Below are 72,089 nucleotides of genomic sequence, written 5' to 3' on the forward strand. Positions count from 1 at the left end.
CCTCAAAAGACGGCCACCACCGGAAAACACCCATCGGGAGCGAGCTCTAGAGAAAATCCGACGAGAAGAAGCGATATTCAACTACACTCCCCAAGAGTTAGCCGAATTAAAACGAACAAGTTCTGAGATAGCAAAAACAATCCGCCAAGCACTCAGCAAAATGCCTCCACTCTGGAGTAACGAAGAAGACTCGTTAGACAATGACACTGCAACCGAAATTAATGTCGACGAATTTCTAAGAGACAACAGCGAAAACCCTGAGGAAGGATCAAGCAGCGATATCAGTCCAGAAGAAACCGGAAAAAGCGGAGATTCCAGCGGAGCAGAAAAGCCCATCATCATAGAACCGGAGCCCTCGACTGAAACAGACGACATTAATTTCAGAAACGTCACCGATACATACGATAGAAATGAGTCAAACATAAATACTTTCACTCCCCAGAACGTAAACAGATCGCGATTCGCGGGATATTTAGGAGACGGTCCAGAACCCCGAACCCCAATCTTCGGAAGAGTCCTCATTCCCGATGAATTAGCGGCCATGGGGATCCATTATGACCACGTTAGCGGCCAAATCGTAGACGAAAACGGCGAAGCAATAACCGAAAGGGCCGGAACCGAATCGGCCAACCCCAATAACACACTTATCGAAACGGAATCAAAACTAAATAATTCACAGGTTAATAATAATATTAATTCACTTAGCAATTCGGAAAAGCCTAGCGATTCCAATAAAATTAGACGCGAAACAACTACAAGCGGGAATAAAACAGTGGGGGATGACGTAGGGAACAGCCGATTCGGACCACCATTTGTCGCCTACGACCCTCCAACTTTCGAAGAGGCTGAAGATATTTTTGCCGAAAGGCGCCATCGACCAAGAATATCTTCACCCTCGAGTTCAGACGAAAGTATACCGCCAAAAGGGTCCGACATAAAAATCAAATTTTCAACCAGCCGAGACGGGCTTACTTACGCTCGAGACCACTTAGTACACTTTTTAGCAGCTGATTGCGAAATAATAAAACCCGTAGCGAAACTGCTCCGCGACTTAAAATTTATAAATGCCGATGACCTTCACGCCTCAAAGCCTACAAAGGGGGACGTATTCGTCACCAAGCTAGGTCGTTGTAAAATCTTTACGGTATTTATCAAAACAAAACATTTCGAAAAATTAGACCCTATCGACCTGATCGAAGGATTGAGAAATCTTCGACAGTCAATGCACAAACACGACATTCATTCGTTTCGCTGTGCAAAGCAGGGGGACGAATTTGACGACTTAGACATAAAAGCCTATTTATTACACGAACTAAGAGACTGTCCAATAACAATTACCTTGTGCGAAGGGAACGTTGAGGTACCAGACGAATCCCTTCGAACAAAAATAATTGAGGAAAATCATAACAGCCTAATAGGGGGCCACAAAGGTGTGGTAAAAACATATTGGCGTATTCGCGAAAAATATTACTGGCCAGGAATGAAAGATAAAATCTACAATTATATACGAGCATGCGAGATATGCCAGAAAAATAAACTCACGCGAATAAAAACCAAACAGCCTATGTTCATCACAGACACACCCTTCGAACCTTTCGAAAAAATTAGTATAGATACGGTAGGACCCCTGCCCATGAAAAATTAGTATAGATACGGTAGGACCCCTGCCCATGACCCCTGACGGAAATGTACACATCCTAACGATCCAGGATAATTTTTCTAAAGCAGCTGCGGCAGTTCCTCTCCCTGATATCAGAGCAGTAACTGTTGCAGATGCCCTGTTAAATCATTATATCGCTCTTTATGGGTGCCCTCGCGTAATTCTATCAGATAAGGGCACCTCATTTACGAGCAAATTAATTCAACAGCTAGCCAAAGCACTGAGAATTCAAAGAATAACAACTTCCTCATACTATCCACAATCGAACGGAGCCTTGGAACGATCTCACCAGCCTTTAATCGACTACCTCCGGGCTTATGTAGATAAATTCAGTAACTGGGATCGGTATGTCCCAATGGCAATGTTGAATTATAACACCACCGTGCACACAGCCACAAAATTTACACCATACGAAATTTTGTACGGAAGAAAAGCCCGAAGTCCAACTCAATTTCCGGACTTCAGTAAAATCGAATCATATAACGATTATCTAGCAGACTTAATTAGTCGAATTTCCGAAATTCAACGAATATCTGCGGAAAATTTAACGAGAGCTAAACACGAGTCTAAAATCCGATTCGACAAACATATACACCCAACAAAATTTAGTGTAGGAGACCTCATATACACGTTGAAGGAACCTAGAAAAATAAATTAGACCTTTACTATACCGGTCCATACGAAATAGTCGAAATAAATGAGATGGGAAATTTAATAATAGAAAAAGAAAATGGGAAACGAAAATTACTCCACCCGAATAAGGCTAAACCAGCCAGCCGCGAAAAATTTGACTAAAAAAAGAAACCCAAGTTGTTTGTTTCAGTATATAAGAGCCAATACAATTTCAACATGAACACCGTACTACTTCTCTTCTTGGGACTGGGGTATCTGGCATGGAGCGCAGGAGAAACGAAAATAAAGCCAATGGAGGCCAACCCAGGCCTACTCTACGATCCATTCAAGAAAATACATCTGATCCGCGAAGAATGGCAACTCATTAGTTCAATCAACATCGACAAACTGGCGAATATGTACCCACATTCGAACCAAAGTTTATGGGAAGCCTACGGAATATGCTCAACGAAATTCAATCATTCAATCTGCACATCATATTTGAGGGTCAACAGCCATAGAGAAATACAAGCAGAACTTCAACAAGCTCAACATCGGCTATGACAACTCCTCGAGGACCCACAACTAGAAGAATTCGACCCACAAAACCGCACAAAAAGAGCCCCCTGGTTCGGATTCGTAGGTACAATAGCTCGAGAACTGTTTGGGACCATGGACTACAGCGATAAAGAGCACATCATCAAGGAAATAGACAATCTATATCAAAACAATAGGGAATTAATACACCTATCCCAAAACAACACTCACATCATCAAGAGTGAAATAAATGAGATCCTTAAACACGAATCAAACATAACCGAGAGGATCAAGGAACTGGTCCGAACATCAGCCTACCTCAAGCATGCAATAAATAAACAATTGAGCGATCTACAAAGAATCCAATTGTTCTCAATGGCTGGAGACGAACATATTCACCTGATGACCAACCATCTACGTACTCTAAACAACGCAGAAAAGATTATAGAAGAAGCGAAATGGGGTAGACTCACCTACTTAACAGTGTCAGCCAAACAACTGCATCAAGCAACCGCTGACATGATGAAAAAACACCCGACGCTGAACCCACCTCAACCTCTGAATCACATGGACATCAATACACTAGCCAGGGTGTCCACAGTGGAAACAGGAAAAACAAATGGACATTTCCTGATAATAATTACAGTTCCACTATTCGATCAGACGCCATGGTTAGCATATGAGCTGAAATCACTTCCCAAGCCTGAGAAAATTGGAGACCAAATATCAACATTGACAATTCAACCAACATCGAAATATCTCGTGTCAGAACCATCGTTTGATGAATATTTTCTCGCTGAACAAGATTATATCAACAACTGCAAGCCAATCGGACCAGACATGGCATGCCCACCAGACCTCGTGTCCAAAACAACCAAGTTGGTGAACGAGGTAGATTGCGAGATGGAATTATTGATGAATCCGAAAACCAAAAATCTACGGAATTGTAATATAAGAATAATTCCAAAATGCAAATTAACTTGGATAAAAATGAACGAGAAAAACACCTGGGCATATTCGACGTGCAAGGAGGAAAATATTCAATGGAGATGTCCAGGACAAACGGCCGAAAATCAGGTAATTAATAGCACCGGCCTGATACATATCCATCAGGGATGCCAAGCGACGTGTAACGAATACACTATTCGTGGGATTGCCAGAGAATCAACAAAGATAGACCTCATTGCCCCGAGTTTTAACCTATCCTTAGAAACGTTAAACTCGAGCCTGAAAACCAACAACGCAGCTCCAAATTTGTTCGCACAGAATCAAGATCCAGCTACGATTATCGACAAATTCGAACCTTGGGGCCAAGGATTGGAAGAAAACGAAGAGAAAATGTCACTAATTGCCCTGGATCATCAAAAAGAAGAAATTAGTCGGAAGATAACTATAGGAACAGTATCAACTGTTGGAATAATATCACTTATAATTGGGGGGATAGCCATACAAAAAACTGTCCGCCGATTTCTATTGAAACCTCGCCAGACCAGCAGAAAAGACGAAAAACCAGTCGTAATCGAACTGAAAACATTCGAAGAAAAATCATCAAGCCTGCCAGAAGCCAACGAACCACTTCCAACAAGAACCGATGTCGACAACGAGATGAACGTCTCCACGAAAGCTAAAATAACAACCAAAGAAGCTCCAGAGATCGTCAAAACACCAAAGAAACCAAAAACATTCCCATTAAGAGACTACAAATCACCAATTTAGAAGAAAAACCCAGCATCAACGAAAGAATTATTACATAATCAAACCGATGGCTCTTTTGCGGAAAAAGTAAGAAATAACTTTAAAATTATAATAGAATCCTTTCTTTCCTATATAATTTCGTTTTACAGAAATAATAGTAAAATTCTTCATGCCAAAAACGAGTCAACAGTTTGAACAAATAATCTAATCTAAAATACAAAAAAAAAAATTTTTTTTCCTACCTTAATAGATAGTTGATAGTATAATGAAAATCAGTAAAATTATCCGAATTATGAAAAGTTTTGCTGCTTTATGACTCACAAGACCGAAAATAAAATTATCTCCGGCCTTGGGGGGACGAGCGAGAACAACGCAAAACGTTATTTCAAAATTTCTTTCCCGAAAACAAAAAGTTTCTTCCTCCTTCCAAATAATTCTCCCAATTATAGTTTTCACTTTACTATCACTATAATTATATATTACACAGTATTTTACTATTGCCATTTTATCATTATACGTCATAATAAATATAACTACTTATTATAACTCTATTATATCTACTATATTACATTTTATACATTTTATATGTTATAACCGAGTATTCAACAAAATTTTATAAGTATATTAATTATATTATTAATATAATACTTTAACATTAATTATACTTTATAATGATTTTAAGAAAATCGAGCTAACGTCACTCATTAAAATCGTTCCAAATTATTAAATCATAAAGATTTGTTTCTCTTTGTAAAATCCTTATTTCGAACACTCAATATTCAATAAGAGTGAGTATAAGTAAGAAAGAGAACAGGAGGAGTCCTCTAGCGGTAATTATAAAAGAACTGCTACATCAAGCAAAGTAGCTTACCGACACTCGCTCAATTACAGTCGCCTCTCGGTAAGCCACGCCTACTACACCACAACCGTGCCGCCTTCAATGCATGCTCCACACACAACTCACACGTACATACATATACGAATATCATTATATACATGTACCGATATCTACCCTCCTCTCGTACCACCTTTCCAAAAAAAAAAAAAAAAAAAAAAAAAAAAAAAATTTTTTCCTTTCTTATCCTTATTAATCGAAATTATTCCTTTTATTTTTGGACTTCACTTTTGTTTTCTTTCTTTCTCTTTATCTGTTTATTTCACTTAATTCCTGTTTCACTTTATTCTTACTTTCTTCCGTATAAATCCAAATTCTACTTACCTTCTTGCTTTTCGTCATAACTACTATGATTATCATTATCATTATTATTAAGAGATGGGAAAAGGGTATAGAGAAAAAGGAGAGAGACAAAATAAAGAGAAGAAGAATACCTTTTATTTTTAAAAATAAATTTATTTATAAAAAAAAAAAAAAAAAAAAATATAAATCCCTCTTCTCCCGCGACCGATGACACTCAATACGCCTAGCCTGCAACAAAGAAGCAAACAAAAGATAAAATAATCTCCAACAATCAGAATGCTGCTTAAGTAGGCATTCCAAAGAAAAACTTGTGAAGTATTTTACAATGACTTACCATCACGTCATGGTGACCAAACCATTGAAGATCGCCTCAATTAAGGCGATCCTCAAACGCCCGATGTCCTCGCTGTTGGGGCACACCATCTCCTCAAGATCCGAAGATCCCGCTAAACCTTCGGCGCCTTGCAGGCAGAAAAAGGTCGCCGCTTCCACGATCTCCGGAGGGAGTGGACCAAACACGTCCATGAATCGAGAAGCCAAAAGCAACGCCCGGCTTGGATTCACCGGACGTGCCAAAGCCTCCAAGATTTCAATGCCCGCTCTTATGTCCTAGAAAAAAAAAAAAAAAAAAAAAAAAATTTTTTTTTATACATATTTTCTTATGAGAAGGGTACCTTTTCTATTTATTCTTCTCCTTTCCTTCACTTTTTCTATTCCTTCTCCCACTGAATGCATCAAAATTTAACTTACCTTCTCCCCGTGAACCATTACGGCCATTTGGTACCACGTACCATACCCCTCAAAATTCCTTCCAGTAAAATACATCGCGACAATCAGAACTCACGCTACTCACTGCTGAGACGATACTGACACTCGACACGGCTTCGAGAAATCGAGAGGCGAGAGGATTAGTCACCCGTCAGCATATTATGCAGCGCGAGATTAAAATAATAAATTCAAATTTAAATATTCACGCCAGATGACTTTACTCATTACTCTTTTAATAGGTTAAAATACATTAAATAAAATTTGTAAGTGGCTCTCGCTTATGGGGAAGGTGGCCATAGGAAAACCGAAAAACTATACCAGCTTTTCGCTTTTCCGGGGGAATGTTATGTCCACCCGAAAATTTTTTCTTTTTAAATTTAAATCAGCCGCGCAGATGGAAGACTTCTCCATGCGCGAAAGCCACAATAAAATAGAAGCTACGTGACTGCTGGTTGAATAGCGGGGACTCCTGCAAACTCAGCACCGCGAGCATTTAAAAACGAGAAACGGAGACCGCTCCCGGTCTTTGTTAATTAATTCGACTTCCGCGTTTAATTGACGGGCCCGTGCCTTGTAGAGTCCTTTGCTTTAATTTGCACTGCACTTAAAGGAAGTTTGGACGCGGTTTAACCGGCAGGCCACGTACTAATTTTAAGTTTCTTAGAGAGTCGCATTCTTAAAGTTCTAATTTGCCCTGCACTTAGGCGAGAATTCGGTCAGTAAATAAATCCTAAAGAACCGGAATCTCCAAGTTCTAATTTGCTCTGCACTTAGGCGAGAATTCGGTCATTAAGTTATTCAAAATTTCTTAAAAGCTAGTTTTGCGCACTTTACCCTACGGGGGACTGGAGGACGTTAGCTCAATCAAATTAATAAAATTCATTTGATTAAATTACGTTAAAATTCATATTTGTTAAAGTGTAAGAGTTTTAGTGTCTATAAAAATAAATGTCAAGAGAAGTGAAATTTGTTCGAATCAATTCATTTCGTAAAAATAAGCAGCCCAATCCATCCTACTCTATCCGCCGCAAGGACCGATCAGAGGGCCCAACCCAGGAAAAGGCGCTAACAGCAGCCCCGGAATCACGGATCCGGTAATAATTAAAAATCCTGCAAAGAGTAAGTACACCTTTTCTTAATAAAAATCCGTAATCAGTCTCAAACGAAGGCGTGGTAAATTCGTCCGTCGAAAACGTCCCACATAAATAATTAAAACAACGGAATTAAAAACTCCGTTGCGTATTCTTTAAGCCGTTAGTCCAAACCTCCACCGTTTACGCTACCACTTAAACGCCCTTGGACATAACATAAGATAGTTATTGCTGTTGTGAGATTTGCGCATAGCCGACACATCTATACACTTGTCTTACAAAATTTATACGCGTAAAAAGTGAGATAGGCATTAATAAACAAATTAAAGTTTCAATTTTTTTCTAAATACTACAGCGCGCTGAAAACCCTAAAAAATGTCTCTCAAAAATTTTCTTTACCATGAATCATACAAGGCCAGCTTTAAGATCTGATCGCAATATACCTATTCCAATTGCGTAGTCTCGCTAAATTATCAAACGAAAATATTCGAGAAGAATATACGAGAAGATATCTTGACTGATGTAGCAAAAATAAAAATAAAAAGTTTGGAAAATCCAAAAGTGCACGACCCATAATGCTCATTTAATTATGAATTATTAATATAACAAAGAATGTGGAAAAAAAAATATATATAACCGCTAAAAAAACAGCTGTACTAGGAAGGTAATGCACAGGCGCCTCCGGTGGAATAAATGTACATAATATTTATAGATATAAATATATCACCATCCATGTTAATTTTACATGGATATATATAGATATATAGCCTTATAGTTTTCGTTTTTTAATAATTGTAATTAAACGACACTGAATTAACTAGCTAATCGCATTCGGTGACCTGTAATTTTCACGACAAATTTAAAAAAAAAAATTTAACTCAAATAATGGATTTTTTCACAAGTTACAGTGTTTCTGGAGTTTCATACATGACGGGCAGGAAAATTTTTTGATTTATTTTAATGTCTTTTATCCGTTTCTATTGCACTAAATCAATTTTTAAAAAGTATGTAATTAATCTCCATTAAATTATCTCGACAATAGTATGCAAAATATCTCGAATCCGTGAACTAACAAGGCTATAATAATAAAAATAGTTGCCAAAATGAGGCGAAAAAATTTTTCGATCATTAAGCACTCTCTGATGCTTCGCATCATGAGTCGTGCAAAAATTAGGAAAAAGGTTGACCCTAAAGGCCATCCCTGCAACTTCCGGTAATTTCATCATTAAGCGCTCAAAATTGCACTAATTACGTTTTTGAGCTCTTCTAACTCAACAGCCTAATGGAAGTTTAATAAAACACGATTTTTTGAATTTTAAAACCGCAATAATTTTTGAATGAATAAACCGATTTTCGCGCGGTTAACGGCATTCGACGCAGTTTTTCAAGTTTCGTGAAAAATTTTCTACTTCCCGCTAAGAGATTGAAAATTTCCAAAAGTTGGGAAATTATTGGTTTGGTTTTACCCCGTTTTTCGAAAATCGAATTTTCAATGGATGTTGACATTTTGAGGTCATAGAGGCTGTTCTGACTATTCCCGCGATGATACCCGTACGTCTGTATGTGTGCATGCGCGCGCGCGCGCGCGCGTGTGTGTGTGTGTGTGTAAACCTCTCATAACTTTTGAACGAAGCTTTCTTTTATCATACATCAAAGTTCTTCCAGAGGAAAAAAAAAACAAAAAAAAATTTTTTTTAGAAGATATGCCAATTCAAAATTTCGCGTTTTTTCCAGTTTTTCAATTTTATTTTTGTAATATCTCGAACGCTATTATAGATACAGGAATGGCCTTTTGTTTATTTGAAAAGGGACACTTGGGACTACTGAAAAAAAAAAAAATATTTTGGCAAACAAAAATTTGAAAAATACCAAATTTGTCAAATTTTTAATTTTTGAAAATCTTTAAAAATGACGGTCGACATTAAAATTTTGGCTCAATTATTTTTGTATAATACGTTGTACTGTTCTTTAAAGATTCTGAAAGTTTTAAAACTGTGTTTTTTGTTTTTTCAAAAATATGAATTATTGAATTTCAGAAAAAAAATTTTATTTGTTTTTTACAACTTCTAAATAAGGTAAAATTATGCAGATACATAGTATTGAAATTTTGAGCATTAAAAAATGAAATGCACGACGTGGAAATATTGATTAATAAATTTATTTTCACTTTTTTTTTTTTTTTTTTTGGACGTAATCTCAAAGTCAAGCTTAACGCATGGTATAATTCTTTACTTTTTCATTTTTTTACTTCATTTCAAGTTGTTGACGCCACTTATCGTCTTCTTAACATGTAAAAGATTTAAAATTTGAGATTGAGCAACATTAATGTGTCAATATTTGTAAGTAAACAAGTATTCGAAAGAACAAAAAAAAATAGATATTCTCATCACATCATTTCTGACTTTTTTTGGAAATTAATATCTGATTGAGTTATTTAGCGTTAAAAACTGCAATCGAAGTGAATAAACAGACAAAATATATCATGCGTTAAAAAAATAAGAAATTATATCATGTGTGGAGCCTGACTTTAAGATTACGTCCAAATAATAAAAAATGTTGAAATTAAATTATTATTTAATATCCCTGATTGAGAAATCTAATTTGAAATGATTTAAAATGATTTGGAATGATTTAAATGTGTAGGATTTCAACACACTATAGATATACAATTAACATGAAGGTAATCATTTCAAATCATCTTTCTGAATCAGGGATTTCCACGTCATGCATTTAACTTTTTAGTGTTAAAAATTATGATATTATGTATCTGCATAACTTAACTTTATTTAGATGTTGCAAAAAACCAAAAAAATTTTCTTTTTGAAATTCACTCACACACACAGTGACACCATCGTGAGAGTATAGTCAGGGAAGCTTCCTAAGACCTCCCGATTCTTGAAAATTTTTCATTTCCTTACCGGGAAATTAAAAAATTTATTACCATTATAATATTATATTGTTAGGACAATATCACTGTTGCAGTAATGCTTAGAAAAATATTTTTAAGAAGATAATCATTATTTCACCGAACGTAAGGTTTAATATCTTTCAAGTACTTCAGTTTCTTTAATTATTAATCACTTTCAAATCTAGTAAAAATAAGCCAAGAAATAACGGTCAGATTAGTCCACCATATCTAACGTTGTAAAAAGTAAAAAAACAATCGAATTAAAATCAATGAGAATTGTCTTACGTACATGTGCATCCAACTCCACTTACTGGAAACCTTGCGGCGAGCATTTTTCTGATTTCCCATTTTGTAGTAAACGCTCCCGCGATTCCGGGTTAGATGTTAAATTTCTTAGAAATTGATCCTTTGTTAATTATTGAATAAATAAAGGAAAATACCTGCAAAGGATTAAATTTATAGAAAGTATAGCTTCTAACTATAAAGGAAGAGCGGGCAAAACGGGGTACTTTATACATATATTAGGGTGGCGCAAAAAAACCGACTATTTTTTTTTTTTTTTTGAGTCTCGAGTGAAAAAATGTTAGTTTGTGATGTTTTAAGAGCTATCTCCAAAAGACAGCTTAAAAAAAAATTTTTTAAGAGGTGGCTCCAAATTTTCTTAAATTTCAAGTATTGTCAAAAATCGATTTTTTTTTCTTATTATAGAATAATTTTATAGACCAAAAAAAAATAATTTTCTGAAAGTTTCAGTTCAAAATGTAAATTTTGAAAGGTCGTTCATAATTTTTTTTTTTCTTTAATTCGTCATATCGCCGACTTTAATTGTTGGGAGTGGTACGGTGGGGTTTTTTTGGTTTTTAAAAATCTTAACCTACGCGGCAAGGGTCAAATCTCAACCAAGCTGGTTTCTAAGAACAGCTTGGGATTCGAACTCTCGCTTGGCAGTTGATGAAATAAAATTATTAAATTAAAAAAAATTATTTTTTCTATCTTGCGCTTGATTTTTAGTTCATGTCACGATGTATTTTTATCGATTATTGTACTAAATAAAAAAAAAAAATGCACGAAATTTTTATTTGAATAGTAAAAGGTCGCTCGAAAAAATCTAAACTAGTGCACTAATAAATTGAAAAAATTATGAGCGACCTTTTAAAATTTTAATTTTGAACTAAAATTTTCAGAATCTCATTTTTTTTTGTCTAAAAAATTATACCGTAACGAGAAAAAAAATTAAAAAAAGTTTGGAAAATCCAAAAGTGCACGACTCATAATGCTCGTTTGATTATGAAATAATAAAAAAAAAAAATTAAAAAAATTAAAAAGAAACAGTTGCACTAAGAAGATAATGCGCAGGCGCCCCTGGTGGAATAAATGTACATAATATCTATAGATATAGATATATCACCATCCATGTTAATTTTACATGGATATATATAGATATACAGTCTGCTGGTTTTTGTTTTTTATTAATTGTAATTAAACGACAATGAATTACCTAGCCATTCGCAGTGACCTACACTTATCATTAAGAATTAAAAAAAAAAAATTGAACTCAAATAATGGATTTTTTCGCAAGTTACAGTGTTTCCGGAGTTTCATACATGACGGACAGGAAAATTTTTTTACATATTTTGATGTTTTTTTCCGTTTCTATTGCACTAAATCAATTTTTAAAAAGTATGGAATTAATCTCCATTAAATTATTTTGACAATAGTAAGCAAAATATCTTTATTCAGTGAACTAACAAGGCTATAATAATAAAAATAGTTGCCGAAATAAGGCGAAAAAATTTTTTCGATCGTAAAGCACTCTCTGATGCTTCCACCCATATGCATTTCACCGCGTTTTCTGCGTACACCATATCTCATATCATTATCTTTATGTTTTTTACTTAAACGTTGTAGATAATTAGTGAGAAGAGGATTTCTACGAGCTGGAGTACTTGTTGATGGTGGTGGCTGAGTAATAGCAAGTGCTGTATTCTCAAATGAACTTTTATCATCTGTTATTAAACTGTTGTATACTTCTGGATCATCATATAAAGATTTTTCAACCTCTTGTTTTTCAACCTGTGGTTTTTCTTCTTTTTAATATTTTCCCCTTTCAACTTTGAAGATTCAACTATACTCTGGAGTGGTGTCACAATAGGCTTGAACATTTCCTCCATAGCTTTCTCAGCTGTATCTTTACCCAACTTCAACATCTTGTGCTTCCGTCGGATGGCATCACTGGCTTGAGATATCTGATGCAGAATATCTTTCTGCTTTGATATTTCTTCAGGCTTCATGTTGACAGGTTAACGTCTACAGCATGTATGACTATCACACTCTAAAGTACCTCAATTTATACTAATGAAGCAGTCGAATCCTTGGCGATACCTACCACTGTTCAATTCACTGTCTTTATCTATTACCACAAACCCATATTTATTCCAACATGACGAGCATAAATCTCTGAATGAGTTGTACGACATGTCTGTATTGACATGATCATTATAAATATGCTTCAGATTCATTTCATCTTGATGGAATAGCACGAGAAAGTTTGCATTATCTCTAATCAGATGCTTCGGTATTCGTGTATAAGTTTGACAGAGATAAAAGCTGTCTACATCCTTGTGTCGACCCATGCAGAAAAAAGCCTTGATGTGATCTTGTTTTTCACAAGCAACATCATCAAATATCATCAGGGAGTTAGGTTTAGCATCTTCAGGCTTGATTACAGCTTCATGTTCACTGAATGTGAAGAATCCAATACCATCAATCTGTTTAAGCAGCGTCTCCAGGAACTGATACTTTGGTTGGTTAAGAGACTTTGAGTAAAGATATATATTCTCAAACTTCAAACCGTTTGGATGTACAATAAGGGATAGTAGAGCGTTGGTCTTTCCACAGTTTGATGGTCCGCAAAACACTGCACGGATACTGTTGGGAAGTAAAGCACCGTGTCGTTTGAGCTTCGCACCGGTTCCTTGAACAATTTGATCAAAATTGATAACTGGCAACTGAGCTCTTGGTTTGCTATCCATGACTGCTGATTGTATTCTGAGCTCAAGAGGTATATATACCGGCTTATATAGATAAGCGAGTCAGTCTTTGATGTGACATGTCTGAGAGCAGACGTGGTGAAGGTTTATTCAACAACATAATCAATAAGCTTCCACTTGAACTTCACATACCAGGATATCAGTATTGTGGTCCGGGAACAAAGTTAGCTAAGAGGTTAGCTCGAGGTGATCGAGGCATAAATCCTCTGGACGCTGCGTGTAAGGAACATGATATAGCTTACTCGAAAAATCGTGAAAATTTCGAAGCCCGTCACGAGGCTGATAAAATCCTTGCTGAGAAAGCGTGGCAACGATTTCTAGCAAGAGACGCTGCTATTGGTGAAAAAGCTGCTGCTTGCAGTGTGAATAAAATCATGAAGTTGAAAAGACGTTTCGGTATGGGTCTTAAAAAAGAAAAACCTATTACAAAGCGTAAGACAATTAAAAGAAAAACAATGAAGCGTAAGACAGTCAAAAGAAAGACAACCAAGAAGAAGGATGTTGCTCTGAGACAGATTGTTGATGAAGCTAAAAAGTCCATGCAGCCTGGTGAAGATCCAGTTAAAACAGCTCTTGGAGGTGCCCGCAAAGCTGTCAAGAAAGTTGGTGGGAAGAAAAACGTTCGATTGCCTCGTATTCTACCAGTTCCATCAAAGATTGGTGGAGTACTTCCATTCTTGATTCCCCTGTTTGCAGGGTTATCAGCGGTTGGTGCTCTAACAGGTGGAGCTGCAGGTGTTGCAAAAGCTGTGAACGATGCCAGCGCAGCCAAAAATCGATTAGCTGAAAAGAAACGTCACAACTTGAAGATGGAGGAAATAGCTGTAGGTAGAGGATTATACCTCAAACCTTACCGCAGTGGTATGGGACTTTATCTGAAACCATACCCAGAAGGAGCTTGCTGCAAGAAGTCAAAAAACCAGTAGAGCTACCACATCGAGCACTGACTAACATCAACTTATTAAAGTATGCCAAGCTGCTTAAAATTCCAAATTTTCGAGGAGTTTTTATGAGAAATGATTTACCAAAATCTGGATCTAAGACAAACGAATCAGCAATAATAAATTTAGAAGATAAACGTGGACTTGGAACTCACTGGGTTGCATACAAGAAGAATCATAATCAAGTAATTTACTTTGACAGTTTTGGTAATCTACAACCTCCACAAGACTTGATGAAATATCTCGATGTAGGTAGCGTAAAGTACAATCATAAAAGATATCAAGACTTTGATACAATCATATGTGGACATTTGTGCTTAAAATTCCTGGCTGGACAACTATAAATTGAAGTGAGTCGGGACAACAAGCGTCAGTCATGGCAGAGTCATTCACCTTGACACTATCCGGAAACTCCTCCATACTGGAGGCAAATTATTTTCCGCCGATTGAGCTATCACCATCAAAAAATTATGTACTTGGACTCGTTAAGCTCCTGACATTTAATTCAATACCAAATATTGATGTTGGTGCTTATAAATTTTATGTGTCATCAAAAAGATCCAAAAGAAGTACAATCAAGAGATTTCAAGAAATCACTATACCAACAGGGAGTTATGAAATTAAAGATATTGAAACTTATATAAACAAGACATTACCTGAACTAAGTTTCACTTTAAAAGCAAACAACAATGAGTTGAGAAGTGAAATAAGATGTGATCAATATATAAATTTTGAGCCTGAAGATTCCATTGGATCATTACTTGAATTTACCAACCGCGTGCTTGAACCTAACACAGCACATAAATCTGATTTACCAGTCAAATTATTGAAAATCAATGCTCTGAGAGTCGAGTGCAATATAACTACTGGATCGTACATCAATGGTGAGAAGAATCTCACAATCCATGAATTTTTCCCGAGGGTTCCAGCAGGATATAAGATAGTGGAAGTGCCAACAAACATCATTTACCTACCAGTCGCCGTACGAGCAATACACAACTTGAGGCTCCGCATTGTTGATCAGGACGGGAGAATAGCAAATTTCCGTGGCGAGACTATAACGATAAGACTGCATATAAAAAGTCTGTAATGGGTATCGTATATGAGACAAAGACGGGTAACGGGTATAAAAGGATTGCAGGATGTCCAAAGATTATCAGTCATCATCGAGCTCTGAAAGTGTTGACACGTCAAAACGTAGAGTTCCTAAAAAGTCTAGGACTAAAATTACGTGGAAAATTCACAAGATAAAAATAAATTTTTGTTGTCTAGCTTGTGTGATACCATGGCGGAAATCTTAGATATAAAAAAATCAATTATTTTCGATGAGTCTATTGCACACTGTGAAGCTCATTCACACTTACCATATGCATCATCAACATTCAACAACAGTGATGAAATCAGGATTGCTCTTCAACATCAAGATCTGTGCTTGCTCCCAAGCAAAAGCACATTACATTTTTATGGAAGAATGAGGAAAGCTGATGGTACTGCTGTAAGTGCTACTACGAAGATGGTCAACATGGCTGTTTGTCATATGTTTGAAGAGATACGTTATGAACTCAATGGTGTAGAAATCGATAGATGTAAGAATGTTGGTATCACCAGTGTTATGAAAGGATACGCTTCTCTGAGTCCGGGACAACAAAATATTCTGGAAAATGCTGGTTGGATTGTTAATGAAGATGACAACAAGCTGACTGATAATAGCGGTTACTTTGATGTCTCAGTACCGCTGAGTTTCATTCTTGGATTTGCTGAAGATTATCAACGAATTATCGTGAATGACAAGCATGAATTGATACTGATCAGATCAAATACTGATCAAAATGCTTATGTTGTTACCGTTGAGAATGAAAATGTTTCAATTACGATTCAAAAAATTGAGTGGATTGTACCATACATAACAATGTCTGACAAGCAAAAATCGAGGTGTTGAATTACATAACCTCCGATCCAGCTATTCCAATCAGTTTCCGGACTTGGGAATTGTATGAGTATCCACTGCTACCAGCTACCAACAAGCATATTTGGGTAATCAAAACGACAAATCAGCTTGAGAAACCTCGTTTTGTTATCCTTGGATTCCAAACAGCAAGAAAGAATCAATCGAATCAAAACGCAAGCGAGTTTGATCACTGCAGCATAAGAGACATTAAGCTGTTCTTGAACTCTCAGAGTTATCCATATGGAAATTTGAACCTCAACATTGTGCATAATCAGTATGCCTTGATGTATGATATGTACACAAATTTTCAAAGTGCTTACTATGGGAAAGAAGCTGAACCGCTATTGGCTAAGAAAAAATTTCTAAGTACAGCACCTCTGTATATAATTGACTGTTCCAAGCAGAACGAGTCAATCAAGTCTGGACCTGTGGATATACGCCTGGAATTTGAATCATCAGCACAGTTTCCAAATCAAACTGCTGCTTACTGCTTGATAATTCACGACCGAATAATTGAGTACAATCCCATCAGCAGCACTGTGAGAAAACTTACTTAATGGTACAGTTTGACCCCAAGCCCACCATACATGACATGTATGTATGGGACTTTGCATCCAGACAAGCGAGGAAAGGACCATGGGAACAAGCAGCAAGAGACGGAGAACGATTTCGTCGACGAATACAACAAATCAATAACATTATTGATCCTATACTAATCAATAAACTTAATGTAATTAAAAATAGTAAATAAATAACAATGTTTTTGTAATTTAATGTTTTGTAATTACAAACCTTACTAGAATAAGTATAAAAAATTATTTAGTATAAAAGTTAAGTATAAAACAATTATTTAGAATAAAAGTTAAGTGCACATATCAAAACACAATTCTCTCACAATTTCTGTAATTGATTTCCCAGAGTGATTAATAACCTTGAATTTATTACAATTGGCCCCAATGTAGTGTCGATTTAAAGTATTGCATAAGATTATAAATTTCATTTTAAATATCATATCAGGATTGTTGAGATATTTCTGGTTGGTGGTAGCAGGGAAGAACGTTGAAAAGTGGTTTTCCAGATCGATTTCAACGTTGAGTCCATGATCTGTCATAACCGTTCTAATCCCAGTTAGCTTGTAAGTTTTTCCCACCTCAAGTTCACACATCCTCTTGAACATCAACGGGCGTGGAGTTTTATCTTCAACTTTGACACGCTTGAAAGTTGTTGATCTCTCAATTTCATGCATTGTATCGGTAACAGGATGTTTACGGTACGGTGCCATGATTGAGATTTCTTCAGCAGATTTCAAGTAGCAGATTCCAGCACGAGGTAGCAGATTTCAACAGCTTGATATTTTCTAACACACAACACTATGGTACTTCACTCGTACTTCACTTCGATGAAGTATGCTCGCGGCGCGCTGCTTTTATAGCAAGGTAATGACGTCATCTACTGCGCAGTTGGAAAAATTCTAGAATAGTATGACTCATAATCTAAAAATAGAAACTGCGCAGTTATGATAGATGACGCACAAGAAGTTTAACATAACCTGAAATCATAAGTTAAATGGTGGGAAAGCATAAACATAACCTGTAAAATGAGTTAAATGGCGGGAAAGCATAAACATAACCTGTAAAAATGAGATGACGTCATCTACTACCCAACAGAAATAGAACAAAGAAAAACTGCACAGCTACGAGACCTTGAACCGGTTCAAACCTGTCTGATGACATCATCTACTACGCAGTTTAAAACTCTACGACGTAGTTTGAATAACCAATCAAATTATTAATTAACCAATAAGATTATCGAGTGGTGGGGGTAAAATCCAGAGATCGGGTTATAAAAAGGTTGAATTGATTGTAAGAGTCATCATTCAGTCACTCTTCGTTGTCAAGAGCAGTAAAAATGGAGATCATTCTAGACGTTCAAGGATTCAGAGGAGCTGATAATCGCTTCATTGTTAAGGAGTTGGCCTCAATAACAATTCAACATGATATTGTTAATATTGAAGAGTTGTCATACACACTATTTCAACCTCCATATCACTGGAAGGTGTTACCAGTCAACTATCAACGTCTGAATACCTGGCTGATCCGAAATTATCATGGAATCGGTTGGAATGCTGGAACAACTTCATATTACAAGCTCAAAGAAGTTCTCAATTATTTAACTTGTAATAAAAAAATTATTTATGTCAAAGGTATCGAGAAAAAGTTATGGGTTCAAAATTTAATTGATTGTAATAATAAAATTGTAATCGATCTCGATAATTTCAAATGTCCCTCTCTAAAAAGTATGAAAATTTGTAACAATCATTTTTGTAATTATCATGATCGTTTATCTGATTTATGTGCCTTGGAAAATGTAAAAATTTAAAAGATTGGTTTGTAAGCACTCAATAAATCTAAAATAAATGAATTACAATTGTTATTATTATTTCATCCTAACACATTTAATTCAGAATAGAATTAATTATTGTTAGTTATTAAATTCAAATAATTTTCCAACACTACTACTGATATTAATACTTATCAACAGATGGCGTAATGGTTTTTGATTTTTAATTATGATAATCAATAATCAGTTTTTGTTTTCTAAAATTTTATAATTAATATTTGTTTAAATTAAAAGTCATGCATTATTTTATATAACCATTTTAAAAATAAAAACTGTGTATTGATTTTCAAAATATATCGCTAGAAGATTTTTGGATTTGACGATACAGAGCACATCAACCCCATATTAGTTTATCAAATAATACATAACTTTTAAATTAAATAAATATTAATAATATTAATAACAAAATATTATAAACTAATAATAATTATTTATCTTTTATTTAAATTAAAAGTCATGTATTATTCTATATATGTATATATAACTAGAAAATTTTTTTAATATTTATGAATTGACAGCTTTCACGCTCTAAGAATAAACTGATAGTAGATGGCTCTAGTACAAGAAGCGCGAAATTCAAACTATCATTATGATAAGTAACTTAAAAAATTATGATTAAGTATAACTTATTGAATTTGAATTATAAATATTAATCTTAAATTAAAAATGTGAGGAATTATAAATAAAAACAATGAATTATTTATATTGAAATCCAATATTTTATTGATTAAATAATTCCACTGGTCATTTTTACATCAAGACTAGAATTAATAAATTCAAATTTATTATATTTTCCACCATGATAACGCAGAAACAGATAGTTTGAATCTATTAATTCATTCAAACTCTTCATGAAGTTATCATCTTTTAGATGTTGAGTAGTTCTTGATGGTAGATAAATGTTAAATTCATCGTTTATATTAGCAACAATCCTAGTTCCATACTCAGTTGTAATAGCTTTGATACCGTTAATCTTATATTCTCGATTAATCTCCAACTCGTTCATTTTCTTAACAGGAAGAATCCCAGTAAGACAATTAAGATCATTTATCTTGGTTACATCCATGATTGATTGCTGTAAAAATTTTTAATTAATTGTAATGGTTGATTAAATGATTCTTCATTCAATACATATTTTGATTAGACAGTAAATGAATACTTACGATTAGTAATACTGATAGGTAGAAGATGTATATCACCAAGAACTTGTACTTTAACTTGTAGTCACCACCAGCGAGTACTTTACTGGAGACGTGTACTTCGTTTTTGTGAAGTACGGCTTGAGCGCGCTGCTTTTATAGCCAGAGGATACTACGCAGTTACCCCTCACTCCTATACCTCAAAAACGGTTTGATGACGTCATCTGCTACGCAGTTAGAAATAGAACAAAGAAAACTGTGCAGTTACGCAACCTTGAACAGGCTCAGACCTGTATGATGACGTCATCTACTACGCAGTTAGGAATAAAGCAAAGAGAACTACGCAGTTACCGTGACCTTGAACAGGTTCAGACCTGTTTAAAAGTAGACAGAAATCTCGACAGATGGCGTATCTTCTCGCATGTACTCCTCATACGTACAGTTTGAATATATTAATCTTTTGAGAATATAAACAATGAAATGCACCTGTGATCTAAGCAACTATTATTGATGCTGAGATCACAGGTGCATCTTTTAACAAAAATGCAGGAAATCAGAATCAAAATTTGAAATGGCGGAAATCAGACTCAAAATGGCGGAGTCAGATAGCAACCACCAGATGGTAAATTTCAGATAGCAGATTTCAGAGAGCAGACTCAAAATGGCGGATTTCAGACTCAGATAGCAGCCACTAGATGGCGGAAATCAGATAGCAGACTCAAAAATTCTAGAACAGAATGAGTCATCTACTGCGCAGTTATATGACCTTGAACAGGTTCAAGCCTGTCTGATGACGTCAACTACTACGCAGTTAGAAAATTCTAGAACAGAATGAGTCATCTACTGCGCGGTTAGAAGTAATGCACGCTGTAACCAGATGGTGTTGCGTGAAATCCTTCTCTCAAGTAGTTGACATAACTTCATTTTAAATACATAGAACATGGATATACCATACTACAAATGCATAATCCTGAACTATTGATCTGTTATGGCTGAGCCGAAGGCAGGTTAATAGTTGAGGATGCTTTTTAACCTCAAAATGTTGAACTCAAATTCAAAATGGCGGATAGCAGCCACCAAATGGCGGATTCAAAATGGCGGATAGTAAGATTTAAAAAATGGCGGATAGTAAGATGGCGGCAGAATTCCCCACCAGCGCCACCTATAACCTCGATAAATACCTCACCCATAACCTCAAAATGACATACATATCTACCACCGGCAACATCTACTGTCGGTAAAAACAGGTCGCCCATATCCACAGATGATATTTGTCACGAATCTACAGCCGGTAATGTAGATCCCAGCTTAGGGTGGGACACGAACCCACAAATCTGTTTTACCGATTGGACATGCACCCCCCCTGTTTAACTACTGATTATAATGAGATCATCATAAAAAAAAAAAACTTTTGTAGTGGGAAGTTTGAAAGTTTTGCGGTCCAAAAATTTTTAAAAATTGCGTTATGAAGACTGAAGTACAAAAGTTAAATATCTATTAAATTTACTAAAGAAAAATTTCATTTTTGTATTATTTTGAGCTCTCTAAGCTCGAAAATAAAACTGGTTGATGCTTATAAGCTCTTCGAGCTCAAAAGTTTAACAGAAGTTTGATGAAACCGTATTTTTAAAATGTTCAAGCTACCATAACTTTAGAATGAGTCAACCGATTTTCACGCGGTTGGCAGCAATCACTGTAGTTTTTTAAGTCCTATAAACATTTTGTGAACACAAATTAATCGAATATGAAATTTTGGATTTTTTCTTAAAAAATCAATTTTTTCGAATTTTTTTCGTTAACAATATCTCACGAACGAATCAACTGATTTTGATGCCGTTTACGGCGATCGACGCAGTATTTTAAGGTTAAAAAAATAATTTGTTACACAAAAATCGATCTGACATGAATTTTACGAGTTATTTGAAAAAATACACTTTTTTGCCGTTTTTTTTTAATTTTTTCGTCAACGATATCTCACGAACGAATCAAGCGATTTTGACTGGCCCGACGGCAATCGAAGTGATTTTTCGATATTAAGAGTTGATTAGTTTTTGGAATTGATCGATAAAGTTTCGATTAAATCGGTTAAGCAAATCAAAAGTTATAAGAGGTTTACACACACACACACACACACACACACAGAGAGAGAGACATACAGACAGACATACAGACACCATCGCGGGAAGGGTCAGGGAAGATTTCTAAGGCCTCAAAACGTCGAGATCTGTTGAAAACTCGATTTTTGCAAGGGGTAAAAACAATAACTTCCCGATTTTTCGAAAATCTTCGATTTTCTTAGCGGGAAGTTAAAAATTTATGTAGAAGTTAAAAAAACAGTTAATGTAATATTATCAAATATTCATTTCTAAATTTTTTTATGCTCCAACAACCGGAGGTCACTTCAAAACTTAAGAATTATTTATTTTTGTCCCATTACTGCGCATGCGGAGAATATATGACGCTCTCTCTCTTACTGTTCCAAAACTTCTGAAATTTCATCAAAATTCATTGAAAAACAAAACGAAGAAAATAAAAAATAAGTATTTGCTGCCATCAATAATTATATAAGAAAGGTCTAAAGATTTTTATTTTTAATCACATTACTATTGTTTGATAAATAATTACGAAAAAAAAAACATTAGAATTGAGAAGTTAGAAAAGAATAGCAACATAAGCAATGTCCAATGACAAGTGAATTACTCAAAGCGGGAAGTTAAAATGTATACATATAATTAATGTACACCAGTTAGATACCTCAATTACAACTTAATTTTTTGAAAATCTTACTATACGATTATTTTCTTTTCAAGCAAAGTCACTTTATTATAAATCATGTTATTAAATGACATATTAATGATTCAGTTTTATTGAAAAATTAAAAAATTGATTAAACGAATTTACACCCTTCATTCAGAACAATGTGATAAATAAGTAAATACATTTAAAATTTTTGCATAAATTTCAAAAATTTTCAATTTTTCCTTGTTTGTTCCTTTTTAGAAAAAGTAGAAAAATAATATGGAACTTTACAGACACTGATATAAAAAAAAATTATATTTATTTTTATTGTTATTATTATTATTATCATTATTATTATTATTATATTTTATAATTATAATAATATTTTATAGATTGAATCTTTTTAAAATTTCTGCAAAAAAAATTGAAAAATTTCATATTTTTTGTTATTTACTCGTTGAAAAAAATTATTAACAAATTGTCTGATAACTGTCAACGTAACTAAAATACAAAAAAAACCAACCGATGTGGGAAAATATTGCAGATTACAAGTATTCTATGTGTAGAACTGGCACTGCCATCTTTCGAATGTGCGGTGAGTAACGTTCGAAAAATACCGTGGCACATACCACTGCTTCCATCTCTTGTCGTCAGCGATATCACTGTACCGCTGCTTACATCCAAATTGTTTATAATATTATTACCTAATTTTTATTTCAAAGTTTATATACATTCTATAGAATATATCGATGAAATAATAATTTATTTACATTACAAATATTATATAGAAGGGCAATCGAATTCGTTTTTTGTATTTTACATGATAAAACTTTAAATAATGATGAAAAATCAATTGCCTGTCGATCGATAAATAAATCTGTAATTTTTTTTTTGGAAAATTCTAAAAATTATATTCGTTTGCCCTTTGTTACATAGTTTTAAACATCTATGCAAAAATTCAGGTCATTATGTTAATTACAACATAGAAAAAAATTTACCCTATTTGCGGACATTACCCCTTAAGTGAGAAAAAAGCAGCGCTAGAAATGAAAATTGAAACTCATTTTATGTATTGTACAACCAAAATTAATGCTAGGTGGTTGACCTTAATAGTTCAATTTTTAATTTAATTTGTTTATTACAATTTTTTAATATGTAAAAAACAATATGCACGCTTAAAGAGACAACCGAATAAATTTAAAAATTTCAGTATGTGAAAGAGCGAAGTCTAACAAAAAATTGAATTTACAAATTAATTCAAGTATCGAAATATAATAATTGGTGCACACATAATATAATAAAAGATAATATTCAAGAAATATTGTAAATGTTAAAAACTTGTATTGGTGCGGAGGTAGGGACATAATAAGTAAGAACTATACATAAAAGAAATTACAGAAAATTTTGAAAAATATAAAAAATGAAAATCAAACTTAAAAATAAAATCGAACAAATTTCAAAAAATTGTCAGTGAGAAAGTGACGTAACAGAAAATTAATATGTAATAATTATTTAAAATGAATGTAAAAATTATTATCTGTGCACACGTGGTGTAATAATGAATTATCGCTGGTTAAAAAGAAACATTGAACATATGGTACTGTATATCTGCATTGTATGTACTTATATACAGATATACAGTTTGTATAATTCAATACTTTTTTTTAATCAAGGATATTTGAGAAATATTCAAAATGTTGAAAATTTGTATTAGAGTGGAGGTGGGAAGGTGAGAAAGTTTTTCTGGAAATTTAGTTACATATCGAACTTTTGAAAATCGTTTAAAAAATAACTGAGCACTCAGAGTCAGATAACTAAATCTAATCGAAATATTGTAGAAGTTGAGTAAGGGGTGGAACTCGAAACCAAATTAAAAAACCATTCTATCGATTTAAAAATTTGTATTAGTGCGGTGGCACTGAGACAACAAGTGAGATTTTTAAATGAAATAAATTATTAAAAAATTTCCACAATATACAAAAAATATAACCAACCTTTTACAAAAAATAAATTCAAAAAATTGTAGTCGGTAAGAATGTGTTGTATTAGAAAATTACATTTATAATTGTTAAAAATGAATGTTAAAACTAGCTTAAGTGAGAAAAAAGCAGCGCTATAAATAAAAATTGAAACTCATTTTATGTATTGTACAACCAAAATTAATGCAAGGTGGTTGACCTTAATAGTTCAATTTTTAATTCAATTAATTTAAAAAAATTTTTTTAATATGTAAAAAACAATAATCTGCACACTTAAAAAAAAACCGAATAGATTTAAAAATTACAGTATGAGAACGAGATCGGTATAGCAAAAAATTGAATTCACAAATCGATTCAAGTATTAAAATATTATAATCGGTGCAAAAGTGATGTCATGAAAAATAATATTCATGAAGTGTTTAAAATGTTGAAAATCTCAAGTGGTGCGAAGGTGTTGTAGTGAAAAATTTTCTTTAGAAATTTCATCACATATCGATAAATTTGGAAGTCATATAAAAAAGTAACTATGCAATTAGAGACATATCTTGAAATAAAAAAAATTATTGATACAATTATTTTTACATCGCTCAAAAATTATATTTTAGAATTGTTAACAATGAATGTTAATATTTTAGTAAGTAAGGTAAGACAACGCTGAAAATCAAAATGAAAAAATATTTCATGTTTTAGAAAACTTAGATTAATGCTAAGTGGTTGATTTTAAGAGTTATATTTTTAAATAAATTTATTCAAAGTTCTGTATATGTCGTAAAATAAGATCTGCATGCTTGAAAATACAATCGAATAAATTTCAAAAATTACAATATGAGGAAGAAAAAGGTCTAACAGGAAATTAAATTCACGAATTGATTAAAGTATTAAATTATTATTATCGGTATACAAGTGATGCGATGAAAAATTATACTTCAGAAGTTTTAAAATGTTAAATATTTGTATTGGTGCCGAGTTAATTCAGTGAAAGATTTTCTTTGCAAATGTAATTACATATCGAAAAATTAAGAAGTCGGATAAAAAATAACTGTGCATTCAGGGTCAGGTAACTGAATAAAATAAAAAAAATTATAAAAGTTGAGAAAATAGTGGAACTGTAAATCAAATTAAAACAATATTCATCAGTTTTAAACATTTACACTAGTGCAAAGGTAGAGAGATAATCAGTGAGATCTATAAATAAAATAAATTATAGAAAAATTTCCAAAATATAAAAAAATTAAAACCAAACTTCAAAAAAAGAATAAGTAAATAATTTCGAAAAATTATTGTCGGTGAGAAAGTGGTGTAACAGAAAATGAAATTGATGATTATTAAGAATGAATGTAAAAATTATAATTGGAGCACTTGCAATGGAATGAAATATAATATGTCAGAAATATTGAAAATATTAGTAATTTGTTTTAGTGCGGATGTGGTAAAGTGAAAGATTAACTTTTAATTATAAATCGAAAAATTAGGAAGTATGAAGTCGTATGAAAACTAATTGCGCGCTCAGTAGCACGTAAATAAATCTAATCCAAAAATTGTAGAAAATGAGAAAGTGGTGGAACTCAAAGTCAAATATAAAAACTATTCTATTTCTATAGGTTTAAAAATTCAAATGTGCGGTAGAAGTGAGATAACAAGTGAGGTCTTTGAATGAAATGAATAATTGAAAAATTTACAAAATATATAAAAAATATAACCAACCTTGCAAAGAATCAAAAAATATAGTCGAAAAATTGTAGTAGGTGAAAAAGTGTTGTAATAAAAAATTACATTTTTAATCGTAAAAAATAAATTTTAAAATTAACTGAAGTGAAAATCAAAATTGAAACACATTTAATGTATTGAAAAACTGAAAGTAATGTTAGGTGGTCGATCTAATAGTTCAATTTTTAATTTTATTTGTTTATCACAATTTTTTAATACGTTAATAACAATAATCTGCATACTTAAAAAGACAACCGAATAAATTTAAAAACTACAGTATGTAAAAAAGAAAGGTCTAGCACATAATTAAATTTACGAATTAGTTCAAGTATTAAAATATCATAATCGGTGCGAGCGTGATGAAATGGAAAATGAAAATAATATTCATGAAGTATTCAAAAAGTTGACAATTTTAAGTGGTGCGAAGGTGTTGTAGTGAAAAATTTTCTTTGGAAATTTCATTTCATATCATTACATATTAGGAAGTAATAACTGCGCAATCAGAGGCAGGTAACTAAATCTAATCGAAAAATTGTAGAAGTTCAGAAAGTGGTGAAACTCGAAATGAAATTTAAAAATTATTCTGTCGATATAAAAATTTTGATTATTGCGGTGGTACTGAGATTACAAGTGAGATGTTGAAATAAAATGAATTATTGATATAATTATTGATACATTGCTAAAATATAAAAAAAAATAATATTATAAAACTTCCAAAAAAAAAAAATTAAATAAATTCAAAAAATCGTAATCTGTGAAAATGTAGTGTAACAGAAAATAAAATTTGATAATTATTAAGAATGGATGTGAAAATTGTAATTGCTGCACACGTGATGTTATGAAAAATTTTATTCAAGAAATATTTAAAATGTTAAAAATTTGTATTATGCGTAGGTGCTGAGGTGAAAAACATTCTTTGAAATTTGAATTATGTATTAAAAAATTAGAAAGTTGGATAAAAAATAGCTGTACATTCAGAAGCTAGTATCTAAATAATATCAAATTTAAAATTTGTTCCATGTCATAAACATGACATAACTTTAACAGATAGTATAACTTCAAAACAGGATTGAAGATCTTCTAGTGTTTTAGTTAGTACTTGTTTGTCAATATATCTTCGTTTAGCTCTTGGTTTCTATTCATGAATTTTAACTAATTTTTTTCTTTCAGGCTTATGGAATCAGAAGTCTTATCATCGCTGGCATACCTTCAATTTCCTTCTTCAATACGAATAGATATAGCCCCTAACGATCTATTTATTTCACATAGAAGAAGACGCGGAATAATAACTTGTTTCGTAAAAAGTTCAATTCCACTTATGAGTTTGTTCTTCTGATAAATGCTCAAGGTAAAGATATAACAATTATGAAACTTGCAATTCAAACACACTCATAACTATTGTTAATTTGCAGGTACAAACAATGTCAATGTTATCAACTATCATTGTCACGGCTGAGCGTATATTTTCGTGCAAAGACTGGGTAGAAACAAGTATGAATTGAAGTTTATATTTCTTGGAGACTGGATTATTTTTGGTATGTAAATTTCTGGTAATTATTTGCTAGGTCATGTAGTAAATAAATATGCATGTTGTAAGAATAAATTTAAAATAAATTTTTTCCGAAACACCTTTTAGGAAACTAAAAGTGCGTTGAAAATCTATATGATTTTGACACAATAGAGTGTAGGAAATTATTTAATTTTTCATTAGTTTGAGTAGCTTGATAAATTTGCATGTTGTAGAAATAAATTGAATAAATTTATTTTTCCCAAACACCTTTTAGGAAACTAAAAGTGCGTTGAAAAATCACTTTGATTTTGACACAATGCGGTTGAGGGAGTTATTTACATTATTTGTAATTATTCAATGAATTAATATCCGTATCGTATGTAATAATATTGTATTATTATTATTATTATTATTATTATTATGCATGTAATTTTTGTGATTTATTACTACTACCTTTAGTTGCACGTTAGAATTAATTAATGTCAAATTAAATTTTTTCCCAAACAAATTTTAGGAAAATAAAAGTGCGTTGAAAACTCACTATATTTGAGCACAACGCGTTTGAGGGAAGTATTTAATTTTCTAGTCATTTCAGCTAGTTTAAGAGGCATGATGAATTCGCATGTTGTAAAACTAAATTTAAAATAGGCTTCCTTCGTAGAAATTTTAGGGACTTTTTTTCAGAAAAAAACTTCTAAAGACTTTTAAAGACTTTGTCAAAGTTTTCAAGGTTTCTGAGAAAAAAGTCCGAAAAATTTTCACAAGGGTTCTTTTTAGGGTTCTTAGTTCCCAAACACCTTTTAGGAAACTAAAAGTGCGTTGATAGTTCAATTTCGACTTTGATGCAACGCGGTTGAGGGAAGGATTCAAATTTTCTGTGATAATCATCTAGGTTTAGTAGCACAATAAATTTGGATGTTGTAATTATAAATTTTTAACAATTATTTTTCCAAACACCTCTGAAGAAACTAAAAGTGCGTTGAAAAATCAATGTGATTTTGATACGCAGTTAAGGGAAGTATCTTAATTATCATCATTATTATTATTATTCACTGGCCTGAGTAACACGATAAAATTTGATGTGCTAAGAGTTGAAGGCAACGATTTTTTTTTCTCGAACATCTTGTAGGAAGCTAAGTATGTTGAGAAATCTGAAATAAGTTGTAAAGCCAAAATTTGATTTTGGTATACTGCTGTTTAAACAATTATGTTGTTTTTGCCTATTTATTGCTAGATATTTTGCATACTTTTGTGCAAGCTCTGGACTAAAATTCAAAATTTTTTTTTCTCTTGAGCATCTTTCACAAAGTTAAAAGTGCTTCGAGAGAGTGATACGATTCCAAAACAATGCCGTTCAGAAAAATGATCTACTTCTAAACAATTATTATTATTTATTCACGTTTCACAAATAACGATACTGCGAATTGTATTTGTAAATTTTTCTTCATAAACACAAAAATCAGGTTGCAAAGTATTTCCATTATAATAAAAAAATTATATTTTTACAAAAAATTCTTTGCATCGTCTGAATTTCAGTTATAAATTATCATGATGAAATTTTTCGAGAAACCTAAACATCTCGAAGAAAAAAAATTTTTTTTTTTTTATGAAATTAAAATATACATTTTTTCACGAACGCATCATAAATTTCTCTATTTTCATTGAAATACATGTGCTACTACACACATTTGTGTTTCAAATTATTTTCATCCAAATGATATATTCGAATATTTTATTAAATTTCGACGCAATTCTGAAATCATTTTATTACTTTTATATGAAATCATTTTGATTTCCCGATATCAGTAGTAGACAAATACTTATAAACGACTTAGGTGTCGCTAATCAACAGTATTAATTTGATCCAGAAGATAATTTATTTTTAAATGAATATTTTGCCGCTGGTGGCGTTTGCTGTCATGGGTGCAAACCGAGTTACCGACAGATCACTATCCTACAGGTTCTTAAGTTAATATTAATGTTCTATTTTTTATTTTAATATTTGATTTGTGATTTGTGATTTTTAATATGTGATTATTGATTTGTGATTTGTAACTATGAATATGAAAGTTATAACTGGAAAAAAGAAAGTGATCTTTCATGATGGGCATACATATGCAAGAGACTGTCAAAGCACTCAATATTTTTCGATGCTCGAGGGAGAAATCTTATGCATGCACAGCGTATCTGAACTTTTCTAAAGTAATTCTTGACATTGAAGAATGCTCAGGCATGAAAGAAGGTGAAGATTTCGTTGTAGAAAATCATCATGCTGATCTTCCTCAAGAAGATAAAGATAAGTGGTCGGTTCTTCTTAACATTATGATTAAAAGATGTGAAGAGACCAATGAAGGTCTAAAAGAAATCTTTGATGATGTCTGTCGACCGTAAGTTTCATTGATTTATGTATTTATATTTATTAATTTTGATCCTTAAGAGAAATTCTTAATTGTATTATAAAATGTAATTAACTCTAATTAATTATATGTTATTATTTATGAAAATTAATTTAGCAGATATTTAATAATTTTTAGAATTTTTCTAATAAATAAATTACTGGATAAAAAATTGAGAAAAAAAATTGATATTTAAAAAATGTAATGAATTAAAAATGCAATTAAAAAAAAAAATTTTCGGAACAATTTTTTCTGTTGAATAAAATTAAATAATGGTCAAGTGACAGCTAACTTTAATATCATTGTTATTTATAGATTTCCAGAATTAAGTGCAAAGCACAATTTTAACTCTTGCTCGAGTATTTTATCGCGAGCGCGTGCAGCTAGTCGAGAGAAAATACCGTCGAAACTCTCGGAGCTAGGTTCAACTCTCAAAGAGCACGGCATTGCTACGGATTACGTTCAAAGTAATGATGACACGGCGATAATATTCACAAGAAATTCATTGCTCGAAGTATTACAGAAAAGTAATAATATTTACATGGACGGTACTTTTGAGGTTTGTAATTAATTTATTAATATATTATATATTTTTATAATTAATGGAGAACACCACTGTGACGGTCGAAAAAAAAAATATAATTTCGGGAATTTTTTTGACAGGGAAAATAAAAAGGAATTTGTGTATCGGATTTTTTTTTTATTAAGGGTACATTAAAGATGATAACTCTAAATTTTTATTGAAAAATGTTTAATTATTACAAAATTATTAACAATGTTATAGAGCACTAGAAAAAATTTCCCCCTTCATGGTCGCATCGATTACTCAAAAACGGATGATCTGATAATAAAAACTCAAATTGTTTTTCTATCAGTAAGGATGTAGTTATCGTTGCACGTATGGAATTTTTAAAATTGTAATTTTCAAAAAAATTTTCTCATTATTTTAACTGTTTTTTTAAACCCTGCTCAAAAAATCGTTAAAATCAAAAAAATTTTTTAATTTTGATGAACAACTTTTATGCGCAACATTTTTTCAGTGAGGCAATAGCTAAGGTTTTACAGCGCTCCGTAGTGAGTACTATTTTTCAGTACTCTTAACTATACCTATATTATACGTGTGTACTAATAATGTGTCATCAATGTACAATTCTTTGCGATCGATTGTCCTTTTACTTTGAAAACCTACAGAAATTTTGCTTGTAATCTAGGTATATATTTTACAGAACAATTGGTCAAAAATAACTTTACAACTTCCTGGAGCAGCGGTCACAGAAGCTGTTGGTAGTTCCTGGTATTCAGAAATATTTTTTACCACGATTAAAAGCAAAATCTCGGTGTGTTTTTATAATTAAAAGACAATCGATCAAAAATAACGGTAAGCTTCCGGGAGCAGCAGTTACAAGAAAATTAATTAATTTTCAGTTATCTTCTGTATTTTAAATTTCATAGCGCTTATTTCGTATGATTACTACGTTTTTAATCATCATTGTTATAAATTGTAAGAATTTATATTTGTAAATATTTAGAGATGTCCAAAAGTAAAGATATCTAAATTTACTTGTCTATGTTTAGAGATGTCCATTTTATTAAGTTTACAAATAATTAGAACTGTCTATTTTTCTAAATTTCTAAATTGTTCAATTGTCTTTTTATTGACTTGTTTAAATTTATTATTTTCTATTTTTTTAAATCTTTCTCATTTTACGTGTTTGTTTTATGGTTTGTCTAGTTTCACGGATATCTTGTTTTTAAATTTTCTAATTTTATGCTTATCTTTTTTGAAATAATTCCATTTTTTTTGGTAACTGAATATTTACATTACTACTCCTTTTATTATCGAAATTTTAAATCATCTTTTTTTTTACAAATATTTTTTTTTTATTATTTCCTATATATTATTTATTCAAATTTTTTATTTAGTGATTTCTTTACTTAGAGTTGCCCAAATTTTAATGTTTACATTTTCCGGAAAATTCTTGACCGGTACGAATCATTGAAAAACATTGTATAATATAGGTATAGTCAAAAGTACTGAAAAATATTACTCACTTCGGAGCGCTGTAAAACCTTAGCTATTGCGTAAATGAAAAAATGTTGCTTATAAAAGTTGTTCCTCAAGAAACGATCTACAAAAATGGTCTGATTTAATTTTTTCGAAAAATGATAAAAAAAAAGTTATTTCGAAAAATAGAAATTTTTTGTCGAATTTTTGAATATTTTCACTTATAACTTTTTTATTTATAGTTATACGACAAAAAGTTACAGGGCCAAAGTTGTAGAGAATTCAATTTGCAACAAAAAATGTTAACAAATTTTTTCTATCAGATAAATAGTTTAAAAGGTATATCGTAAAAACCATTTCAACCCCTATTTTCAATATGGCGTCCGTGGGACAAGGGTGGCGACCCTACAAACATGGTTTTAGTTTTACACTGACCTCCCCTACACATCAAAAAAATAAAATTGCGTCCTCTAAAAAATGCAACCCTAAATGTAACTTTTCAATGGACTACTACACCTACTTGTAGCTCTTGTAGCCATATTTAGAAATGTGAATTTGCCTTAAGCTGCCTGTAATTACAAAATAATGGCGCGAAAATTTAATTTAATAAATTTTCTTTTCAACATTTTACCTTAAAAAACTTTATTTTCTTTACAAAATTAAGAAGATTATTAAAAGTTTTTTTTTATTTAATCTGGCAAAAAAATTTTGGAAATATAATAGCGCATTAAATTTTAAATCAATAACAAAAAAAATACATTTTCAATTAGTTTTTGTAGAAACAATTTAAAAATATTTTTATTCTTATAAACTATAAAAGAATTACAAAACATATATTTTGAGTTTTTTTAAATGATTTTTTAATGCACTTCTGGGAATTGAAGAATTTCTACATTTGACAAATTTTTTCGAACATACGATACATATCAGCTTCTGTGTTTGACAAAGTAATCAGAGATGTTAAAATCAACTTTTTCTATTTCTTCGTCAGGTCGAACTGGAATTTAATAAAATTAATATTATTTCATTATAATACAATTATAGTACAACAAAAAAATACAATTATTTTTATTTAAAAGAAGTTAATTAATTACCATCATCGTTAACTTCGTCACTATCATCATCAGTCGGACTAGCATCATTTTCGATATCGTCATTAGTAATATCCTTGTTTACAGAATTATCAGCTTCATGTCTACTATGATCATCAGCATCAGCATCAGCATCAGTATCAATTACTCCAAGGTCTTCACTAATAGAAGAATGAAATTTTGTAGTTTAGATACAATATAGACAATGCATAAAAATGATTAGAAACATAGTTAATAACAATAACATAATAAAATTAAAAATAATTCAATCAAAATCTTACAAGTCAATTCCATTTTAACTCATGGTTATGGAAGGTATGGTGTTCTTGGGAAGTGTGATCAGACTTTCGTTAACACATTTCCAAAAAAATTGTCGGGCAGCCTTCTTCTCGCTAAAAAATGTTTAATAGTAAATTATAAATAATAGAGAAAGTCTTAGCTGTCCCTCGCATTCTGCACACGGTGTACAATTAATAGAAAAAAAATTAAATAAATATTTAATCATATAAGTGTTTATATTTTATGAATTATAATTTTCATTTCGTCAACTACTGAACATCCCCGTAATATATATATATATATATATATATATATATATATATATATATATATATATATATAGAGAGAGAGAGAGAGAGAGAGAGAGAGAGAGTAGGAAAAACAAATATACCTTATTATTTTTGAATAAGTTGTAAAATCGATGCCATTAACCAAATAACATTCATCTTGTCGATGATTGACAGAAAAGTACACTTGATACTTTCTATCGCTCTTTTGTGCTGAAACAAAACAAATCGGTATTCATGAGTACTTAAATATTTTTCTTTGTGTTGAAAACAAATAAAAGAACAGGTCAACACTGAAAAAACATTATTTTTCTACTAACAATTTTTTTTTTATAATTCAATAATTTGATCTTGTGAATATTATAATCACAAGTTTAACAATCAATTTTTATTTTTATGCAGTTAAATAAAGAACAATAGTTGAATTTTATTTTTAACAACGCTTAAATTAAATAAAATGACAAATAAATTATGAACTGAAGACTCCATATCATATATGTCCATAAGTATTAATTACTCACAATAATTGTTAAGAAAATATTTTCTGATTTTATTTTGTAAGTGTACTGGATTTAAACGTAAACAAACCATAATAGTCGAGTAAACTCTGAAATTACTAGAGTTACAATGCCAACAGCAGCTAAAATATATATAACAGTATTTTAATTTTTAAAATACTTTTTCTTTTTACTTATGATATTCAATATTTTTTTCAATTAATTTAAATTGGACAAAAAGATCAATTACTTAATGATACTTACGTATTGAATAACAATTCATTTTAAAATTAAATGGAAGTAAATCACAAGATCACAACAAAAAGAAGAGATAAACTAGAGATTATAAAATTAGACATGAATACTTGTATACTTACATGTTTTTAATAAATTTACTATAAAAAATAAAAGATTGACTTTAAAATGAGTAAGTAATGCTGTATGAACAATTGGCGTCATTTGGGCGATTCCATTAAACTTTTGGCCGATGGCAGTGTGACCGAGACGGCAGGAGTGTGAAGTTAAGCGATGTACAAATAAATGTATTTAGAACGGTGAGAAGTACAATAAAAATATGTAAACAAACATGAAAGGTTGATAAATAAATCGAAGTTTTTATTTATTTAAATAAAATAATAATACAGTTCTACGTTAAAATCTATTAAATGAAAATTTGAAGCCTTTAATTAATGGATTAATGTTATTCAACGTGATTAAAAAATAATAATTGTAATTAAAAAATAACTAGAATTTTCAGTGTGAATTATTATTTTGGATATTAATTTTAAATAAATATTTTAAATGACAAAATTAAGTAAATTATTTTAAGTGAGTGAGGCCAAATTTACTATTGTGAAATTGGAGTATTTGGTGGACTTTGGCTGTATGCTAAATAAAGTTGCCGCTTTCCGACTTCGTCGGACAAAAAAATAGTATACAGCCGTTAGGACGTAAAAACGAAAACCTCAGATCACATGTTTCTTGACTTCAGCTTCGCCTCGGCCAACAGGGGCTACTGTGATAAAATCTAACTGGAGGTTGAATTGGAGCATCTTGTGGGACCCCAATTGAAAGTATCCAGAGAACTTCTACATTTGAAAAAAAATGGTGATCATCGAAAAAATTTTATTTTATTTTTACACCCGTAAAGTGTTTTATCCACCTAATGAATTGACTTTTATCTGTTTAGATTTCACAAAGAAATGGAAGGCAAGATAATATTATTGCTGTTGATAACAATATTTTCTGTAATAGTACCAGTGACATAAACCTCGTCAATATTCGGAAGCTTTATCGAGTTTGTGCCAGTAGCCTTGGGAGATTTAAACTAATACGAGCTGACAGTCGTATTCGTGCTCATAAAGGACTCTAAGACTTTAGAAATCCGGCTAGCGAATAACATTGAGTCAATTGTTTGACTATCAAACTTGATACGTTCTTTCAAGAATAGCATCACCAGCATAGTTCTCGGCTACAACGACAGTGATGTCTTCATAGATGTCCTGGTAAATACTCACGGTCCTAGTTCACATTTCAACTATTTTCACATTATCTGGGGCGGGATTGGAATGACCACTTGTTTCAACGAAACTGAGCCGTTGATCAGCATGCGAGGCCAGCCTTTGGCTATTGACTACAACCAGGACATGACCGTCGATCTTTTTGGGATAAACATAGAAGACCAGGGCGTGTCTTAGGTAAATGAAAACAGGACTAAACTGGATGTCGTTCGGATGGAAAAATTCAACGATTTTCTACTGGTATTAATTTAAACTCCAAACTCAAATTTATTTTTAGATTTAAACAATGACTACTTGCCAGACTTTATGATCACCACGGAGGAAGCCTTCGAAATCTGACACGGGATCTCCAGAGTGTTCAAGTACTGTAAGAGAGTAGAGTGGTCTTCTTGGAGTCGTAAGCGCCGGCAGTCATATTGGTCAGTCTCTGTACCTAGATGTTAATGTAAAAAAAGAGCTCTGGGGCTTCATTCTGCCGGATAAATGGAAGAACGTCATGTACACTAACGCTATATTTCTGCATATTGGAGACTTCAACATGGTTGGGTACCCCGATCTGTTGGCATTACTCCAGACCAACAAGGATAAATGAACAAAAACATTTCAACTGTAAAATGTTGAATGCAAAATTTGCGAGGGAGTCAGTTGCACTTTTTAAATCTAGTGGGACGCGCTCAACTTTTTCAAGGACGAGTCGGTGATGGGGGTGTTCCACAACTTTTATCAAAATGGGATCCTGCATGATATCTTGGTTGAGCATGACAAGGCTACTTGGGCAGTATAATACTCGGGCTTTCAAAAACAACCAGGACTATGATACATTTCTTACTACAATAGTGTTACGTCCAAATCAATAACTTGCATTTAAACAAATACGTGCGCAGTATTTATTTTTTGACAATAAATTTTATCTGAGTTGTGTATTCTCTAAAAATATTCCGAAATCTTAACTAAATACAATCGAAATTTTAAAAGACCCTTTATGATAACGAACCCCTATAATTTTAAAATTTACCTAGAAACATTTTACTTAAGACTATCATAAAACTAATCATAAATACTCCTAAGCAAATAGAAATGAAAAAAGAACATTAAAAATAAATTACCTAAATGCATTTTTCTTGGAGACATTAAAATAATGAACAACCCAAGAAAAACGCATTGGATTTTAATCTTAATTCTATAGGGTAATAAAATATCCATAAAGGGTCCCAAAGAAATAGGACTACGTACCTACGACTCTTTGGAGTTTTAAAGTAATTTGTAAGCCTAACAGATGTACTTTTAAGATAACTAAAATTTTTCTGTATCACTTACGACAAACAAAATTTTATTACAGCACGACAGCTATTTAAAAATAATATTTGAAACTTAACGAAAATTAACCATAGAAAGAACACTAATTCTATAAATAAATTATTTCTTTTATCAAAATAACTTATACTGATTTCAAAAATTAAATCAATTTTGAATTAAATGAGATAATACCAATAATCCTAGAACAGTCAAGTAATAAAAACTTAATCATTTTTTTTATTTTCAAAAATTACTAAATCAATCTGAACGAACACGTGCAGAAATCATTATCTAAAAACATTACACTTATTTTTTTCTTAAGGAAGAATTCAAATAAATAAGAAAATTATAACTTCGAAATATTAATTAAATTATCAATTTAAATTTACATCTGAATTATTTAAATAAGAATAGACAACCACGTGTTTATTAAAATCAATGGTTCATCATAATTTTATTCAATAGGAAAATATTTTAATTGTAATTTTATAAATACATAAATTTATCATAGAACATAGAATGGAAATTATTAACATAATTCTTAAATATTTAAATAATAAAAATTGTAAAACTTAGATTATGAATGAAGCGAACTAATTATTAAGCGAATTAAACAATTAGCGATATTACTAATGTTAATAAATTTAAGTAATTTTTTTTAAATAAACTAGGAGGACAAAATGTACATGCCAGCGTATGTGTGAGTGCGCACGCACATAGGCTAGTATCTTGGGCGGGACCCAGTCGCTTTTCCTAAGGAAAATGTAATGGGAAAGGGAACGGACCCCGGGAAACTGTTTTCTGATTGGACACAGTTTTCCCCCAAAAAAACCCAAAGTCCGAACTTGAAACATCGATAAAAGGGGCCTTGTTCACAAAAAGCAGCCTGTTATTTTTTTAGTTCAGTTCCAGAAGCTACAAGTGTCCACACACTTTTCTGTAACAAGTGCCCTGACTAATTAACAAGTGTCCTCACATTTTCTTATTATCCACGTTAGTCCTCACTAACTTCCAGTGTTCACACACTTCCTTATTATCTACGTTAGTTCACACTACCCAGTTCACGAATATCCTGATACTTTCAATTTTCGATTAATAAGTTTTCATTAGTAAATTTAAATTAAGTTTATATTGTAAAGTTTAAAATCAGTGAAACTAATAAGCTGCAAATCAGGTACCATAAATTATACTGTATCATATTTCTTGTTAAGATTTCCAACCATAAGAATTCTTTGTTTTTTTTTTCCACATTTGTAATTTTAAACATTCAATATAATTATAATTAAAACTTACACAAATTCTCATTCATTCAATCACAAAAATCCAGTATTTAACATGTTCCCGCTCTATAGGCTGAAAAGCTTGGGCCGAAAATAACTTAATTTATTTAGTCCAATTTTGGACGTAACCATAGAATTTTTTATTATTTAAAAAAAAAAGATATACTCCAGGCAGCTATATATCTATACTGCCGTGTTTAAGAAGAGAGCAGTAACTTCATTTACTGCTTTTCCTTATATCCAATGTTAAATTAACATTGGTTAGATAGATAAGCAGTAAGTGAAGTTACTACCTTCTTCCTAAGCACGGCAGTATATATAACAGTAAAATCAGATCTTTTTGAATCTTTTTAAATCGTTTTAATCTTTTTAAATCGTTTTTTTGAAGTGAAATTTATTTTATTATCGACGTATGAGAGAAATTTTATAGCAATGTAAAAAAATTATAAAAAATTTTATAGCGACGTAAAGAGTAAATCTAGTAAACATAATTAATTGTAAAAAAAATGAAAATAACGAATTAAATAGTAACTTTAAAAATAAAATAAAACAATTAGAAAACCAAAATATGTATACGTCCATTTTTTTTAATTATTCGTTTCTTAACATTTGTTCATTCATCTTGAATTTTATAAAATCTACATTGCATATCTACAAGATTAACTGTTGTCATATAATTGTATCACACAAAAAAAGCTAAGAAAATATTTTTCTTCCTAATAATTTTCTTGAGCGAAAAAAAAAATTTTTTTTTTTTATACAAGAAATTTCACTTATTCCAACAAAATTTATTCACTTGCTTCAAGAAATACATTTCTTGATCCAAGATAATTTATTTAAGTCAAGAAAATCTTGTTGTTTTGAGAAAATTCAGCCTTTTACTCCAAAAATTTTTGTTCTTGATAAAAGTTAATTTTCTTGACTCAAGAAAATTTCTCTCTGGCTCCAAAAAATTAAATATAAACATAGAAGTAAATTTTTATTTTTTTTTAAGATTTATTTTGTATTCAATGAATTATTGATTTTATTAAAATAAATACATTTTTACAATTACCGCTAAAATAGAAAAATGAAGAATTAAACAATTGCTCAGCAATGAGAAGTTTTGGTATGAGATTTGGATTTTTTTTAAATTTATACCGATTGTAATTTAAATCTCGTAGATTGAATTAATAATTTTTTTTATTATTTTAATTAAATTTATAATCTCACCTAATGTTTACAAGCTGTCACTACTAACCATCATAGATATATTTACTTTTACTATAACTAAATTCACGCTCTACTCTGATCTCAGTTTTGCCAATACAACATATAGCCATAAACTCGATAATTTTATAAAGTGGATGAGAATTAAAAATTTTTAACCCTGGGTAATGTTCACATCTGTATCATCGGGATTTTAAGTAATCGGGATTCTAGCCGACAAAAATTCAGGGTAATCGGGGTGGGTAGACATCAGTAGCCCACAATCCGATTACCCAGATCTAACATTGGACAGAATAATTTTACCAGAATTGCGCTTACCCAGATTTCTGAAATACAGTACATCGTTTACCCAGACATCCATTTACCCAGAGTTTCTTTTACCCAGGCATCCGTTAGCGCAGAAGATCGTTTACACAGGCATCCATTCACACAGGTTTCTTTTGCCCAGACTTTTGAATTTTATCTTGGTAGTTCAAAACAATTATAGTAGATGGCGACAACATGATCAATTTATAGTTATTTTTAACTAAATAATAAAAATCAAATGAATTAACCTTTATTAATGTATATTTAATTATTAAGATAATAAGAGTACACCTCAATAATATTAATCTGATAAATAAATAAATAATGCACAGTATTTTTCTCGTGGCGGTTGAGATGGAAAATTATAATAATAATTAAGTTAAAGTTTGCCATCCACATGTTCCGTTGATAGCTGGTAGAGGCGTGACCGAGTTTGTAGAACCGCCATAAATTATGATTTAAAATTCATAAATGCTGAAAACTGCTTAAAATAATAACACTGTTGACGGTGTAAGACTCCATTATTTCAAATTTTCCATTGGCTAGGCGGAATCCAGCAGTTATTTCTCTGGAAGAACTTCTATAATGGAATGTAACTTCTATCAGTAGATGCATTCAAGTAGAAACTAAAATTACATAAAATGACTGAAAAAAAAATTTTAAATCACTAAACGAACCAATTTTTTATTTTTAATTATCAAAGCTTGAAACTATAAACAATATCTTAAACAATAACGAAAACTTTACAATCATCAATTAATTATCATTAGGGCCAGAAAGTTTGGCGAAAGTCCTGGCCCTAACCAGGATAATTTATCATCATTATCATCAAGTGAATTATAATTATTTTAACTTCTCCATATATTTATATTAGTTGGCCATAGATCTACAGGGTTATTTACTTATATTTTAATCCAATTCACTCGGTCTCTTTCTGCTCTTCGCTCTACTAGGGCACATTTTCAGAAAGACTTGTTCAATGAGGGATTGCTTTGCTGAAAGACTGCTTCCAGGAGGTAAATTTGGTATTTCTTGATCAATAAGAATCCGTTGCAGTTCCAGATAATCGAAACCGTCTTTGCCTTCTTGTTGTCTAATGACTTCTTTAATTCTACTTTCGATGGTCATTTCTAATTTGGCTTCCTTCTTTAATGCTTCAATACTCGGCTTGGGAGCCGCAGGAAATATGACCAATACTATGCTCATATTATCTCGGCTACCTTGTGGTAGAAAACATCAAACATTATCGATTATTAAATTTTAGTTGTATGTTATTAGATTAAAGACAAGTTACTTTGAATAAATAAATAAATAATAATAAAAAAAAAAAAAAACAAAAATAAATTACCTTGTAGAGACAAGTATCAATAACTTGGTTAGTAACAGCCTCTAAGTCGTCAGTGAGCAATAATCTGAAGTAAATAAAATCACAAAGATCTTGATTAGTCATAACGTCCCAAATGCCGTCACAGGCGAGTACTAAAAACTCGTCGTGCTCCATGTCCCGATCTCGAACGAAAATTTCTGGTTCTGGTGAGACTAATTACTCACATGATCCCCGTCCTTCGATGTTTTTGTACTCATAATCACCTAGAGAACGTTATACAGCCAATGATCCATTAACACGTTCTACTATAACGCTGCCACTTGCTGCTTGGATGCGTTCTTTTTCGGCCGGCAACACGGGTTTGCGGTCTCGAGTAGAATAGTTGTTATTATTAAAATAGTAACTAATAACTATTATTAAAATAGTTGTTAGGCTTTGATTTTTTTTCAAAATGAACTACAGAAGACTCAGACAAGCTGTCAGAAAATGTTTCAGAAGCAGAAGTTTGTAATTTATTTTCGATAAATTCTTGTCGAGGATATGCTGGAAGAGTTTTACTAGTCACACGAATCAATGAACTTAAACTAGTCGTATTCACTCTTATTGGCATAGCAGTTATAGGAATTTTCTTCATTCTTGATAAATCATATTGGTTTTTAGGATTAAATTTTTCTAGAAAGTGAATCTTAGACAACTCAGATGACTTTTCTGCAATGGTTTTAACAGCACAAGGTTTCGACGAAGTAATGTTATTTTTCTGTATCCCATTCCCATGTAGAAGCTTCATGAATTTTATTAGAAGCATGAATAAGTGGTCTCGAGACAGTTTCACTGATTTGCGGTATTTCAATAGAGGTGGATCTCTGATTTTTTGTCATTGGTGATAAACATGATTTCTTCAATTGTTTAGATAAATTCTTTGAGTTAGTTTTCTTTCTTCCTTTCTTTTTTCTTTGTAGCCAGGTGTTGATGGTAACTTGTCCAGTGCTTAAACGTGAATCAATTTTATTTGTAATGTTTTCTAAGTGTTTTAATGATTTATGGATACCAGCTGTTTCTTCGTTTTTTCTATTTATGTCGAGAATTGAGGGATTAGGTTCATCTTCAATTGAATCAAGTTCATAGTCCGTAATTAATTTTTTGACGGTGTATTGCAACTCTTCGAAACATTTCGGAAACATTTTTAAAAACTCTTTCACTGTTAAACCGTGTTTTAAATCATCTTGAGTCTTTTGAATGTAATTACACCGATCAATAAGGTATTGAGGTGTGTGTTTTTTCGTCGGTAGTCCATTGTTTAATCGAGAATAATTCATTCCTTCGTCTATTACAATTTTTTCAATTCCATCTAATGAAAAATAATTATCTTTTAGATATATATAAATAAACCTAATGAATAAAACTAATAATATTTAAATGCAATACTTACCAATAAGTTTCCAGACAGTACGGTGAACTCCTCCTAGCTTTGTCTTATTATGTCGATGGAAACTTTCGGGCCCTCCAGTACTTCTAGTAGTTAAATCAAAAACACTAACATGCTCTGGATGTGTTAACCAGGTATCTTTGAAATAGTCATGGAACTTTAAAATATTACTATCAATCTTTTTTACTTTATTCATTTCTTCTTCCAAGCATCGGGAGGCTTCTTCGAAGTGTTCAGAAGGCAAAAGTGGTACACTGAGATACATGGATAATAAGCTGTCGGCAAGTTTGATTTTCAACTTTTGCCACCTCCTTATCACCGCCTATATTATAATTGTTATTAATTATTATCATTAGAATTATTAACAAAAAACTTATTTTCTTAGAAATATAAAAGTAATGAAATGAAAGAATAAATATAGATGAGCATAATACATCCAAGTAAGTTAAAATTTTTCATATTTGTATTTTTTGTATATATTTGTATAATTGTATATTTATCAGAAAAAATTTTATGAAACAAAAAGTTTTAATAATTCAAAAGAAATGTGTAATAAATAAACGATAAATTTAATGAGAAAAAGATGAAGATTAATTAAAGCAAGATTGAGAACATAAAAAGTATAAAAAATAATTAATTATTTTGAAACTGTTACACTCACTTGCACAAAATAAAAAAAAACAACCATGAATCTTCGCCCGTGGGAAACTCGTTCTGAGTGCTTTTATCGTGGCTTTTTCGTAATCTGTCATTATAGTGATTTCTTTTTCTTTCAAGACTTCAACTTTACGTGTTAACCAATTAAATATCGCCACATATGTATCAGTATTCTTATTTTCAGTTAAAATTATAGCACCAGCATGATACTGAAAAAAAAATTATTATAATATATAAAATATAATTTTTACTCTTTACAAATTTAAGACAAATTATAAACATATTAAAAATAAAAAAATTACTTCTTTTTTATACTTGAAATGAATAGTGTAGATTTGTTGTATATAGGGTTTTCGACACGTATTCTGACAAAAGAAAAAAATTTTTAGCTGTAAGTATAAAATTAATTCAAAAAATAAAAATTCACCGAAAATGTTCCATCCATGAATAGTTCGTTGCTCTTAGCAAATCCAGTTAGTAATTCATCTGAAGTAAATATCAGAACAGAGCTCCCTTCAGTTACTAAATGAACTTTGATAACAGACGTATCATTCACTAATTGAGACAACTCTAACAGAGTTTTTGGAATGAGTGGACGATTCTTTGCTCTCTCTATCTGGATAAAATGGCGGAAACAGATTGATAGCTGTAATTAGTAGCGACTTCAGGATTACTGGAATTGAGAAAATAATATTCATTGATTATTTATTCAATGCTTTTATTAATATAAATATATATTGGAGTTTCTATTGAATTACTGGCGACAAACATCATTAAAAATATCGATCAGTCGGTCGTGACTTGTATGACACCGCTCTTTCATGGTATCAACCATATCCAACCATTCACCGATTGTATGGTCTGGCATATCTTCATGTGAGCCTATAATTTCAAAATCATCATCTGTTACACTTTCTATATCATCAATTGAAAATACATCAATAAAAAATTTGATTCTCGCGGAACACATATAAGTTTTTCATTTTGAGCATCGATATATAGAATCACTATCATAATCCCGAGCGTACTTGTAGCCATTGTTATGTCCAAGGGTGTTTTTAGAGCGGTAGCGTAAACGGTGGAGGTTTGGACTAACAGTTTAAAGAATACGCAACGGAGGTTTTAATTCCGTTGTTTTAATTATTTATGTGGGACGTTTTCGAAATACGAACTTACCACGCCTTCGTTTGAGACTGACGGATTTTTATGAGAGTAGATGTACTTACTGTTACAGGAACTTTATTGATGGTCAGATCCGTGGTTTTAGGGCAGCTGTTAGCGCCTGTTCCTTGATTGGGCCCTTTGGTTGGTTCTCGCAGCGGATGGAGTAGGGTGGATTTGGGCTGCTTATTCTAAGGGCTTCTTATCTCATGAAATTAACGAACTCGAATGGAATTTCACTTCTTTTTAAGATTTATTTTAATAAACACCTAAACTTTTACACTTTCACAAATTTTATTTAATCGGAATTATATTAATGAATTTTATTTATTTGAGCTAACGTCCTCCAGTCCCCCGTAGGGTAAAGTGCGCAAATTTAGCTTTAAAAGATATTATACTTATTGACCAAACTCTCGTCTAAGTGCAGGGCAAATTAGAACTTTGAGAATTTGGTTCTCTAGATTTTACCTACTTATCGACCTGTCACCTAAGTGCAGGGCAAATTAGAACTTTGAGAATCTCGACTTGTAGATAATTAAAACTAATACATGGCCTGCCGGTTGAACCGAATCTGAACTCGTCTTAAGTGCAGCTCAAATTAAGATAAGAGACTTTTACAAGGCACGGGCCCGTCAGTTAAACGCGGAAGTCAAATTAACTGAGCAAAGAAGAGGCGTTGGTTGTTGATCGCATTTTTAAATACTCGCGGTGCTGAGATTGCAGAAGTCCCCGCTAGTCAACCAGCAGTCGCATAGCTTATATTTTATTGTGGCTTTCGCGCATGGAGAAGTCTTCCATCTGCGCGGGTGATTTAAATTTAAAGAAAAAATTTTGGGGTGGACATAACATTCCCCCGGAAAAGCGAGAAGCTAGTATAGTTTTTCGGTTTTCCTATGGCCACCTTCCCCATAAGCGAGAGCCACTTACAAATTTTTTTTTTTTTTTTTTTTTTTTTTTTTTTATTTGACTTAATATAATTTAATATAATGAAAAGAGTAACAGCAGGAGTCATCTAGTGCTTACAATTAAATTTAATTTATATTTTAATTCTGCACTGTGTTACATTGTATATATTTTGCTGACGAAAGGTCTTTTCTTATCTCGTTTCGCTGGCTCCTCGAGTTCGCGCAGCCGGATTGAGTGTTAGTGTGCTTCGAACAGTGAGCTGTTGATCACATCAAAAAGGAATGTTTACTTGTGAAGCGAACTTCGAGGGCTATGGTACTTGGTACCAGTTCGTGGTAGCAGTGTATGGAAAAAGGGTAAGGGAGAATTTATAAGATTTTCGTTTTTTTTTTTTCACACCTTTTTTTTTTTTTTTTTTTTTTTTTTAGGACATGGGGAGGGGAGTGCGTTTGTTGAGGAGGTAGGCGTGGTCCATCACCCCGGTCCGGGCGCTTCGTTTGGCGACCCGGTTGGTCGAGGTGTTTGGACGGCTTCCACCCGAGGTGTCGGAGGCAATCAGGTTTTTCTGCTTGGAGGGCCTTGAGGGTATTGGGGGGCCTTGGTCTTCCGAAGAGGTGATGGCTCCCAACGCGCAGGACCTGGAGTTCTTGGCCTCCTCGCTGCTGGAGGCCGTTTTCAATAACCTCGTCACCGGGGCTTAATTGTGAGCGTCCCTTTTTTCTTTGTAAATTATAAAATTGTAATTTTATAATTTTAATTATAATTATAAATTGTAATTCTTTGTTTCAGGAGTATCGAGTGTCGGGAGGAATGCGCTGACGTCACTGACATCGCTGACATCCACTCCGCAAGTTTATGCTTTTTTTTTCATTTTAATTAAAAATAAATAAAATTTAACATAAACGAAAAAATTTCTTTTTACTTTCGTTCACTCCCTTTCCCAAAAAAAAACAGAAAAGGTAATTTAGTTATAAGTAGGTTTACTTTGAGTTTTAATTTAGACTAAGATAGGGGAAATTTCGAAGTTAGGTCTTGGGAGGGGTTAAGGAAGGTTTCCTTGGAGGTTAATTTAAAAGAGTATGAGAGAGGGGAGTTGTATTTGTAAGTATATGTGTATACGTGTATTATATGTATACCCATGCGGTAACACAGCTGTGGGATAGGGTGGGTCAAAAAAATCAACTATTTTTTTTTTTACAATTAATACGGAAAAATGGGTTACTAGGCACCTTAAAAAAATTCTCACCAAATATGAACTCTTAATTTTAATAGGAAGATCCTCCGCGTCGCAGTTTTTCATTTTTTTCTCAGTCCAATAGAAAAAAATTCATTCCTCATCATTAATTGGTCGTACAGAAAAAATTTTTTTAAGAATTTTGTAGGAAATTTAATGCTCTACAAAAAAGGTATCTTATGTTTTTTCCGTAAACCTCACCATTTCACTAATATTGAAGATTTAAGATTGATTATTTTAAGTCAAATGTCACTTTTGTTTATGAATTTTATAACTCGACAAGAAATGGCTATTATTGAATGGGCAATAGAAATTTTTGTAGCAAATTAACTGCTCTATAAAAATGGTATCTTATGTTTTGACGATTAAATTAATCGTTCAAAAGATATTCATCATCAAACTTTCATGTATATCAATTTTAAGAGTTTTTGATTAAATAATCGAAAAATTTCAATTTAATCTATCAGTTTTGAGAAAATTTACACGAAAAAAATTTTTTTTCATCAACTGAGAATCTTCAAAATGTTTTTCAAGCTTTTTTTTATGTGTAAGTATTTTTATCTACATTTAAAAAAAAATAAATTGTACATTATTTATCGCTTAGTTAATCATTTATCAATAAAAAAGCAAAGTTTTCATTATAAATATATTATGATTTCAGTTTTAGAGAAAAAAATGTCCAATTAGTTATAAGAAAGTTTTTATTTCAATTTTCAACTGAGCTATTTATTTTCAAACAATTTTTTGTTGCAAGTAGGGTAGTTTTTTCGATGCTCTTTCACAACTTGCAATAAAAATTGAAATTGCTCTTCGTCTTTCGTTAAGCATTGGTTATATTCACTTACTAATGCGACACCTCGCTCTCCCACATCATTAACAACTTTCAATTGTGCGAAAAATTCTTTATTTTCATTATAACTCTCATCAGTAGACCATAAATCAATATTTTTGTCAAGAAAATCATACGGCAGATCAAAGATCTCAAAAAGTTTTAATGACTTCTTAGAAACAAAGTCACTTAGATTTTTTTGCAGAATTGTAAATTTTTTCTATCAATAATAAATCTTCTTGCTTTAGAATCTGTACCTTCTCGAGTCTTAACAGCTTCGATAATATTCTTCTTTATGTTTAATGGAACGGTATCATCAAAAAGTGATAAAATAGCAAGTTCATCACTTAAGTACCATAAATGTGAAGTCATTTTTTCACATGTAGCCAAGGAAATTAAAGATTTAATTTTACTGTAATCAATTAAATTTTTCATAAACTCTAAGTCGTGATTAGCAGCAGAAGTCGCAGAAGTTGATGAAAACCAAGCTTTTACATACACCATAATTATGAAAATACAAAATTGTCGAAGACCATCCAATTCTTTCTTAGAAAGGTCAAATTCATCTCTAAAAATAAACATTTTTAGGCAATAAATTGCCTTTGCCATCCATCTTGCATGATGAACTGCACCAGGACGCTTGAAGAAAACTTGCTCTCGTGGCATTTCTCCCAGAAAAATTAATGACAATTCTAATATTTCTTTATAGTCATCTCGGGGTTGCGATAACTACCAAAAAAGTAATCAATTATTCGTAAAAATCAAAAATTATCCTCTACACTTAAAATTGTATTTAAATAATACCTGTAAGTATCGCTTAATGAATGAAGATAGATTATTTTTTTCATTCGTAATAATATTAGCAACAATACTATCTTCAACACCAGATTTATACTTCGTTTTATCGAATGTGTCCCAAAATTTTTTGAATCTGCCAAATATTGGAACATTTGGTCCGGATGATACTGGCCAATAGACTTCGAATGCACTCCTTAAAATGATCTCATAAATATGATGGCGACATGGTAACCAAATTAATTCTTTTCCTAAGGCCTTTTCAATTTCTTTACATGTACCATGATGGATTCCTGTCTAGTAAAAATAGATAATTACACTTTAAGTTCTGTATTTAATAAAAATTGTAATGCATATTTAAAATCTATAAATAAATAAAGAATTATAACTAATGGGGACGTGTCGAAAATTTAATTAATGTATGAAAACAATTCAACTAGAACGATGAAAATAAAATTTTCTTTTAAATATTTTATCATTGATTAGTTACCCGTATTAACCGCAGTCGTGTCAAAACACATCGCCTTGATGTAACTAATAATACCCCATTGATTTAACGTTGACAAGATGGTTGCTGTTTGATTTTCTGCCGATCCACTATTCATTTTTGGAACTCCAAGTAACTGCTCAGTACCAAAAGCAGTCAAAATAATCGGTAATCGATCCACAAATTTCGATTCAGAAATGTCATTCAGTATTTTCCCATCCCAATGCACGACATATTTATCACGAGCTTTGAAATTATCTTTTAGTCCTATAGCAATGTCTTTTCGTAAGAGCATGCGAGTTCGTTGAATTGTTCGATAACTAAGAGTTGTATCTTCTACATTAACACCAACACTTGATAGAACTGGAGCAATAATGAACATCGCATTTCTACTACTAACATTAGCTCTGTCGAGTGCTGAGATAAGCTCTGGAGTTAGAATATTTATTTTTGCTCGTGTTGTCGGTATTTGAGGCACATACTCTAAATCTGAACCGAAATTTGTAGCTTGACTTAATGTAAGGGTTGAAGATGACTCTGATTCCTCACTTCGAACAATCTCATGGCTGGTTGAGGGTTGATTCAAATCTAAAATAAGCGTTGTTATTTAATTAATGGAAGCAAAAATATGGAACTCATTCATTTTGACATCAAATAAGGAACACAAAGAGTTTTTTATTTATCATCTACGAACATATTGACATTTATGATATAATTAAGTAGAAAAACAATAATATACTTTATTATTCATAATTTATAATCAATTTAATTTATTTTCAATTCTGATTAAAATTTATAATAATTAAATGTTGTAAATACTCACGACTTTTATCTACTTCCATCGTATTCATAGTACTGTTTAATTTATTTGGGTTATTTGAAAGAATTTCTTTCCGGGTATCACTTTTTTGATTTGAATATAGTTCACGAATATCATTATCAAGCAGTTTTATTGATTTATGATCTACAATATCAAATAATGCTTTGATTTCATTCTGAAATATTATTTCATTTTTGTTTTGGGCTGATGGTTTTTTTCGCACAAAAGATTTTTGCAATTTCAACCATCGGTTATGATAGCGAAGAATTTTTTGTATCACATTAGTTGATCCACTAGTCGGAATCTGGTTGTTTTTCCATAGTTCAATAACTTGATCAGTTGCATTTTTAGCACTTTGTTTGATAGAACATTTTAACACTTTGAGCTGATAAAAAAAAACACTCATAACCTCTTTCACTGTTGGCAACTTACGTTCTGAAATTTTTTGCATGGGTTTTCCGATCAAATGAATTTCCTTATCCATATTTTCGATAAATATATAAATTTATGTAGTGACCGCAAAATTTGTAAATATTTAATCGTTTTATCACATATACAAGATCATAACTTGTGGAAACACTAGAAATGCTGTAGAAAATGTAAACAAATAAAAACAATATAACTATAAAGAAAAATGTAGGTGGCGCTAGTTCACAAGGGAAACAGAGTAAATAGAATACAAAACAAAAATTCTCTACAGAAGAAATTTTTCCAAGGACAATAAACAGCTGTAGTGGAAAAATTTTTTAAGACGTTTTGAAGACGCTATAAAAAAACAACATGATCGTGATTTCTAATGATGAAAAATAAAAAGTTTGGAATTATTGAATAAAAATTTTGACAACAAAATTCAAATAATACTTACATTAAAGACAAAAAATGAAATTTTCTCAAAACTGATAGATTAAATTGAAATTTTTCGATTATTTAATCAAAAACTCTTAAAATCGATATACATGAAAGTTTGATGATGAATATCTTTTGAACGATTAATTTAATCGCCAAAACATAAGATACCATTTTTATAGAGCAGTTAATTTGCTACAAAAATTTCTATTGCCCATTCAATAATAGCCATTTCTTGTCGAGTTATAAAATTCATAAACAAAAGTGACATTTGACTTAAAATAATCAATCTTAAATCTTCAATATTAGTGAAATGGTGAGGTTTACGGAAAAAACATAAGATACCTTTTTTGTAGAGCATTAAATTTCCTACAAAATTCTTAAAAAATTTTTTCTGTACGACCAATTAATGATGAGGAATGAATTTTTTTCTATTGGACTGAGAAAAAAATGAAAAACTGCGACGCGGAGGATCTTCCTATTAAAATTAAGAGTTCATATTTGGTGAGAATTTTTTTAAGGTGCCTAGTAACCCATTTTTCCGTATTAATTGTAAAAAAAAAAATAGTTGATTTTTTTGACCCACCCTACTGTGGGCGTGGCTTGTCGAGAAGCGGTCGCGATGAAGCGGGCGTCGGTAAGCTCTTCCGCTTGACTTAGTAGCTCTTTACGATTAACGCTAGATGACTCTTCTTGTTCTCTTTTCTTATTTTGCTTTTGATTATTAAATACTAAACGTTTAAGTTAATCGTTTTGAGTTATCAAAAGATTTTTTGAATTTAAGAAAAATTTTGTATGAGTGACGTTAGCTCTGAAATAAAATTTTATATTATAAAGAAAAAATATTTTTATATATAGAAACTGTTGGGTGTATATATTTGATGATTTGACATAATAATAATATTAATAGATAATAATATGATTAAACATAATAATTGGTTACATATGTGATAGAAATTTAAATAGTTATTCTATATCTAAGTTTTATAAAAGGTTTAATACAGAATGTAATTAATTAATTGAATAATTTGATAGTATAATATGGTAGAGAAAAAAATTTGTATGATATGGTGATAGTAAAATGAAAGGACAATTTTTTTGTGGAATTTATAGAAAAAAATTTTGAAAAAAGATCTAGATAAAAAATTTTGAGATTTTGCGCTGTTTCCACTCGTCCCCTCAAGGCCGGAGATAATTTTATCTTCGGTCTTGTGAGTCTTACTGTCGCAAAAGATTTGTAAGTTAAAATTTTTATTTATATTTTTTTTTTGTAAATAAATGAAAATTTATCTTGCATTTTACTATCCCTTTTATTATTAACGATTTTTTTTGTGTTGATTTTATTTTCTACGATGTTGATGTTTGGTTTGTGTTTAGGTCGGTGATTTGTAGTCTCTTAGTCGGAATGTTTTCGACTTCTTTAGTTTCTCGATGTTCTCGGGCGCTTCTTCAGTCGTTGTTTGCTTACTCGGTGAACTTCCTTCTTTGTTGGTTTCGGATTTCTCTGGGAGTGCTTCGTTGATTTTCAACGGTGATGACGTTTTTTCTTCTGTTGTTTTCAGTTCGATAACGACTGGCTTTTCGACTATTTTGTTGTTTTGTCGCGGTTTTAGTAGGCATCGACGGATGAGTTTTTGTATGGCGAACCCGCTTATAATGATCGATAGTATTCCGATTGTTGATACCGATCCGATGGTTATTTTCTTATTTATTTCTTTTTTTTTTTGTGGTCTAGTGCTATTAATGACATTTTTTCTTCATTTTCTTCTAGCCCTTGACCCCAAGGTTCGAATTTGTCGACGATTGTAGCTGGATTTGAAGGTTTTGTTAGTAGATTGGGATTTTCGTTGTTAAATATGATGCTCGAGTTTAATGTTTCGAGGGATAGATTGAAACTTGGTGCGATCATTTCTATTTTTGTTGTTTCTCTTGCTGTTCCTCGGACTTTATATTGGCTGCAGTTTGCTTGGCATCCTTGTTGTAGGTGTATTAGTCCGGTTCCGTTGATTATGGTGTTTCCGGTTATCAGTTCTGGGCATTTCCACTGGATGTTTTCTTCTTTACACGTTGAGTATGCCCACGTGTTTTCTCATTCATTTTTATCCAAGTTAGTTTAGATTTTTCGATTATTCTTACGTTGCATACTCTTAGGTTTTCTGTCTTTGGATTTATGAGTAACTTCATTTCACAATCTACTTCTTTTTCTAGTTTCGTTATTTTCGTTGGGATGTCGGTTGGGCAGGCCATATCTGGTCCAATGGGTTTGCAGCTGTCAACGTAATCTTGTTCAGCGAAGAAGTATTCTTTGAATGCAGGTTCCGTCATTAGATATTTTGACGTAGGCTGAATCGTCAATGTTGATAGTTGATCTCCAATTTTCTCGGCTTTGGGAAGTAATTTTAATTCATATGCTAGCCACGGCGTCTGGTCAAAGAGTGGTACGGTTATTATTATCAGGAAGTGACCGTTCGATTTTCCTGTTTCTATTTTCGACACCTTCGCCAGCATGCTGATGTCCATGTAGTCCAGGGGTTGTTTCGGATTTAAGGTCGGATGTTTTTTGATCATGTCCGCCGTGGCTTGGTTCAGTTGTTTTGCTGACACTGTTAAATAGGTCAATTTTCCCCATTCTGCTTCTTCTATGGCTTCTTCTGCATTGTTAAGAGTTCTTAGGTGGTTAGTCATTCGGTGAATATTTTCATCGCCTACCATTGAGAATAGTTGGATCTTTTGTATGTCTGTTATTTGTTTATTCGTTGATTGTTGCAGAGATGCTGAAGTTCTCGCTAATTCTCTGATTCGGTTGGTTATATTTTTTCGTGTTTGAGGATTTCGTTGATTTCACTCTTAATAATGTGGGTGTTATTTTGAGATAAGTGTACAAGTTCTCTGTTGTCTTGATATAACTTGTCTAGTTCGTTGGAGATATGTTCTTTGTCGCTGTAGTCCATGGTCCCAAATAGTTTTCGTGCAATTGAGCCTACGAAGCCGAACCACGGTGCTCTTTTGGTGCGATTTTGTGGATGTATTTCTTCGAGTTGAGGATCTTCGAGGAATTGCCTTAGCCGGTGTTTTGCTTGTTCGATTTCAGCATATATTTCCCGGTGTGTGTTGGTTCTCAGGTACGACATACAGGGTGAATGATTGAATTTTTGAGAGCATATCCCATAAGCTTCCCATATATTTTGATTTAAGTTGGGATAGAGAGTTACTAGGTTTTTGATGTTTATTGAGCTGATGATTTGCCATTCTTCTCTGATGAGGTGGATTCTCTTGAATGGGTCGTATAGTAGGCCCGGATTCGCTTCCATTGGTTTTATTTTCACCTCGTCAGCTCTCCATGCCAGGTATCCGATTCCTAGGAGGAGAAGTGGTGCAGCGATCATGATTTTTTTTTTTTTTTGTAGATTTCTGCATCTATATGGGTATATATTTACTGAAACAAACAATCTAAGTTTTGTTTAGTCGAAGTTTTCGCGGCTGGCTATTTTTGCCTTATTCGGGTGGATTAATTTCCGTTTTCCGTTTTCTTTTTCTATTATTAAATTTCCCATTTCGTTTATTTCAACTATTTTGTATGGGTCGGTATAATAATTATCTAATTTATTTTTCCTAGGTTCTTTTAACGTATATACAAGGTCTCCTACTTTAAATTTTGCAGGGTGTATATGTTTATCGAATCGAATTTTTGACTCGTGTTTAGCTTTTGTTAGGTTTTCTGCGGATATTCGATGAATTTCGGAAATTCGGCTGATTAGGTCTGCTAAATAATCGTTATATGATTCGATTTTACTGAATTCTGGAAATTGAGTCGGACTACGGGCTTTTCTCCCGTACACAATTTCGTATTGCGTGAATTTCGTAGCCGTATGTACGGTGGTAATATAGTTAAGCATTGCCATTGGGATGTATCGATCCCAATTACTGAATTTATCTACGTAAGCCCGGAGGTAGTCGACTAAAGGCTGATGAGATCGCTCCAAGGCTCCGTTTGATTGAGGATAGTAAGAGGAAGTTGTTATTCTTTGAATTTTTAGTGCTCTAGCTAGTTGTTGGATTAATTTGCTGGTGAATGAGGTGCCCTTATCTGATAGAATTACGCGAGGGCACCCATAAAGGGTGATATAATGGTTTAATAGGGCATCTGCGACGGTTACTGCTCTGATATCAGGGAGAGGAACTGCTGCAGCTGCTTTGGAAAAATTGTCCTGAATTGTTAAGATGTGTATGTTACCGTCAGGGGTCATGGGCAGAGGACCTAGCGTATCTATACTAATTTTCTCGAAAGGTTCAAAGGGTGTGTCTGTGATGGAAATAGGCTGTTTTGTCTTTATTCGCGTCAGCTTATTTTTCTGACAAATTTCACAAGCTCGGATGTAATTGTAGATATTGTCTTTCATTCCTGGCCAGTAATATCTTTCGCGAATACGCCAATAAGTTTTTACTACACCTTTGTGGCCCCCTATTAAACTGTTATGATTTTCTTCGATTATTTTTGTTCGTAGGGATTCGTCTGGTACCTCAACGTTCCCTTCGCACAAGGTAATTGTTAGTGGACAGTCTCTTAATTCGTGTGATAAATAAGCTTTGATGTTAAGGTCATCGAACTCATCTCCTTGTCTTGCACAGCGGAGTGAGTGAATGTCGTGTTTATGCATCGACTGTCGAAGATTTCTCAATCCTTCGATCAGGTCGATTGGGTCTAGTTTTTCGAAATGTTTTGTCTTGATAAATACCGTGAAGATTTTACAACGACCTAACTTGGTGACAAATACATCCCCTTTTGTAGGTTTTGAGGCATGAAGGTCGTCAGCATTTATAAATTTTAAGTCGCGGAGCAGCTTCGCTACAGGTTTTATTATTTCGCAGACGGCCGCTAAGAAATGTAATAAATGGTCTCGGGCATAAGTGAGCCCATCTCGGCTGGTTGCGAATTCTATTTTTATTTCGGGACCCTTTTCGGATATACTTTCGTCTGAACTAGAGGGGGAAGATATTTTTGGTCGATTACGTCGTTCGGCAAAAATATTTTCAGCTTCTTCGAAAGTTGGAGGGTCATGAGCGACGAAGGGCGGTCCAAATCGGTAGTTCCCTACATCATCCCCCACTGTTATATTCCCGCATGTTGTTGACTTATTTTGGGTTTTATCTGAATCGTGGGATTTTTCGAGATTATTATTATCTGGTGGATTGTTTGATTTTTCTTTTGGTTTTACCCGTTCTGGTTCGGTGAGGGTGTTATTCGCGTCGGACGGTTCGGTTTCGATTGTTTCCTGTATTCCCTTCCCATTTTCGTTGACGATTTGGCGGCTCGCGTGGTCATAACGGATGCCCATGGCCGCTAGTTCATCGGGTATGAGAACTCTTCCGAAGATTGGGGTTCGGGGTTCTGGACCGTCTCTTAAATATCCCGTGAATCGGGATTTAATTAAGTTTTGTGGTGTCAGAGAATTTCTATTCGTTTGGTTTTCCTTTTTGTCATGAATGTTGACGACGTTTCTTGTGTTAGCAATTTCTGCTGAGGTTGCAGGTTCCGGCTCTACGATGACGAGGTGTTCCGTTTCGCTGGGATTTTCGCTTCTTCCCGTATCATCTGGGCTGATGTCGCTGCTTGATGCTGCTTCGAGGTCATCGCTGTTGTCTCTAAGAAACTCGTCGACATTAGTTTCAGTTGCGGTGTCATCTACGGAATCTTCTTTGCTTCGCCAGAGTGGAGGCATTTTACTTAGCGACTGGCGGATATTTTTCGCTGTTTCTGAACTAGTTCTTTTCATTTTTGCTAGTTCTTGGGGGGTGTAATTAAATATTGCTTCTTCTAGAAGCATTTTTTCTAGAGCTTTTTCTTTATAAGAATTTTCCGGTGGGGGTCGCCTTTTAATGATTTCATCGAACATTTTTATTAGGTCGAGGGTTTTTCGTCTTTGACTTTGTGGGATGATGTTTTCTTTATTCTTTTCTACTTCTTTGTCCTTCTCCTCTTTATCGTCCCCCTCTTGTTCTTATCTGGTTTGTTAATCGTGGAGGGTCCGGGAGTTGAGACTGGCAAGAAAACATCATCGTCCCCCTCTTGTTCGTTTGCTGTTGATTTTGTCTTAGGATCTTCTGTAGTTAAATCAAGGTCGCTATCTTCAAAGTAATTTATTTTGGGCGGGATTCGCGTTTTTCCCATTTCCCTTTTTCTAAGACGAGAAGCGATTGTTTCTCTGACTTCGGGGGCGCTGCTGATTCTTGGTCTATTTTTTGATCGGAGGGCGACCAGGGCACTTGATCGATTGAATCGCTTCTTCATCTGAGAGTATTTTGTGTGATTTTATTATCGTAGTATTATTCGTGATGGGCAGTGCTAAATAATCATTTTCGGTAATATTATTTGATTCGTTTTCTAAGGGCTCGGGACGACCTTCGGGGTTATATGAGAGTCCTTCCGCGTATTGTTCCGTGATTTTGTGACGAACAATGACATTAAATTTGTATCTGCTTAATTTCGACCGCCATTTAGCTTGCCTTTCGGTGACAAACGTACTGTCCCTTAGCCAGGTGACACAAGGGCTACTGGTTATTAAAGTAAAATATTTTTGGAGATAAGGTCGAAATTGTTGAATGGCGTAAACTACTGCAAGGCATTGTTTTTCAATGTCAGTGTATCGGGTTTCGGTGTCGTGAAAGACGCGTGAGACACATGACACTATTTTCTCTCCATCTCTTTCTAGGTCGTCGTCCCCTTCTGTCGTCTGCTGACTGAGAATTCCGGATATTCCTGAGTCTGATGCGCTGACAGCTAGGATGAAGGGTTTATTAAAATCTGGGTATTTAAGAAATGAGTCTTCGCAGAGGGCATTTTTGATATCGTCGAATGCTTTTTGCGCTTCCTTGTTCCATGTGAAGGGCTTAGTTTTTCGCGTAAGGTCTGTTATACGTTCAGCCCTTTCAGCGAAATTTTGTATTAATCTTCGGTAATAATTTGCAAGTCCCATGAATTTCCTGGCTTCCGTATGATTTCTAGGTCTCGAGGCATTTTTAAGTGATGAAATCTTTTTCGGGTCTGGTTTTACGCCTTCTTTCGTTATTACGTGGCCTAGATAATCTACTTCCGGATAGAGAAATTTACATTTTTCAGGTTGGAGGGTGAGACCAGCTTCTCTCAGTCTGTTGAATAGTCTTTGAACTCTCACTCCATGTTCTTGTAGGGTTTTACCATAGTTGACTAAATCATCGATATAAATAAATAATTCTGTCCCTTTTAATCCGCTTAAGGTGGAATCCATCATTCGTTGGAAGATAGATGGAGCGCATTCTAGTCCAAAAGGCATGCAACAATATTCCCAGTGCCCATCTGGGGTAGAAAATGCCGTTTTTGGTGCGTCTGCGGGGTGCATTGGGATCTGGTGGAAACCCATGGCGAGATCAAAGACGCTGAAGAAATTAGCGTCGCCTAATTGGTCTAAAATATCGATAATTAGGGGTAAAGGATAGGCATCCCCTCTAGTGATTTTATTTAGTTGCCTAAAGTCAATAACCATTCTATATTTTTTCATAGAGGGGTCATTTGATTTTTTTGGTACAATCCACAAGGGTGAGTTGTACGGAGAGTTAGATTTTCTGATTATTCCTTGTTTTTCAAGATTTTCGACCTGCCTGGCGATTTCTACCCGATGTTCTGGGGGAAATCGATATTGTTTTATTCTCACCGGTTCATTGATGGTGGTTTCTATCCGGCAGGTGAAATTCTTCGAACGACCTAATTTATCTCCGGGGAGATGAAAGACGTCGTGATTATTTTTAATGAGATTCTGAACTTGTTCTTTTTCTTCCTGATTGAGGTGATCTACAGGTATTTTCTGGAGTAAGATCTTTATACGTTCTTGTTTATCTATTATACGGTTGGAGTTTTCTATAGAAGGGGAGTCGGATTCGTCCCCCTCTGAACTAGGATCATCGAATTCGAACTCTTCGAGTGTTTGAGGTCCTATATCTATATCTACCGGGTTTGAATTGAGGTTAATAACCATACACATGGCGTACCCGTCATCTACCTTGACAACAGCCTCTCCTCCGAGTACCCCTTTCGGAAGGTTCATTCGGGGGAGGTATCCCTCAGCTTTTTCGAACTCTTGGATTGGTACTAATACTGATACTCTCATCCGAGGTGGCAAGGTGTAGCTGGAGGAAGGCTTTGTTTCGAGGCTAAAGGGTGTCGGTTTCGAGGGGCAGGATAATAAAAATAGGGTTTGATTATCATAAGAAATTTCCGCTTTTTCAGCTTCGAAAAAGTTGTTTCCCAAAATTCCCACTCCAGGGAATGGTAAATCTTCTAAACAAACTTGGAATTCTACGTCAATATTGAGGATTTTTAGTGTGGTTGTTCCTAAAGTTTCGAAAGTGCTATCGCTGAGTCCTCGAAATCTTCTAGCTTTTCCGGTGTCGATAATTACTTCGGGTTTTAAAGCGGATGCATTGAAGAGGCATACATCCCCCCCGATATCGATGAGGAAGCGCTGATAATTGCCTAGGAGTGACACATATATTTTTGGCCTAATACCTAGAGCGAGGACTTTTTGCTCTGGGAACTTTCTTGGGTTAATTATAGGGATGGGTTGTATTGGTTTATTTTTCATTACTAAGGTGTTCCAGTAAAACGAGATGGTTACGCGTTCTTGAATAAAGAATTCATTTCCGAGGATGGCCTTATAACCTCCGGGTGGTTCCGGTACGAGATGGAGAGTAATTTTTGCTCCGAATATTTTTAAGTTTATTGAACCGGTTATGGGCATTGAGCTAGTAGCGATGCCTCCTACTACTCCTGTATTTTCGATGTTACAGAGGACCTCGTCGCATAGTTCTTCGATGCAGAGTAAGTTGAGGTCGGAGCCGGTGTCGAGGAGTGCGTTTACCCCTCCGTTACGAAATGCTGGGCTTCGTATATGGATTGTGGGGCCTGTTCCGGTTGTTAAACATTTTAGTTTGTCCTTCCCTGGGCTCGTAGTTCTCCTGCCGTCATCAATGGCGGTTTCTGTTGAGCTGATAGTGGTTTTACATTGTTCGGATCGGGTTGTTCTTCCAATCTCGAGTGAGTTATCTTTTCGTTCATTTCTAGTTGGTGTTCTAGGTCTGGCCTCTGGGAGTTTTGGAGGATGGATCGGGGGTATTGATTTTGGTAACTCCGATATGGGCCCCTTTTGTATTGTTGATAATAGTTGGGGTTCCTCGAAGGTGTAATCGGAGACGGGACGGGCATACTCGCCATTGCCTCCTGTTGACGAGCGCCCGTCCCGTTTAAAGGGTCGTAGGCGTCTCGACGTTCTCCCTTAGGGCAAAAAGGACAGTACAGACTATCGACGGGTCCCTTTTATGTCGTAATTTGGCTTCTTCAGAATCTTCGTCGTCTTCGAAGCGAACCGCTCTTTTAGTGGGACCGTTTACTCCGAAATGATAACGATTTTGGTTAAAATTTTGAAAATCTCGGGGTTGATAATAATTTTGATTTCTCGGAGTATATTGTGGGTTTCGTTCGGTTCCGAATGCGAAAGTGGAGCTTAAAGTCTCCTGTTCCCTCTGATAATTCGGGCCGTAGTAATTTTCTTCATAGGTGTCAGGATATGGGTCTTCATAGTAGTCCGTCGGATGTAATGGTCTATGAGTGATTGTCTCTGGAACTTGTCTGTATTCGTGGTATGATAAAGTACGGGGCAATTCGCGATAATTACCTCGGTCGTCGTAGTCACGAGAAGATCTCGGCATCTGTGGGTAACGTCTATTACCGTCTTGTCCAGTTCGTCTATGAAATTCTACTGAGGGTGGTAAAGATTCACCCGGTATGATTCCGTCGTCTCTCATTGCGCGTTTACGGTCTGGTTTTCTGTACGCGTCACTTTCGATGGCCTTGTACATGTCGTCTAAGGTTTCGGCTCTTTTCATTTTACATAGGCATCGTAAAAAGTCGGGTAAATATTCGTAAAAAGTAGTGGCCGCTGTTTTTTCAAAGGTTCGTTTTACTACGGCCTTATCATCTTCGGCAGCATTAAGTTCGATACGACGGACCATTTCGCTTAACCGAAAATAGAAATCCTCGATATTTTCATATTCTTTCGGAGCCGCAGCAGCTAGATTTTTTTGCCACGTGGTACATGGGTCACCCCTGTTTAATTTTCGCCCTAAGATTAGTAAAATATCTTCTACGGAAGCTAGTTCTGCATGTTTGACTAATCTTTTGGCTCGTCCATATAATTTTTGGGCTACACGGCGAGCGAAAAAGCCCTGGTTATCAGCCGGAATGCTGGGTAACCAGTTTCTTACTATGCCGTCAAATACACTAGTCACAAAAATTAAGGGATATAAAAAAAATTCCAAATTTTTTGGTGATTTTCAGCGAGCTGTAACTACGAGGAAAATGATCGCACAGAAAAAAAAAAAAAAGCAAATTGTAGCTCCACGTGTCTAGTTTTTAGAAATGATCATGAAAATTTTTTGTCATCGTCAGGTCTGGAGAAATCATAAGAAAACTACTGAAAAAAAATTTTTCGAAATTTTTTTTCGTCTTAAAAAAGTTCTACGGGCTTCAAAAAAATTTTTTCGATTGTTTCGTTTAAAAGCTCATTTAGTAAATTTGATACCCTTTAATTTGACGTAATCAAAAAGCCTGTACGATAATTTGCCGCGGAGTTATCGTCAATCAAAGCAAAAAAGGTTTTTTTGACTTTGGAAATCAATAACTCTGGAAATAATGACCGTGACCGTATAGGAAATCGAAGGAGGGTTTTGAAAACTACACAATATTCTCTATAAGAAAACGGAAACCGCTTTTGAAGAAAAAATTTTTTTGAATTGAAAACTCGGACTGAAAAAAGACAAAAATTCGCATAATTAAGGATATTTGGATAACTTGGTATAACTTTGGATAAAATGGATGAACGAAGGATATCGTTGGTAATTTTTAACTTCAAAGTGTCCCCTAAAATCCCTAAGAAATTCAAAGCGCTGCGATTTTTTGTTCATAGTGCCCAGAAGCTTCAAATTCTGTGTTTTCGCAAAAATCACCATTATGAGCAATTTTGTGATTTTTATTCATTTTTCCATTGAAAAAATTTTTTTTTCAAAATTCTTTATTTTTCGATCAAAGAGATTGATTTTTCAAGAAATTTGAAAAAAAAAAATTTCAATTTTTTCGAAAATTTTTTCGAAATTTTCTCAATTTTTTCGACTGTTGTTTTACCGCCGGCATTAGCGTTACCCAAAGCGTACCACGTGGAGGTTGCTCGGTCGGATTTACGCTTCTCACACACACACGTGTGTGTGTGTGTGTGTCTTTGTCTGCGTGTTTGTCTGTTTGCAGCTGCCGAATGACCTCTGTACGCACGGCAGTAACTGCTCAGTACCGTGTATTGCCACCTCTGTTCCGAATCACAGCTCGTAAACGCTCTTGCATGTTGATGCATCGTCGAATATCACGTTGCGAAATTCCTTGCCAACAACGTAACAACGCTTGAGTCAACTGATGAAGATTGTGCAGTTGCGGATAGTCTCGCCGCAATCGACGCCCAAGCATGTCCCAAACATGCTCAATTGGGTTCAAATCAGGACTCATCGCTGGATGATTAAGCGTTGTTACGTTGTTGGCGCGGAGAAAAGTTCGCGTACGAACTGCAGTGTGAGGACGAGCATTATCCTGCATCAAAATGAACCGTCTTGCCCCCATGCGTGTGCGCATAGGCAGGACGTGTGGCTCCAGAATTTCGTCGACGTACCTATCGGCAGTCAACGTCCCACGAACGATGACCAACGGGGTTCTGGTATTGAAGGACACGCCTGCCCACACCATGACTGATCCACCATTGAAAGCTGTAACTGGTCTCGTAAAACCATCCCGATCTCGTTCTCCATGACGGCGCCAAACGAGAGATCGTCTATCGCTGCCATGAAGACAAAATCGAGATTCGTCAGTCCATAATACACTGGTCCACTGTCTACGACCCCAATGGTGATGATCATGAGCATAGGCCAATCGGGCTCGGCGATGTCGTGGAGTGAGCATAGGCACGCGATTTGCGCGTCTAGCACGTAGTCCTTGCTCTCGAAAGCGATTTCGAACCGTCGATGCCGATATGTGTTGTTGGGGAGGACGTTGTCGACGATTGCGAAATTGATGAGCGATCGTGTGGGCATGCGCAGTAGGGTTTCGACGAGCTTCTCGAATGATAGCTCGATCATCACGCTCGGTAGTGATTCATAGTCTACCTTGACCCGGACGACGATCGTAACTTTGAGTCGCGTTAAATCGGGCATAGGCCCGACTGATAACGGACTGGCTCACTCCCATAGAAGCTGCTACTTCCACCTGACTGTAGCCTTCTTGAAGGAGGGTAACAATGCGAGCCACATCTGTGGCAGCTAAATGTCGACGAGGCATATCAAAAGGTGCTTATCAAAGAAAAGCTTACATAAAATTCACGTAAGGAATTTAGGCTGAAAAGAAAACGTAAAATTCAAGTTTTGTGTGAGGAAAAGCCGAACTCCGCGGGGGGTATATCAATTTGTTTTTATTGAATTTTTAAAATGAGATTTAAAACTAAGGCAGTTGTAGCGGACAGAAAAAATTGAGTTAATTTTTTTTGACAATAGTGAAGCATTCTGAAGACGATAAAAAAAAAAATTAAAAAAATTTTTGATAAAAAAAATTTCGAAAAAAATTTTCGAAAAAAATTGAAAATTTTTTTTTTTTTTTTTTTCAAATTTCTTGAAAAATCAATCTCTTTGATCGAAAAAATAAAGAATTTTGAAAAAAATTTTTTTCAATGGAAAAATGAATAAAAATCACAAAATTGCTCATAATGGTGATTTTTGCGAAAACACAGAATTTGAAGCTTCTGGGCACTATGAACAAAAAATCGCAGCGCTTTGAATTTCTTAGGGATTTTAGGGGACACTTTGAAGTTAAAAATTACCAACGATATCCTTCGTTCATCCATTTTATCCAAAGTTATACCAAGTTATCCAAATATCCTTAATTATGCGAATTTTTGTCTTTTTTCAGTCCGAGTTTTCAATTCAAAAAAATTTTTTCTTCAAAAGCGGTTTACGTTTTCTTATAGAGAATATTGTGTAGTTTTCAAAACCCTCCTTCGATTTCCTATACGGTCATTATTTCCAGAGTTATTGATTTCCAAAGTCAAAAAAACTTTTTGCTTTGATTGACGATAACTCCGCGGCAAATTATCGTCAGGCTTTTTGATTACGTCAAATTAAAGGGTATCAAATTTACTAAAAGAGCTTTTAAACGAAACAATCGAAAAAATTTTTTTGAAGCCCGTAGACCTTTTTAAGACGAAAAAAATTTCGAAAAATTTTTTTTCAGTAGTTTTCTTAGGATTTCTCCAGACCTGACGATGACAAAAAATTTTCATGGTCATATCTAAAAACTAGACACTTGGAGCTACAATTTGCTTTTTTTTTTTTTTCTGTGCGATCATTTTCCTCGGAGTTACAGCTCGCTGAAAATCACCAAAAAATTTGGAATTTTTTTTATATCCCTTAATTTTTGTGACTAGTGTAATTCGAAATCTTTTAATGCGGTTGGACCCTCTCCGTTAAATTACGGGAGCGCATCATGTAATTCTTTAGCGAGAGTTTGAATTTGGACATTGAGGTTTTCCTCATTTATAGAGGTGTCAACGCGGAAGGTTCTTCTTTCCATGGCTCCAAACGGGAAATCGTTAGAGCAAGGCACGAAAAACGTTCCGGATTCGTCCTCACACAGTTCCACGACTATTGTATGGTTAAATCAGCCTAAATTTAACTGTTCTGTATAAGATAGGTATTTAAAGAAGGGTTACAAGGGAGTTTTTGTTCAAGGAACTAAAAAAAGGAAAAGAAAATTTCAATTTATTTGATTTAAATCGTGATGTATTTTTTTTTTTTTTTCAGTCACTAGGTAAGTAGGTCAACAGCTGTAGAGTACAATGACACGAAACAATGATTAGTTATCGCGGGTATATAGTTACCGAGTGACGAATACGGTAGTGTAAGCAAGGAAGAGTCGATAGAGTGAATTTGTAGTAAACAATTTTACGTTTGAAATAAGAGACGATTTAAATGCCAACAAAAATTTTAACTGATTTAAATAAGTAAGTCACGTGTTCGACTGACTATTCAAGGTTAGATTTAGTTTTTTTGTTTTTTTGCTTAGTTAAGAAGGTCAAGCAAGAGTTTAATGGAAGTTGATATATGTAATTCGGAAAGGTATTGAAGATAGAGAGGATAAGGTTTAGATTTTCGGATAAATCTATTTGCAATGGGGACTTAGAGTTGGTCGTGTAGATGGGTTTAGATGAGCTTTGATAGGGTTTTGGATTTTTCGTAATTTTAGTATTTTTTCATAAATTTCCGGGATTGCTTTGACGTTTTTCAGGACTTTCGGACCGCTAGCCTTATTATCGACTACCTTTTTCGCGGGTTCCGTATCTTCCTCCCAATATCTAGTTTTGATAAGAGGGCGGTGGTATACTCTGCCGTTAACGAAATCGAAATGTATCTTTTTCAGATGGTATCGATAGCCCGACCGTCTACTCTTTCCCATTGACTTTTCTCGAATTTTGAAAAAAAATTTTGTCGGTTTTAACCCCAAATAATAAAATTTGTTCGAAAATTTTGAATCGCGAAATTATAATTCGGTCGTTCGACGATAAGGAATTACAGTTTTCTTATAATTAATGTGGGTTAATAATACAATTATATAAATATTACAATTTGTTTTATACCCCTGTGAATGTGTGGTCAAGAGAAGGTGCTAGATTGGAAGCACCCTTCCAAGAGTTTTGTGAGAGCTTCTTTCATAAAAGAAAGTGCTAATTAAAGCACCTTTCTAGAACTAGGAAACTTCTGTGAGAGTTTTGTCAGAGAAGGTGCTAGATTCGCAGCACCCTTCTCGTAAAATGTAGTGTAAATGTAAGGGATAAAAATTTGCAAAATTTCGAAATAAATAAAATTTAATGTTAGTATTGCTTAGTTAGCAGAAAAATTTTTATTTATTTCTCAATGCCGAGTTAAAATAAATTTTGCTGACAGGAGTTGCGATTGCAAATTCCTTTCGGTGTTAATCAACTCGGACATATACGCGTCAGCGTATTCTTTCTACGATATTTTATTGTCTAAAGAAAGTGGATTAGGTCAGAAAACCGATTGCTAAATGATGCTACTAGAGTTCTATAACCTTTTGAAAAAGAATTCCGAAAAAAGAAAATTTTGCAAAATTCAAAATTTATGGAATTAAAAATACGTTGAACTAACAGAGAATTTTGTAAGACTCTAAATTCGTTCTACGATAAAATTGAAGTTTTACACAGTGAATTTTATTTTATTTGATCTAGAATAAATGAGTAACGAACGAAAATTGTTAGAATTAAAAAAAAATTTTTTTCTCAAACGGAAGTTAAATAATTTCGTATTCGAAATCCCACCGCTGCCACCCGTGTTCTTTATGTTATGTTGTGACAGGGAATTTGAATTCCCGCGCGGGGTTTGTGTCACCGTTATCTTGTTTCGGTGTGTAGGGACTACTCCGTACCTTCTGAGCGTGAGTAGCTAGTTGTAAGACTCGTCACCTGGTCGTACGGGTCGCTAAGTCCCCACCGCTGTTTCCCCAGAAAATCTAAGCGGGAACGAGATAATGGGAAAATTCGAGAACCTGAGAGAGAGGTTATAAAAGAGCCGGCGAAGACCAAAACAGCACCTTTTTTGGCGGACGAGGCTTGTGAGTGTACAGTGCCCAGCGACTACTAAACTTACCATCAAAATTTACGTAAGTAAAAATTTGCTCGAGGCTTCACGAAAGAGAGGAACGAAGCGAGCCGTTATATTCTAATCCTTATTTAATTTCATCCCGTCAGGCCTTTAGGCTGACGAAATTTGTAATTGATCCATTATTTATTTATCGGCATTTACAGAAAAAAATTTGTACGAGATATAATAAAGATCGAGGAGACAAGGAAAGAATTGACGGACTCGAGAAGCTGAAGAATGTTGCTGTTCGCAATATTTTACTTGCTCTGGGATAACTCCATCGTCGACAGAATTAATTGGAACTTCAGGTAAATTGGTTATTCAGGCCATTCAAATTTCAATTAGGCCGAATTAACCAATCTAAGTTGTATTGAGAACAAAATCAGCATCTCGGGTAGTATTTACGTATTAACAAATTCCAATCGAGTCAAGTTCGTCAAGGTCATTTAGTGATTAAGACAATAGAAATAAAATAATTATCAAGTAACTAAAATTAAGAAATTAATTAAATTAAATTCGGTCTTTCGTTATAAGTATTAAAAATTAGTTGAAAATTAGTTAAGAAAATTTGGTAAATTCGAAAAGTACGTAGTTTAGAATAAAGGTCATTTATAGTTATGTGTTAAATTCTTGGAAATTGTGGAAGTATAAATTAAGGCCGTTTGGCTAAATTTAATGAAACAATTTTAATTATTTAGTTTGATGAAATTTGGGAATTAGTAAATTGTTAAAGAAAATTTGTCAAAAGATGTTTAGTGAAATTTAGTGAATTTTAGTTGAAGAATTTTGATTGAGAAATTTGGAAAAGTAATTCTGTAGATTTTGTGAAATGAATAAATTAGGGAAACCGACAAGTGTTAAATTTTGTGAGATTGATAAATTTTGTTTAAATTTAGCTTTAAAAGATATTATACTTATTGACCAAACTCTCGTCTAAGTGCAGGGCAAATTAGAACTTTGAGAACTCGGTTCTCTAGATTTTACCTACTTATCGACCTCTCGTCTAAGTGCAGGGCAAATTAGAACTTTGAGAATCTCGACTTGTAGATAATTAAAACTAATACGTGGCCTGCCGGTTGAACCGAATCTGAACTCGTCTTAAGTGCAGCGCAAATTAAGATAAGGGACTTTTACAAGGCACGGGCCCGTCAGTTAAACGCGGAAGTCAAATTAACTGAGCAAAGAAGAGGCGTTGGTTGTTGATCGCCTTTTTAAATACTCGCGGTGCTGAGATTGCAGAAGTCCCCGCTAGTCAACCAACAGTCGCGTAGCTTATATTTTATTGTGGCTTTCGCGCATGGAGACGTCTTCCATCTGCGCGGGTGATTTAAATTTAAAGAAAAAATTTTGGGGTGGACATAACACCATTATGAAATAATAAAAATGAATCTTTTTTTTTACCAGGTATAATTTTCATTATATAAAATTTTTAATTCAATGACAAACTTAGACGTTACTCCAAGTTAAAAATTAAAAATAATTTTATCTTGTTTCTAGGCAACGACTATCGTAACTATAAATAATGTTTTTTAAATATATTTAAACAAAAGACAAAAATAAAAGATATATTCTATATAAACAAGTATTGATGGTCCGCATAAAAGTCAAAATTGTGGGCTTGAAAAATTTAATTCATGACATTTAAAATTAAAAAAAAATTTCAAAGATGATGATGCATTTTAAAAATCAATTATATAGATTTTGGAGCTCAAAAAGCTCTACAATTGACAAATGACAAAATACTTGTTGAGCTCGAAATGTTTTTTTAAGACTGTAAGGGCTCCTAAGTCTAAGACCTGTAAGAGCTCCTTCATTAAAAGTCATGAAAAATAACTCTTTAAAAACCCTATATTGCCTAGAAACAGTTGATAGTCCAAAATATGTTTAAAATTAATTCAAAATCGAATTGTAGTGATACTGATTTGTTTTAAGTGAAAACAAAAAAAAAATGTTAACTTAGTAACAAAACATTCTGAAACTGAAAGTCATTAAACGTAGTATCAAGGATGTATTACCCAAAAGAGTACATTTGGCAAAAAATTAAACGCCGCTGTAAGTTATTTTTAATAAATTTATACATATGTATAAATGTTTTTTTTAATTAAATTAATAATTATTTTGTTTCTTTTCAGGGACGTTTGCCGAAGATGAGATGATTGTAAGATTAAGACTGATGACGTATGACCAGGAATTCGTCTGGGGCAATGTAAAAAAATACGACCACCAGATGTGGAAATCAGTATTTTTTTTAACTAAAACTAATTTATTTGTTAAATGACGTTAAAAGCTAGCAAATGGTCTGCTAATTTTATTGTCATTAAATAGATTAGTTCAAAAAAATTATTAAAAAAAAATTGAATTTTGAGTTATAATTTTTTCATTTTAATCTAACAAACATAATGTAACAGTTTTACCTGCTCAGGTTAGCCCCTAATCAATTTTATAAATAACTCAACAAAACTAACAACAATAAAAATTATCAGGGCGCCACCAGGATTATTAATCACGGTTCCTGGAACCGGTCCAGAGCTGAGAAAACTTATCTTAAGGTAGAGAGAGTGGAGGAAGGTGCTGTTGAATAATAAAAATTTAATTAACAAAATTGATCAATATTTATTAACAATAAAAGAAAAAAAACTTAACAGAGTTGGCTTAAAATTAGTTAACAAATTTCACTCACACACACACTAACCACACTTAACAATATCTTATTCTCGACGAGCCCCTCCCGGCGTCTACACGTCGATTTCTAACTTATTCTCAACGAGCCCCTCCCGGCGTCTACCCGTTGATTTCTAACACGTGCCCCTCCCGCCGTCTACCCGATTTCTAACTACTGTCTCCTGCACAGAGACGAATCATATACTAGGGTCGTTAACTCGGCTCACAGGAGTAACAGCCCAGCGACGAAACATAGACCTAGATACTCCTGCAGCTTATACACACTTTACTGCAGAACAACAGCCCAGCGACGAAACATAGACCTAGATGTTCTGCAGCATACTCTCATAACCCGCTCCAGCTACAGCAGTAACGGCCCAGCGACGAAACATAGACCTAATCACTCTGCAACTCACACATAACCCACACTTGTCTCACACACACTACTAACTTGACTTTTATTAATTTTTACTTTATAAATTTTACTTTAATAAAAATTGACTGTAACTAATTTCAATTAAATATTCCAAATCAAATTATTCAATCATTAGTAATTTAATAAAACGATAGTTTTCAATTAACAATCAATTTCTAACTAACTACGAAAATTCTCAAATTCCAATTGTTAATTTTAATTCTATTAAAATATTAGATGGATTAAAACTCCTCAGTAACTTATAGTCATGGTCTTAACAATATAACAATAACTATTTAAAACAAAAGGTCTTAATACCTTGAATTAACTTTTGATAATTAAATAAATCACAATATCACTTCTACGATCACGTTCAAAATATTTAATATAAGTTTAATTAATTAATTCTGACTAAATTTTTGCTGTGACAATTTTTGACTCAATTAACTAATTCCTAGGACTTAATGTCCATGCCGATAATTATCAAGTTAGAGTAAAATTAATTTAATTAATTCACGGACTTAATCCCAAAATTATTAAATTCACACTTGACGGAATAATTTTATAATATAATATTCTCAATAAATAATTCCTAATACAATATTCCCAATAACCTTCCACTCTATAATATTCTCAATTAATAATTTTCCTAATATAAAATATTCAATAATTTTCCAATCTATATTATCCTCAATAATTAATTCTCAATATAGAATTCTTAATAATTAATTCTTAATAAAAAATATTATCAATAATTTTCTACTCGTTTTATCACTTATAAAAAATTCGACCCAATTCGAAATATTCCATTTTTATTGCTAGAACATTCGCTAGCTGTTTTGCTTGACCTTGGGTATTGGAATTTACTGCGACACCAAAAATTGACGCTTGACTAAAATTCCACGAATAAAAATTTGTCGATTTTTTTCAATGACAAAAATCAATCAATTTTACTAATTTAATTGTTATAAAAATTACAACAATAAAATTAACGAAATTTTCGGATGTTAATTTATTAATTGATTATTTCTAGTTATTAAAATTTCCCCGCAAGGTCGATTGAGTGATCCTCGGGTATAAACCCCCATGAAAATCACTCAATCCAAAAACTAGCAAATGTTCCACGATTTATTTATTGAATTAAATTTTCGTCGATTAACGACCCAATTGATAAATAATTAGGAGAAGTAACTGGGTATTGGATAAACCGCGGTCCACTTCTTTCCCACAGAGTAATAATTGATACCTTAACGAACAAAACGATGATCTAACTCACTCGTTGAGGATGAAGTCCTAGTTGTAGTTGGCTTCCTTCGTCTCGTCACTACTCCGGGGATCGGTCCTTCTTGATTTCCGTGGCACTCAGTCTGGCGGTCACACTACTTCTGCCTTTTCCACTGGACGGCTCACCTATTTTAACAGAAACTCACCCCCTCCTATTCTCCCTTTAGGCCCGAAGAATCGAGACGAGCCAGTGCTATGTCGAATAATTATCGATATCCGGTGACTTATCGATTAAGGGTAATTTTACCCTGTTACAATAAAATATCACCATATTAATATTAACAGAAATCCAAAAATTTTTTAGATTTTCAATAGGAATAATTTATTTATTTTGAAATTCAAAAAAATTGTTTTCTTTTTTTTAGGCGAATTGCGGCCCAACCGATTTTGAAGAAAAGAAGAAAAACAATTAAAAGGACTTACAGGCGTTTTTTGAAGCTATGTGATGATTATGAGGTAAATTACATCTTTTTCGAAACCTAAAAAAAAAATTTTATGTATCAACTAATATTGCAAGATGTTAAGGATATCTTTTTAATTATAATCTAATTAATTAATTAAATAAATAAAAAACTTTTATAGGTTTACTAATTTTAATTTTACGATAATTTATTATTTTACAGCGTTACACTAAAATGTCACCACGAGACCAATTGGCGTCCGAGTGGCCATTCAGGTTCTGCTTCGGCTTTTTTAAATCAGTGTGTGAAAAAGGACAGAGGAAAGAGGAAGAAAAAATTTTTAAACCAACACCGGTTGCTGGGATAATGGAAAAACTTGGTTTCAAGGTTAGGACCGATGTGCCAGTGTAATCAACTCATTATAATATCAACTCAGAGGGAATGACATTTATGTTGAAAAATTATCACAAGAAAATGAAAATAATTAATCGTTAATTATGTCTAAAAATTTCAATTTGGACTACTTGTTTTATTTGTTCAATTAATTTCTTTTCTGTGTTATTGATAATGAATAAAAAAAATTATAACATTATAATATAATAATAATAATAATAATAATAATAATAATAATAATAATAATAATAATAATAATAATAATAATAATAATAATAATAATAATAATAATAATAATAATAATAATAATAATAATAATAATAATAATAATAATAATAATAATAATAATAATAATAATAATAATAATAATAATAATAATAATAATAATAATAATAATAATAATAATAATAATAATAATAATAATAATAATAATAATAATAATAATAATAATAATAATAATAATAATAATAATAATAATAATAATAATAATAATAATAATAATAATAATAATAATAATAAGCGATGCTTGCTACGTGGCCTCCAAGCGGCGCATCGCGGGAAACGCAGACCATAACATCAGGTCTGTAGGCGAACGACGTAGCCCGTGCAGTGGGCCAACTACCCACTG

General features: G+C 33.1%; 1 protein-coding gene, 1 long non-coding RNA gene and 1 pseudogene across 2 annotated transcripts; 1 reads left to right on the forward strand and 2 right to left on the reverse strand.

Annotated features, from left to right (window-relative positions):
* Positions 1-19,504: 19,504 nt before the first annotated feature.
* On the reverse strand, positions 19,505-20,019 carry LOC141526587 (uncharacterized). Its single transcript, XM_074241622.1, has 2 exons — positions 19,972-20,019; positions 19,505-19,883 (listed from the first exon to the last, which is right to left on the reverse strand). The coding sequence occupies exon 2, from the start codon at positions 19,872-19,874 to the stop codon at positions 19,536-19,538; it is 339 nt and encodes a 112-aa protein (XP_074097723.1). The 5' UTR covers positions 19,875-19,883; positions 19,972-20,019; the 3' UTR covers positions 19,505-19,535.
* Positions 20,020-35,481: 15,462 nt separating this feature from the next.
* On the forward strand, positions 35,482-36,788 carry LOC141526570 (uncharacterized). The gene is made up of 3 exons (XR_012479049.1): positions 35,482-35,544; positions 35,627-36,134; positions 36,235-36,788. It is a non-coding gene; the product is annotated as an uncharacterized LOC141526570 (long non-coding RNA).
* A 4,169-nt stretch (positions 36,789-40,957) lies between these two features.
* LOC141526554 (protein phosphatase 1A-like) lies at positions 40,958-42,009 on the reverse strand (annotated as a pseudogene).
* Between the last annotated feature and the right edge of the window lie 30,080 nt (positions 42,010-72,089).

This window comes from Cotesia typhae, unplaced genomic scaffold, assembly GCF_013202065.1.
Source record: "Cotesia typhae breed Kobodo isofemale line unplaced genomic scaffold, CoteBio_Ctyphae contig_35, whole genome shotgun sequence".
Classification (NCBI taxonomy): Eukaryota; Metazoa; Arthropoda; class Insecta; order Hymenoptera; family Braconidae; genus Cotesia; species Cotesia typhae.

What these genes read in the sequence shown, in the direction of transcription:
- LOC141526587 (XM_074241622.1), bottom strand. Translation starts at nt 19,874, where the DNA reads ATGGATGTAACCAAGATAAATGATCTTAATTGTCTTACTGGGATTCTT.